Genomic DNA, 71,320 nt, shown 5'->3' on the forward strand with positions numbered 1-71,320 from the left:
ACAAAGAAGGAATTCTTCAAGGAAGTCAAGCATGAGCCATTGAGGATTAGATTAATGAGCACCAAATCAACCTGTATGTCATCTTCTAGAGCAGCATCTAGGAGGGGTCCTTCTCCTCCTACACATCGGTCTTCGTCTTCTTCATCGCCTATTCGTGCTATGCTTAAGGCTATCTTTTTTGTATGTAAAAGCAATGCCATGAAGATTCAAGAATACAAGGTAAGCACTAATGCCAAGTTGAAGAAGATTGAAATGCGGCAAAAGGACATTCATAGCCACTTGGGCATTGAGCCTCCATGTTCACCAGTCATATTTGAGGAGGGGAGCGAGCCCGAGGTGTTTGAGGACCCATGAGTTTGGTATGATGCTGCCCAAGCTGCTGCAGAGGATGCCGGACCTTCGCATGAAGCTGCCCATTCATCCGAAGAAGACGAAGAAGGAAAGGAAGACTTCGAAGATGATGGAGACAAGGACTATGAGGAGGACAAAGATCCCTGACCATGCATTTCTCTTTCCTTTTTGGTGACTTGATGCCAAAGGGACATACAATGTTATCTTTTTCATGTTCCTTGTATTCTGTCAGAACCCGAAAGTTCTGAGTAGATCCGAAAGTTTTGAATTTTGTGACATTCAGTCCTTGTATTCAGTTCCTATCTTTATATTTTGTGAGGTTGAACATGTAAGACATTTGTGTGAACTATGTGATGGTGTGCTAGATGAACTTTAAATTTGTAAGACTTAATTATGTTAGTGTGAGATTTTTGTGTTATTCTACAATATAATATTAGTTTTATCTTTCATTGAGTAATGTATCATGTCATATGCATCTCAACTATATTTGTTCACTCACACTTGTTGCACCCCGCCAATGCTAAGATATTAGGGGAATTCTCACAATTTTTTTATTATAAATATGTGCATTTGATGTCAAAATCAAATTTTAATCGATGCACCTATTTAGGGGGAGCTCATCATATATCTTAGGTTCAAAATCTTTAATTCAATTATCATTTGTAAGCTTTAATCGTGTTGTCATCAATCATCAAAAAAGGAGAGATTGAAAGTGCATTTAGGCTCCCTATGCGGGTTTTGAATAGTTTATGACAAACGATTAAGTGACTAATAAATTTAATGAGATTATGACCATGTATTAGTCGCATTGAAGAAGTTAAAAGACGTTGGCATCCCTCAAAAAGAAAAGAGAAGCAACACGTGGCTATTCAATAGATTTAAATTTATTTTATTTTTAAATTGAGTATAAGTATGCAGTGCTATCAAGAGGGATGTGTATAGATTGATTTGAAGATGTCTCAGTGCTCAAAGTATCTATTTAGCCTAAAGATAAGAGACACAAAACATTCCACAAACACCGGGAAACTCTAGTGTGCTAACTGTACCCGGATGTTCCGGGGTGAACCGAAAGTTCTGGATAGCTGGAACCTCTGGATTTTCTCCGAAATAGGGTTCTCAGGTAAAAGTTCTTTCTGGACCCAGAAGTTCTGGATTGGGTCTGGAACCCTCGGATTCTGGACATGATATTCGGAAGGTTCGGATTGTTTCCGGTTGGGGTCCTCATGTTGAACTAAGTTTTGGAGCTGAAAGTTCTAGGTGAATCCAAAACCTTCAGATTCTGTTAAATCGTCGAGGTTCTGAGTGAAACTAACACATGGCAATCCGGAAGTTTTGGATGAATCTAGATATTCCGGATTGAGCCAGAATTTGCTGTAACAACTAGTTTTAGGGGGTTGGGTGTAAATACCCCCTCACCCCCTCCTCTCATGTGCTTTAACCCGTGGCAAACCTATTGAAGGTACCTCTAGAGCTCTCCCCAGCCCCTTTGGCTTCAATTCATGCTAGGTTTTAATAATTGGGTGAGGGATTTGAGATTGAGTGCTAGTGAGCATCATTTCCATCTTTGAGCACTTGAAGTCATCGTCAAGCCACATCGACATCGTGTTTGTTACTCTTAGAGATTCATCTTCCTAGATGGCTAGATGTCACCCATCGAGCACCCAAGTTTATGGAGTGTCATGGGAAGTTTGTAAAGGCTCCTCCTCGCCTTCGCAAGGGAAGAGGAAAATTGAGTAAGTGAGAGCTTGATATTTGTAGTCACTTGGTGAGGTAAAGGGTTGAAAGAGATCTGCCTCTTTGTGAGCTCCTCAACGGATCCGAACTTTGGGAAATAAATCACTGGTCTCCTTGCTTACTTTCTTGTATTCTTGTGTTTATTTTTGTTCTAGTTGACTTTTGGACAATTCGCCTCGATCTACGCGATTGTGTGATTGTCACTACAGGTGACTTGTGAAAAGGACTTACTACACTCTTGTGACCTATGGTAACATCTAGAATCAACTAGGAGTGCTTAGGTGTTGTCCGATTTTGATTTCATACTCTGTATCCGAAAAGTCCGGTTAAGCTTAGAACTTTCAGTAACCAGAAGTTCCATATTGAACCCGGAGGTTCCAGATGCTGTTTAATCCACTGCAAAGTTTTTATTTTTTAGGAACACCTATTCACCCTCCTCTTATGTGACATCACGATCCTTCACTTATCGTCAATCTTTTTGAGCTTCTTATTTATCTCATAAGCATCACCTGAAAATCACTTAGAGCTCATTAATCTTAATGCATCTTTCTTGATCATATGACATTTCTTAATGAATTCATGCTCAATCCTCCTTGCACCACCTATATAACAATCTACTAACAATTCTCAACATATTGTTAGTCCATATGTATTGTTATTGATTATCAAAACCATACTTAAGGGCTAGATAAACCTTCATGATTATGCTCTACTCCCCGCTCGATTCAATCATCAAATAGAGAGTCGGGAGTTACATCGCATATTTTCGAAGCTACGATTTTACTCTCCACTCGATCCAATCATTGAGCAGAGAGTTGGATACTACATCATATATTTTTAGTGGTATATATACGTTCTTTCTTACTTCCCTATCAGGAGACTTCCTCTTTGACTAGAGAGTCAGGGGCTATATAGTAATACTATATTTTTGTATATATATATATATATTTCACAAAGGTTTATGTGGCTTTGCGTCAACTACTACGAATAAAACCAACAGAAGCATGTGTTGGATCGATAACGAATAACTACACATCATAAAGCATAACAGTATTAGAGATTATCAGACATCTCATGTCTAATGGTCCACAAGGTTCTAAAATTCTAGTTGATCCTATGTGTATTCTCTATCGAGTTTATATCCGTACGCTAAAGTTCTAAACTTCAGAACCCCACAAGGTTCTAAAGTTCTAGTTTATGTTCATACACCATTTTCGAGTGGTTACTCGGGAGCCAATGCATCTAATCATACATCTAGTTGATTTTTTAGGTATTGCCAGATACTCAATTAACAAACCTCGAGGATGTTCATAGCATGCACTAATCGGTTTTTACATCTAATTACGCTAACTCTATTTTATGAGAAAAAATAATTGTAAAAAGCATAATAGACAAGTAAAATAACAATGATATTCACAAATATCCACAAACCACGGATCAAATTTCAAATATTTCAGTCATATGATTGTCATATGATTATCCCACCGAAATAACAGGAAGATCCGATTCCTATGACCAAATATATATACATTTACTTTATCGCAATTAGATCTACATTTGCACCTTCCGATTCTAGCATAAACCGATGGACCCTTCACTGTTCAATTTCAGGGGTCCAAGTACAGAGGAAAGACGATTGCCGTACCTAAACAAAAAGAGAATGAAGATAACAAGCATCCGTGTACAAAATTCATCCGTGTTAATATGCATTCAAAGTGCCGTGGAAATTTCATGCAAGTAAAAAAGGCCTTGAAAAGGTAACAAGTGTTCGGTCCGTTTGGATGCATAGTTTCCGGAAACTATGATACTGGGAATATGCATTTTTAGAAACCGGAGCTAAGCAATACTACGGTTTAGAATGGTGAGTTTCCTAACTCCAAAAGAACTGCAGTTTTGGCAATACTACAATTTTCAAAACTACAAGATTTATTACACAAACACCTCTGAGTTTTCTAGAACCAAAGTATTTTGTAATATGATAGTATTTTCTAAAATTCCAAAAAAACTTTAACATGTTTACAAAATTGGATTGGGAATTTGTGCCACATGCCCACATGCTTCTCTCGAGTGCGCATATGATTTTTTTTTTGTTGCTTTCAATGTGTTCTTTGTTGTGAAAATGCTAGTTTTTATAGTGTAATGGATTATAATTTGATGGCTACACATATTTGTTACATTTTTTTTTATTGCAATTGTAATATGTATATGTGAATATTTATGCTAGTTGGAAGACATATCTAATATTCCCTATGGTTTTAAAAAATTGACGCTTCAATTAAGATCTGATCAAACTTTTAAATTTTGATAGTCAATAGCTTTCAAAATATAGTTATAATATCTACTAAAAATATAATATTATGAAAATATTTTTCAAGATAAATCTATTTAAATGATTTTTTATGTTTTCAAACTAAATATTTTAAAAACTATTATCGGTCAAAATATTGAAAGTTTGATTAGATCTTAGTTAAATCATCAAGTATTATAAGTCGGAACAGTATCTTTCTGGCCTCTTTGGATGGCCCAACCCATTCCACGTAGGTAGGCTGAAAATTTAATTCAATTTTCTAGCCCACCCATATGCAACAAGCCCGAATATTTTCCACAGTTGCGAGTGAGACTGATAGTATATCAATAATCAAAATCCTAGTAGACAAGACTTTTGAACTGTGGAACAGTAAGATGAGCTCTAGTTAACGGTCACTTCCATATGTAAATCATCTGTTTTTTTTACAGAAGTATGTATTAGAAAGTGATTTAATGTTTCTGCTCAATATAGTTATAGTTCTTTCTATTTTTGGTTTCGGACATAGTGTTTTGAAAATTCATTTGCTATGAACTCGAATGGGGGCAAGTCTTGTTACTTACACGAACATCCTTCTAAGTACCATTAATTTAGAATTGGACTATGGAGATGTTTGGTTGGAGTTAAACTTTGACATATTTGCAAAGGTGGTTGAAACAAAATAGGCACACATTTGATACCTAGCCACATTTATGGTGCACAATACTTTCTTAGCATTTTACCTGGTTGTCACATACATAGACTTGAACAGATTTAGCCTAGCTTAACCTAGCCTAGTTCGAGACTGAAGCTCAACCCGAAAACGTAGGCACAGAGTGGCTTACTGGGAAGGCTTGAGCAGAGTTTAGCTGGCCAAAATCAATCCCAGTCTAACTTAAATAATTAATTATTTATTTTTACACAAAAAATAACATGATGCCCAACCTAATCTAGGCACGGCCCAAAGGCTATCCATGTGCGGGCCTAGACACAGATTTTAGGTCGGCCGAAACGCTCAGATCTAACTACATATATGTACTTGCTTAAATTTGCTAAATTTAAGAGAACCATAAAAAAATGTACGACTTACCACACATTGATAAGAAATACCCATTTAACATAAATATAATTCGACTAAAAAAGTTTCTACTGATCAAGCAGTTTGAATTTGCCACTCGAATTAACGAATTTGCAGCATCCTATATACGGATACTAAATCTACATTTGGGTTGAAGTCCAGTTACCATTCCATCATGCCATTTATGGACATCTCTAACTGCCCTGAAATAGCAAAATACCAGCCGCACACTTCCAACCAAAGAATCCCATAAAAGTAGCCGCAGAACACAACCCCCTTCCCTAAAATCCCCTAGGCCACAGACCCCATCGGCCCCACGCGTCAGTTTCTTCACTCCCGCTCATCGAAGGACTGCAGCTCCCCGAAATCCTAGATCGGACGGCCCGGATCCGTCTCTAACGGCCTATATATTCTCAGCCTCACCCCAACCCACGAGCTCCCTCCTCTCTCTCCGCCTCCACCCCTCGCGAGCTCGACACACCCGGCGGCTTCTCTCCTCCTCCTCCCGGCGGCGGCTGCGATGCAGATGGCAGTGGCGGCGGCCAAAAACGACGCCCCGGCGGCAGCAGCGGCGCCGCACCTCCACCCCCACGCGCACGCGCACCCGCACCCGCACCACCGCATGCCGCAGCCGCGGTGGGTGGTCATCCCGTACCCGCCGCCGCACCCCATGGTGGCCGCGCCGCCGCCTCCTCCGCCGCAGTTCGTGAAGCACTTCGCGCCGCCGGCCTCGGTGACCCCGCCGCCGCCATCAGGTGGATCCGGCGGGAACGGGGGCGACGAGAACAGGACGATCTGGGTCGGCGACCTCCAGTACTGGATGGACGAGAACTACCTCCACAGTTGCTTCGGCCCCAGCGGTGAGGTTAGTTCTCTCCCCCCGAGCCTGTCCCTCTGACCCGGCCTTATCCGTACCGGATCTCTCGAATCCAGTTAGATTTGTCCCAAGTCTGCGCGTTGATTCGTTTATACTGTACTGTGACTGGCATAGCAGCGTAGTTTTATGGCGAATTATGGTTTATTGATGACAAAGCTATGGTTTGGCTCTGTAGTTGCTAAAGGCGCCGACTTCAGGTCATTTCCTGCAGTTTCGGTGACCCAAAGTTGTTAGCTTTGTCACACTTTTTAAATCGAGTTGCTGATGTTGTACAACAGCTAAGTCATATCTTCTTCTGGTGATATGTTTTATGGTGCGAAATGAGGAGTATATGCGTGCGGGCGTGTGCCATTTTTGTAGAACTTTGTCGGTAAGGTAGTAAAGGTGTCAGATTTTTCAGTTAAGACTACTATAGCTTCGTAAATGGATTAGACTTGTGATAGTTTGATAGTAGTTGTTGCATTCAGTAAGATTACATTAGTTTTTCTTTGGCAGACTTATTCCATCTTTATTTTAGTTTTTCTTCCATGCATTACTAATGTCACTTTAATACTTATCTGTTTTTGTAGGTGGTGACAATTAAAATTATTCGCAATAGACACTCAGGAGTGTCTGAGGGTTATGGTTTTGTAGAGTTTTATTCTCACGCTTCAGCAGAGAAAGCACTACAGAATTTTTCTGGTCATGTAATGCCTAATACTGACCGAGCTTTTAAGTTGAACTGGGCATCATATAGTATGGGAGAAAAACGCTCTGAACTTGCATCTGATCACTCGATATTTGTTGGTGATTTGGCTGTGGATGTTACTGATGATATGCTGATGAAACTTTTTGCTAGCAAATATCGATCAGTGAAAGGAGCTAAAGTTATTATCGATGCAAACACGGGCCGTTCGAGGGGCTACGGTTTTGTTAGGTTTGGAGATGACAATGACAAAACTCATGCAATGACTGAAATGAATGGTGTATATTGTTCCACAAGGCCAATTCGAGTAGGACCAGCGACTCCTAGAAGATTTCAAGGTATTTCCAAAGTTGTACTGTGAACTTCCTCACATAATTAGAAGCTGTAATAATATTTTTTTGCTGCATGCCTGTTTTTTATTGCTTAACGCTATGTTTCTTACGACGGCTGTATGATAGCTCTTATTTGGAGAATGACACATCCTTGTGGGATGTCTGGTGGATATCATTTTGAGGCATAAACCACACATTAGTATTTGCATGGTGTGCATAGCTCAAAAGGAGTAATCTTTGGGGCCTGTGTTCCCTAGCGTCCGCTCCAACATATTGGCTTTTTAGCAAAGCCAAGGCCAAACATGGGAGGGCTTTGTGGGTTGTTGGGATGAAGTAGTACCACCTAGGCAACATCGATGCGGATATGTGTATTGGTATCGGACCGATTCGGATATGGGGATACGCCATTTTCCTAGGAAACCCAACACACTGATACATTTTTACTATTTTTTTAAAAAGTAATAAGTTATTCTCATGTTCTACTTCAAGTCTACAACTCCAAGACTCCCACTTGTATCCGGCTAGACGTGGCCACTAGCTAATACTTACTAGATCGGCGCGCGGCGGCAACATGAGTTTTACCATCGTCCTCATGCTGTTGGGATTGGGCGAGCCGGCGAGGGAGGCTGCTTCGACGACAGCCGCAACCCCAAACGCCGTCTCGTAGCCACAGCCTCCACAGTGTTGCTTGCCACTGCCGCCCGCAAACGGTCGCTTGGTCACCAGCGGTTAGAAATCAGAAGAACGGGGAGGGGAAAGAAAGGATGAAAAGGGGGAACCGGGGAGGAGAGGAACTCACCACCGGCGCTGTGGGTGTGGTGGCAACGGATGAGAGGGAGGTGTGTAGGCGGCGGTTGGGAGATGTGACGTCATTAGGTTATGCGGTTAGGAGATGCGACTGGGCCGGACTAAGCTGGGTCGTATCCAAAATGCATCCTACAAGTATCCAAGGAGTATCCAAATTTTCAATATTTATTTTTATTTGGATGCTCAGCGGATATATCCGGCGCGTATCCGGTATCCAATACGGATACGTGGGCATTTGAACGTATCAGTGTTTCAGAGAGTACCACAATATGATATCAACAGTTCCTTAGGGAAAAGCTTTCTTTGTTTGATCATTACTTTTCCTGTCCGACATATTCTTTTGTTTTTGTGATTGCTGTATTCCAGGTGATTCTGGCTCTTCTCCACCAAGGCAATCAGATGCTGACTCAACTAACAGAACGGTATGCTCTACTTGTTTTCCAGTGGCTTTTTTTGACTTATAGGACAACTCTTTACTGAAAAGAGTTAAACTTCCCTTGTTCTATTCTACTTGCTATTTTGGACTGAACAGTGTCCAATGCACGCCTTTCGTCATTAGTTTTTATTAATATGTGACTGCAAAAAGTAAAGACTTTTGGTGGCGTATTGGCTAATACCGTTTCCATGTTACAGATCTAAATACCTTTTATGTATATTAGCTGTCAATTTTTTTTAATGCTGCATGCATTCTAGTAAGACAAGTAAAAGAGAGCTATGGAATTAATACACTACCTCATATTGGTTAATGCTGTAGGTATATGTTGGTGGGCTTGACCCCAACATTAGTGAAGATGAACTGAGGAAAGCATTTGCAAAGTATGGTGATCTTGCCTCTGTCAAAATCCCTGTTGGGAAGCAATGCGGCTTCATTCAGTTTGTGAACAGGTACACCTAAGATATTTCATCTGAATCCTTCACATTATACACCCTAATACTGTAATATAAGAAATTACTGGATGCTTAACTATTTATTGGGGCTCTACTTGCTGCAAGATTTGAGATTGCATTTCTTTTGTTGTAGAGCTGATGCTGAAGAAGCACTACAAGGGCTGAATGGATCAACAATTGGGAAGCAGGCAGTTCGACTTTCCTGGGGCCGCAGCCCAGCAAGCAAACAGGTTAAACTGATTTAATTTCAAATATTTCTCTATTTCCCACTAAGTTACATGACATCAACTTCACCCAAGTGATTCTTGAAATTTAATGAACCCACAGTTTTAAATTTGCATTGGAAGCAGAAAAACTTTTGCTGCTTAGGATATTCTTCCAAACTATAATAGTTTAGTTCAAATTTGTCAGAAGTCGAATATATTTACTACACACCACATGATGTGAGCTTGCATTCAGTTTTTTTTGGACAGAGTGTGCATTTAGATTGGTTCATTGGTTGCCTGATATCTAGAACGCAATTGACAATTAGAAACAGAAAGCAGAACAAGAGACATGTATTTTGGGTGCTATTTATGTCTTTTGCACTTACTCATCGATTGTTTTTAATAGTTAGTGTTTGAGATGTAGCCATTGGTTATCTACCTTCGTGCATGACACTGTGCAGAGTTACCAAAAACAAAAGTACTTTAGATGTTGTTTTAGCTCTTTTCACCGATGATTCCTGTAGCCCCAAGCATTCAAATGTTATTGAGTAAATTTCAAAAACCTACAACTATTTTGACATATGTTGCAGAAAACTACAATTTCTAGTGCCCATTTAAAAAACCTACTACTATTTTGACACATGTTGTAAAAAACTACAACTTTCTTACCGTGAGCTCACTTGTCATTCTCCATGGCATGTAATAGGAGGATTAACCATGAGATCATCCTCTTCTAGAGGATGACAGGTGGGCTCATAGTGAGAAAGTTGTAGTTTTTTGCAACATGTGTCAAAATAGTTGCCGATTTTTTGAAATGAGTACTAGAAGTTGTAGCCTTTTGTAATATGTGTCAAAATACTTGTAGGTTTTTGAAATTTACTCAATGTTATTATTTACTACGTATTGAAGTACCTTATTACTGCTTACTTCCACATGGGTCCTTATTCAATCTTCATTTTTTGCTTGGCCTATGATGTGGTTGGAAAGCCTGTCCTCTTTGATGGGAAGCTCAAGCTGTTCCAGCATGGAACTGCCTTTATATTAAGGCATAAGCTGGTCAATTGACCATCTTAAGTGATATTAACATAGCTAAGATGATCTAGCTTCCCGATTATTCACAACTTTCGCTTTCCTTGTTTCACTCTAGTAGAAGGGGTCTTTTGATTAGACATTTCCTTTAGATCACCTAATGTCGCATGTTTGGACCAAGGAAATTCACCCAACAATAGCTTGATTGTATTTCCCATCTTGATCAGACATTTTTTCAGATCACCTACTGTCAGGCTTCATTTTTGGATTAAGAAGCTCACTCAACAATAGCTTGACTGTATTCCAATCAGTAAAGATTACTCCCTCCGTTCATATGTAATTCACATTGTTGACTTTGACCCATAATAATTTTGGAAATACCTCATTTGGTAACATAAAAGTGATGCTTAGATTTTTCATAAAACATACTAGCATAGCAATGTTGTAAATTCTGTAACTATTTAGATAAAACTTTTATTGGTCAAAGTTTGAGTAGTTGAAGTCAACGGACAACGGTGTCACTTATTTGTGAATGGAGGTGTATCTGAACCCTCAGGATATTAAGTACCTGTATGTCCATGATTAAGCTTCGGCTTATGGGCTTGAAGCTGAACCTTGTCCAACATGTTGGATCTTCTTGGGCTTATCCTGTACGCCTTATGTTAGAATCATACTAGAGGCTTTAAATTAGCTGAAGTAAGTGGAGAAGACATTCGAATCTTTATATGCTTTAGCCTCCAATACACTGGATCTGCATGAAGATAAGCCCTCCAAAACAAGGCTAAGTTCTGAGCCCTCGTTTGGAGGAGAGCTTATCTTGCCGAGAAACCATCTAACTGATAATTTGACTGAGGGGCTCCATCTTAAGGTTCCTTGAGAAGCCCCAAGAAGCTGCAGCTAAATGGGCCCAATAGCTAACAGAGGCGTAGTTTAAGTTTCTAACTAGGTTACCCAGTTACCTTTGGAAGAAGCAATGGCAGTCCTTTGGAGTGTATTCTTTAGTACTATTAATACCATGTCATATGATGCCTATGTTTGGGCATAATTCTTATCCTGAATTCATTTAAAAACAGTGGAGACCATGTAATATTGCCATTTATGAAAAACAAAGGGGTCAATATCTATACTAGGCAGCTTGAATACCCATTGTACTAATTTTGTAAGGCTTATGGTGCATGGCTTCCTGTCCCACGTTGGGAGCTATCATGAATGGATGCTCATCAAGGTTATTGATTTGTGGCCTGTAGCTTACATAGGTTCTAACTTCAAACTTCTTTGTTGGCATGCATTCTTCTTGTGCTGTGCCTTGCCTGGCACCAGATTTCCCACACCATATCTTGTAGACGGACTTTCTAAGACCTGTCTGAGCTTGAGCTGCATTGTTGTGTGAATGATTTAAAGAAGAGTGCTGAGTACTCCTCGAGATGTGTCTTTTTGCTCTGTTGGGGCAATTTTAACCGATTACAGTGTGGACATTAATACAGCTTAGCTTTAAATTGTGTTCCCCAACCATTCTTTTCTACTCTTGCATAGAGCTCTTGCTTTGCAGTAACTCATGCGAGATTTAACTAACTAACATTCGGAAATTTCCTGTTTTCCAGTCTAGGGGTGATTCTGGCCACCGACGGAACGGCATGTACTATGGAACAACACCATTCTATGGTGGATATGGCTACGCTTCACCGGTTCCCCACCCAAACATGTATGCCGCGGCCTATGGAGCCTACCCTTACTACGGCAACCAGCAACTAGTCAGCTGATAAGAGAGCTCCGCTCCACCGTTTCCTTCGATGGAAAACAAGGTTTTGGTCCGGTAAGCATAGTAGCGTATGATGAGATACTATATAGATGGCCATAAACGTGGGTGAGATGAGACAGGTATATGGATGGTAATCCGCAGATTTGTGCTGCTAGTAGAACCTGAAAGCTTGTAGACGATAAGACCTATTCTTTCGAGAAATTTTGACTTGCTAATAAAACTAAAGCTATTGGTTGTGTCTGTTTGTTTCGTGTCGTGGGTTTAGGTTGCATTTGCTGTTGTTAATTTATTCGCTTGCTCGGTTCGTCGATTGCTGCGACTTTGTGTCAATTGCTAGCTTGGATGGTACGGTATCAATCTCTCTCTCTCTCTCACACACACACACACAAATATATATATATATATATATATATATATATTCATAGATTTGGTGGCAAATATCCATGGAGTTATTCTGTTGCTGCTACGTAGGTATCCGGCCAATTTGAGCTTATAGCATACTACAGCAGCGATTCGCGTGCCTCAAAATTTCACGATGTTGAAAGCTGCCGTTTGGGTTCTTACCGAGCTGTGCTGTGGTTAACCTAAAGTTTGCAACTGAATATAGATCTGTTTTATCTTTTGAAAGATTTAATTATAATTTTTAGGAGTTTTTATATTATATATATATGAGACGGAATCTCTCATTGTAAACATATATTAATACAGAATAAGTAGTTTTTTATTTATATTATATCTTCTTTGCAATTATTCTCTCGAGAGATTGTTGGAATAAATTCGATAGTAGTAGTTTTTTAACACGTTATTATCATGAAGCTCTGCCGAAGATAAACTATGGAATCGAATCGTCTCGCTTGCAAGGATTGAGAGGTACAATCGATTCGATCCGTATACTCATAACTATTTTTTTTTTCTAAATAGATATGTGAATTACATCTACAGTTGCATGTATAATAAACACAGTAGTGTATACCATATGAACATCATCATAGTAGCATCGTATGTATGAGCAGTACCCAACACATGAATAATCTACACAATGAGATTGGTGGGGCCTGCAGCTATGGCCATCATGCCACTGGCTTGCAAACCGGTGGCCTTCCCCTGCACAAAATCATGGTGGCTCGAAGGCCACCACCACAGATCGAAAAGAAAAAAAAAGAGGTAATACCACTGGCATAGAAGCCGACAGCCTTCTAGGCCTCGCCGCGCCATCAAAGTGGCACTGCCACACTGGCCACCTGAAGCGACACCAGGCTGTCGCGCTGCTGCACCCCTTTGGAGCACCGCGCAACCGCTTCGCCAGTAGCCGAACGACACGTGCCCGTCGTCATCGCACGCCATCGCCCGTAGCCAGTCTCCCACCGCGCGCCACTACCTTGAAACCGTTGCGTGCTACCCTAAGCGGTGTCACCAGGCCGCCTGCTGCTCGTAGCGCAACCGTGACGGAGCACCAGCCGATAGGCTGCACCGGAAGCATAGGACGTCGTGTCGCCTTCGAGCACGAGCCGCCCGAAGCCACGCTGCACCCCTGGAGGACCGCCGGTGCCGCCTTGAGCACGCGCCGCCATGCGCCCTGACCACGCCACCTGAAGTACGCCACACCGGCGTCACCACACACCGCCCCACCCACTGCACTGCCGTCGTAGCGCGTTTCAATCCTGGCCAACACGTTGGCTTGCCGTCGCTCAAAGCCGTCGTGCGTCGCCGGCCGAATGGCGACCACCAAACGGGTCAGGTGGCGGCTAAGGTTTAGAAACCCTAGCCGCCCCCATATCTATAGGAGGAGAATGAGCCGGATAGGCTGGGCCGACCTAAAATGTAAACAGGTCGGCCCAATAGTGGGGAAATTCGGTGGAAATAAAGGAAAAAAAGGGAAAAAAAATCCAAAATTTTGCATTTAGCCCCCGGGTTTCCCATTATTTGAGCGTAATCCCTTAATGTTTTGTGTTTAGGCTCCTGATTGTTTTGAAAATTATCCAGAGGCTTTGTTTTTGCATAGAAGTACATGTAGATTTCGAATTTTCTTCTTTTTCGGCAATTATGCAGTACTTACTTATGTTATTATTATTTCTATGCTATTAATTCTTGTTTTTACTGTTTAAATTGCTTTCTATGCATTTAAATTCAGTAAAATTCGAATAATAGCATAGAAAATATCAAAAAAAATTACAGTAACCCTATTTAGCAACATGATTCAACTTTACTATTAGTAATGCTTGCGTTATTAAATATGTAGATAGCTGACATCACAAACAAGGAGTTCACTGAGCTTAGTATTGATGACCACAACTATCTCACTTAGACGTTGGATGTTCGGATTGTACTTGGAGTGAAAAGGCTCCGTGCTGCCATTAGCCTAGGAACAAGTAGTGCAATGGTTCTCATAGAGGATGAGAATGATCAAACACTTCATTTTCTCCGACACCATCTCTCTCCCATTTTGAAGGATGATTACATGGCAATGACCAGCGCCAAGTCGCTATGAGACGCACTGCAGAAGTGTTTTGAGCGCCTTAAGTACACCATCAAACCTCTTGCAGAGCAAGAATGGGTCTGGCTCTGTTTTTGTGACTTCAAGCATGTCAGAGAGTACAACTCCATACTGCACCACATTTGCACACTCCTTTGTCTCTGTGGGAAAGAGATCGCAAAAGATGAGAAAATTGAGAAGGCACTCTCCACTTTTCACCCGAATGCGGCAAAATTTGCACGCAATCACCGTCAATTGAAATACAAGAAGTCAATTGAAATACAAGAAGTATTCTGAATTGATTGACATGTTGCAGCTTCATGAAGTTCATGATGAAGTTATAAACAAGAACTTCTTATCCCAACCACAAAGAAAGAGCAGTGGCCTAGAAGTCAATCACAACTCTTTCAAAGTACGCAAGAACCATAATAAGAAGCGGGGGAAGGAAGGAATGAAAGTGGTAGCAGACAAAGTTAAGCCTGGTGATGATAATAGCAAGACAAAAAAAAAGTCAAACCATATGGTAAGGAGAATCAAATATGCTATAAGTGCGGTGTTTAAAGCCATTGGTCCCGAATCTGCAAAGCATCAAAGCATGTTGTGAAAGCATACCGAAAGAAGAAAAAAGAGCAGCACAACACACCTCACCATTGTAGTGGGGATGGAAGAGGACAAAGCACCCGCAGTTGAAAGATATGCATCTCACATGGAAGTTGATGACGCTCCCACACTGGCAGTAAAAGACCTCCCAATGAAGGATGCATAGACCTCTACTTTGCCCTCCTCCACTGCTATAGAAGATTCCATGAAGGATGAAGCGAAAAATAAAGCCATTGAAAATAAAGTGACTGGATATTTCACAGACTCTATCTAAAATTAGAGTAATTAGCTATTTACTTAGTTGCTGAATTTAGGAGGATTGAATGAACAAATAAAAGCTCTAGAAGAGCAAGCTTAACTGCAAACAATATTTTTCAATAGTTAATAAAGCATTTAGTGTTTCTGTTACTTTCTCGCATGTGAATGATTGAATGCTTTATTTATAGAATATGTGTGACGCCCGTATGGAGGAAGTGTGTATTGTGGATAGTGGAACCACAAGCACCATCTTAAGAGAAAAGATGTATTTTCAGTTTATTAGAAATAGCTCTGAAAAAGTGATGACTGTCACTGGTAGTGATAAATGCATAGTAGGTTCTGGAAGAACCACAATCATACTACCTATAGGAACTATGTTGCACATTGAAGAAGCATTATTATACCCTAAATCTACAAGAAATCTCTTAATTTTTAAAGATATTCGCGCTAATGGTTTTCATGTAGAAATTGGTAAAGAAGATGCTAGGGAACACCTACTTATCACTAAGCGTGATAGTTAAGTAAGAATATTAGAAAACTTTTCTCAATGAGTAGTGGCTTGTACTACACTCGTATTAAAGCACTTGAAGTGTTCACTACATTGAAGATTGTGTTTCGTAGTACATAATTATTCTCCCTGTAGCATGATAGATTAGATCACCCTGGTCTTAAAATGATGAGTAACATAATTACTAACTCACAAGGTCATGTCATAAATGTGAAGAATTTCCCGAATTATGAAGATTTTGTATGCCATGCATGTGCTACCGAGAAATTAATTATAAGACCATGTACCTTGAAGGTATAAGATGAAATCTCTGCATTCCTGGATCAAATCCAAAGGGATATTTATGGTCCTATTCACCCATTTTTTAGCCCGATTAGGTACTTTATGGTATTGATAGACACATCCTTGAAGTGGTCATTTGTATGTCTATTATCTACCTGCAATCACACCTTTGCAAAGTTGATTTCGTAGATCATACAAATCAGTAATAATTTTTGGGATCATCGCATGAAATCCATTAGAATGGACAACACTGGAGAATTTACTTCTAAAGTGTTTGATGATTATTGCACTGGTACGAGAATTAAATTTGAACATTCTGTACCACACGCCCACACTTAGAATGGACTAGCCAAAGCATTGATAAAAAGAATAAATTTATTACTAGACCTTTGTCGTAACACTATAATTTATCTGCTACATGTTGATGACATGCAACCTTACATGTGGTAGCTCTCATTAATTATAGAACATCCTCCTACAACATCCATTCAGCTATGCAACTAGTGCAAGGGGTAATTCCGAAAATTTCTTATTTACGCAATTTTGGATGTATGGTTTATATGACAATACCACCGTCGTAGCAAACCGCTATGGGACCTTTGTGGAAAGTTGGAATATATATCGGTTATGAGACCGCATCCATAATCCGATATTTAGAACCAACAACTAGAAATCTACATATGTCCCGCTTCGCTGACTGCATTTTTGATGAAAATAATTTTTCATCGTTAGGGGAAGGAAATATACCCTTGGATAAAAAATGTTGGAATTATATGGCAGACTGAAGAAATTGCGGCACATGATCCTTGCACTAATGAAGCAAATGATGAAGTACAAAAAATTATTGATTTGCAGAAAATTAGCAAACGATATGCTTGATCATTTTTGTGATCTAAAGAGCGTGACTAAGTCACATGTTGCCTGCACGTAATGCACCGGAGAGGGTGGAAGTACCAAAAGAAGGTACTCCTTATCTTGTCCTAGGAGTTCCAAAAAATAGTAAACAAACAAGAAATTTAGTTTCTCAATTCCCAAATAGCTGGAGATGCCTGGCAAAAGTGAGAAATAAGTGGTTACCATAGCCGATCACAAAAATGCTCTAAAGGAAGGGAGTGGGAGCCAGTTGAGACCTGGCGATGGTATGGAACTTTAGGAAGTAGGCATATCGGATTTGAATCTTTCCACACAAGAAGAACCAACGAAAATACGTGCACTAAAATTGATACTAGTAAACTAAAGGACCTTGCTTCATAAGTAAGAAATTATGAAGATCAAGATGTGGAAACACCTGAAAGTGCATCGCATAATGAAATAACAATAAACTATGTGAATTCCGGAGAATACTGGAATAGAGCAACTATAATAGTTGACTCATACTTCGCAAATAAAATTACCACAGTTATAGATCATGACTCTGAGCCTGCCTCGCTCGCTGAATGTAGAATGAGGTTAGATTGGGAAAACTGACAGAAGGCAATAACAACTGAACTGTTATCCCTAAACAAAAGAGAGATTTTTTGGCCAGTATGGCGCATATCTCCCCACATCAAACCAGTAGGATATATGTGAATTTTTATTCATAATAGGAATGAAAGGAATAAAATTATGAGGTATAAAGCACGACTTGTGGCCCAAAGTTTCACTCAATGACAAGGTGTTAATTATAAAGAAACTTATTCTCCGGTGATGGGTGGTATTACCTTTAGATATTTAATCTCAATGGTGGTCAACCTGGAGTTGAAAATGAAATTGATAAATGTTATGACCACATATCTTTACGAGAGTCTTGATTTGGACATTTATATGAAGGTACCTGAAGGAAGACCATTGTTGAATCAGGACAAAGAAAATAGACACATTTATATACAATTAAAGAAGTCATTATATAGGTTGGAACAATTAGGTAAAATATGGTACAATTGTTTGAGTGAATTTCTCAAAAAATAAGGCGATAAAAATAGCACAGATTGTCCTTGTGTATTCATAAGGTCTCAGAATGGATTCTGCATAATATATGTGTATACAGATGATCTGAATATTATCGATACAGAAGAAGAAATAGAGGAAGAAAGCTCGTACTTGAAGTCTGAATTTGAAATGAAAGATTTGGGTAAAATCAAATTTTTCTTTGGCCTACCGTTAGATCATGTGGCAGATGGAATCTTTGTACATCGGTCAAACTACATTAGAAGGTGTTAGAGCGGTTTTTGAAAAATCATTTTATGTCAAAACCCCCATGGTTGGAAGGTTATTGCAAGCAGATCAAGATCCCTATAGACCTAGAGTAGGGGGATAAAGTATTGGGACTGGAATTTCCATACTTAAGTGAAATAGATGCGTTGATGTATCTGGTTAATTTCACTAGGCCAGATATAATATTTGCAGTAAATCTACTTGTATGATACAGTTCAGAGTCCACTAAAAAGCATTGGAAAGGCTTAAAGAATATTCTGTGCTACTTGCAAAGTAGTAAAGATATGAGTCTGTTCTATAGAAAAAGTCAAAATCTAAGTATGGTTGGATAAGTAGATATTGGGTATTTGTTAGACCCGCATATAGCAAAATCACATATTAGCTATGCTTTGTATGCGGTGGAACTGTAATTTCTTAGAAATCGTCAAAGTAAAGCCTTGTATATATTTTGAGGAACCACTCGAAAATAATAGTTTATATGAAGCCACACGAGAATACGTATGGATTAGAAGAGTGATTAATCATATCTAGTAATTATGTGATTTGAACATTACTAGCACCCCTACCATTATGTATGTTGCATGTGTTGTACAAGTGTAATCGATATATGTGAAAAGCAAGTGATTAATCATATCTAGTATATCAACTATAAATTTTTTATGCTCATGAATTGCATAAGATGAATAAAATAAAAGTAATGCAAACCAAGTTATATGAGAATCTTGCAGATTTATTCACTAAGTCTCCTCCCTACATCTAGTTTTAAAAGATATGTTCGTGGTATTGGGATGATGAGACTTAGAGAGTTGCACATTTCAAGATTTTTTTTTTCATATAATACTGATATGAAGAATTAAATCTTAGTCAAGAAGATTAAGTACCCAAAAGTTAACCATGACTATTATATGAAGCATTTTGGGTGTATTGTACTTTTTTCCCACAGATGAGTTTTTCTGAAGTTTCTCATATTAAGATTTTTAACGAGATAATTTATGTGACCATGTCATGAGCTATATACTCTTTCTTTTAATTTTTCTTATTAGATTTTTTAGGAGTTCTAATAAGACATGCATTTTGCGAGAAGTATCAAGAGGAGTGTTAGGAAACCTGAAGTTTACAATCGAATGTAAGAATTTTTCTATCTATTATCTTAATAGTTAAGAAGAAAAAGAACCATCATTTTTACTCTTATGCTCACGAAATTATTACGTTAATTTGAGGGAAGATATGAACATCTCACGGTTTAGATTTAACTAAAGAGCCTATATCAAATATGATTAATAAATAGTTAAATTCAAAAATCGAAGAGTTCATATTAAATACTATTAATAAATAGCTAAATTTAAAATTAAAAAATTAGAAAAAATTAGCAGTTCTATTTTCATACGGTTTGGAAAGCAAAATATCTAAATAAAGAGTCAAAAATGGGGTTAGAATAGAAAAAACGAAGGATCCAAATCAAATATAGTCTTAGAAAAAATCAAACTATTATAAAAATCAAATACCTAAATAAAGAGTCCATATAAAATACGATTAATCAATAACTAAAATTCATAATAAAAAATAATGAATTTTTTTTAAATTCTTAGTAAGATAATAGATTAAGAAATACTATGTAGCTCAAAGTCATCGCTTCAAATAAGCAGCACGCAAGGCACAATATGCAGACAATACAAATCTATTTTGATTTAGTTAGGCTACCTACATCTGACGTACGATTTTGACAATTCATCAAAATAAATACAAATCAAACCAATATGTATATACGATTCAGATACAAGTTTAGAGCATAAAAAATTTTCTCTTCAACTAACACAATTTTTATCTTTTCTTCTAATTTTATGTATTTTATAATTAAGTGACACTAATCTCGTTCGAAAACTAAAGAGACTAATTATCAATTAAAGATTATCATAATAAAATATTATAATAAAGCTAGTTATATTATTAACATAATCCAGTTTGTTAGTATACAGTAGGGCTCAATCCCCAATGAACCGTTTGGTACATAGGAGGGGTGCAACAGGATCGACCATCGAAGCCTCAACCCTCTTTGACTTGTGTGGCCAATAGAACTCGCACAAGTGTCGAACGAACACTCGCGTCCTTACCCTTTTTTTTTTAGTTCCCACGATCGCAAAGGAAAAACGCGCGAATTTTCCTCCCTGTTGCTGTTATAAGCTAGAAGTCAGCTCAAGCTTAGCTGTAATTAAGCACGTTCGCTTTCGTTCTCCCCTCCTCCTCATCCTCTGCTCTTCCTCCCACCGCACTTTCTCCGATCTCTGCTACGTAAGCTCCGGCGATGTCGCTCTCTCGGCCTCGTCGGGGCAGGGACGAGGAGGAGGATGGCCGTGCTGGCGGTGAGGACCCGCGGGGATCAGCGCCGGCGAAGCGTCCCCGGCGCTGCTCCAGCTCCTGCTCCTGCTGCCAGTGAGTAGCTAGCGCGTAATTTCCTTCAATTTGTATGCTCTTACAGTGTTTGAGTATGTTAGATCCACGCTGCACAAAAGTCAAAATCCGCGATTTTTTTTTTAAAACATGGGAGATAAAGCTGAAAAAAACAAGTTATTTAGTGGCCAAGCTGATAAGTACGGTGTGGGTTTTGGAACGAGTTTAGGAAAAAGGTTTTGTAATTGGGCATGTGAGATCTTCAGACTGAGTAACAGGGGAAGTCCTCGGGCTGCAACCTGGAGAATTTTATTTTATTTTATTTTTACTTTCTTGCTCATTAGGTGCCACGTTTTTTTAACGATTCCCATCCGTTTCGAATTCTCAGCTTGATTTCCCTTGTGCTTTTACTTGAAAGTTTGTATGGATATTTCCTTTTTTATATATATTTTTCTTGGTCTATTTCTCTATGTCCATGACAGGGAGACACAAGATTTCTGCGAGAGCCAGATCAAGATCCTCAGGAAGGAAATGCAATTGATGTCAAAGGGGTTCATCGAGGAGTGCAGAACCTTACAGAGAGAGATGCGAGAATTTTACCAGAATTCCCGACTGCAGTTCAAGGAACAGATCAGTGAGAGGATGGAACAGCTCATTCGGGAACAGTTCAACACCTTGATTTCGGTAACCATTTACTTTCATGGTTGGAAGCTCGTGTGCAGATAGGATGCGATAGACCTGTTGTTGCCTCGATGGATTTCACTCCATTTGATTATTATTGACTGTTGATAGATTGATTTATGAGAATGCAATCGAAGCTAACACCTACGGCTACAAGCTAGCAAAGGACTAATAATACGAACTAAGGGAAACACTTATCATTCCAACTAACGTATTGATAATCTCTACCGCAATCATTATATTCTTTTTGCAACGTTTATATGAGTAAATTGTATTGGTGATCATAAATGCAACTTACTCTATTCACATTATAGAAAAGAGCTTATAATTACAATGCGAAATTTTGATGGAATGAAGCGCATGCTTAACTTCTTACAATTCATGTACTAGGAATCATGGGTCAAACTAAGTAAAACAATAGCACTTCTCATGGTGTCAAGAAAGATTAGCATCATCTTTGAGCTGAATTTGTTTATAGTTCTTTCTGACTAAGGATAGTAAGTTTGTTTCTGTGACAGGAGAGAAGTACACCTGGAGACCATCTTCCAAATGTCAGGTATGAAATCTTTGTTTAAGAAAATACTGGTACTTTGTCTTGTTGCACAAAGGCTTTGAAGACCTTATGTCGGTAATTCTGTGAAAAGATCGAATGGCCTAGAGGGGAAATTGACTCTAATAAAAACTAATTCTATCGAACTCTAGAACAAGTAAATAACTTTATCCTACATGAATAATAAAACAACTACAACACCCAAATTAGATAGAATCTAAGGAAAAAAGCAGGCAAGCTACACCACAAAGTGAAAGTGGAATATTAGTTTGTAAGAATGTAAATGTTCAAAATAAATATGGGAAAGTAAAGAGATGTGCAAGAAGGTATTAGGTTTTTTCCCGATGTATTGAGAAGTTGACACTTCCTCTTAGTCTTCGTTGAAACATCCACTAAGGATATCATTCACCCTTGAGTCAACATGACTCTCTTTGAGCTACCAAGACTCAAGTACTCACTAGTGATAGCCACTTCTTTATATCCGGATTGGTGGTCTTCAAACCAAACACAAAACTTCTTCTTGTTGCTCCCACAAGAACTCCAAAAGCTCACTAACACACCTCCAATCACTAAGATCAGCTAGGTGTTTCCAACAAACCAATAACTTCACTTGATCTCAAATCAAGCCTATACTACAGCTAGATGTACACTTGCTACTCTCCTTGTACTAATGATGTCCTTAATCTTCAATTAAGAACTTTGCAAATCACTCTAGTGCACTCCCTTGCCTCTAGGTTAGATGTCCAAAACTAGACGTTGCCTAAGCACTCATATTTTTCGTGAATGTCGAATGGTTCGACATACACAAGCTCCAAACACCGGACCATCCGGTGTGAATCATCCTCCAAAAACTAGCCATTACTAGCTGTTACAGCTCCAAATGCTTCGATGAAGCCTCCAATGTATATGCCGGACCATACGGCGTGTATAAGTCCATTTTCTACTCAATAGAATAACCTTCTGGACTTTACTCTGACGAAGCATCCGGTGTATGCGAACTAGAATTCGATCTTCTGAAAAAATACTCCGGCGTGTACAACACCTTCATCGGAGGACCATCTGGTGTGTACACACTTGAATTTCATCTTCTGAAAAATACTTCGGCATATACAACACCTTCATCGGAGGACCATCCGACGTGTACAAACTTGACTTCTATTTTCTGAAAAAATACTCCAGCATATACAACACCTTCACCGAAGGACCATCCGACATGTACAAACTTGAATTCCTTCTTCTAAAAGATATACTCCGACATGTACAACACCTTCACCGAAGGACCATCCAGCGTGTACAACTTGAATTCCATCTTCTAAAAAAAATACTCTAGTGTGTACAACACCTTCATCGGAGGTCCATCCGGCGTGTACAAATTTGAGTTCCATCTTCTTTTCAACTCATCCATAGGTTTCTCTGAGCTACCTAGTACTAGAAATTCATAAGTGTTCATCCAACCATCCAACCAAATCTAGACTTAACTAGATCAAACTACTACCCTTAGGGCCTGTTTGTTTCAGACTGTTTCTGGCTTCTGCTTCTGTCAGAAGCCTAGAAGCCAGAAACCCAAACAAACGGGTTTGCTAAAAAGTGGCTTTTGGAGAAAAATAAACTAGAATCTGAGAGTAGCTTTTCTGAGAAGTAGTGTACTGAGAAGCCAAAAAGTTGTTGTAATATCCAACAGCTAAAGTCCAAAAGCAGCTTTTCCGAAAAGTCACCAGCACAGCTTTTTAGAGAAACTAGAAGCAAAAGCACAAACAAACAGAGCCTTAGTCACTATTTATAGTACGATCAAAGAATAAAGAAAGAAAGCTTATACTACTTTAAGTGTCATTAATATCCATGTGATACTTAGAACTAGAAGATCTTTAATCATGATATTCACATTATTTGATCGCTCAACTATTCAATTAAGGGACCAAGATCATCCAACAGCATTGTGAACTAATATTTTAATTTACCTTCAAAATAAACTTATTAGTCACAATGATATAGTTGTTATTAATCACCGAAACACTTACCACTTACCTATGAGTCTAGATGCTACATTCTAATTGGGTGAAAAATTAAAAGTGTTGTACATACTTCATTGATTAACATAATTTTTCAGGGCTTTATCTCATCCGGACAAAATTAGAACATGTCGGTTGAAATTTGAGAACAAGTGTTGCGGTGACAAGTACTCGGGCCATGTCATAACGGCAGATGATAGAAACCCCATTAAGGTAGCTATATATGATCATGACAATAGGATCATCACAGATGGACCCTTATCCTCTATGCAAGTTAAGATTGTTGTCCTGGACGGTGAGTTTAACAAGGAAAATAAAGAGCAATGGAGTGAGGACTCCTTCCTTAAAAGCATCATAGTATGTGGCCGGACTGGAAAACCACCTTTGTTTGCCAATGAACCGTATCTAAGGCTCAAAAATGGTGTGGCTAAACTCTGCGATGTCAAATTTCAAGACAATGTTCCAAGCAAGAAGTTCAGGTTGGGAGTCATGGCAGCTGATGATAGTATATCAGAAAAAATCCTGGAAGGAATATCTGACTCTTTTTCCATAAAGTCTGGTCGGGGTTTCTGTAAGTTTACGCAACTCCATTCTAAATTGATATGCTCATACACGTTTCTCTTCATGCAAACAGTTCTTGTCTTGATATATTCTTTTTAACACATAAACTAATCTAGCAAATGATTATTGTTAACCTAGAAAAATATGGATAAATGGGTGCGCAAGATTATCGTATTGTCATCCTTTTACTATGTTCGTTATACCTTTTTGGCATGATTATTACACCAGCATCTTTATTTTCAAAAAGGATGGTAAATTTAAATCTAGCTACTCAAAGAGGCATTCACAGCATCATTTGTCTGTCTAGTTCTGAGGCCTTGAATCTCTAAAAGTATCGGGCCTCTACTCCTTCTATAACTTTGATGTCCTTTTTTCCCTCGAGAATTGATGTCCTGCTTTTTACAGTGAATAAGAAGGATCCTCATCCATCTCTAAGTGACCCGATATATAAGCTGAAGAAAATTGCGGAAAATGGTGACAGGCACAAGTTACTACAGCAGAAGCATATAAATCTGGTGCGAGATTTTTTAAGGTTCTACAATAAGGATAAGAACAGTCTGCGCAAAGTACGAGAAATCGAGAATACGTTCTATTACAGATCATTTGCTTATGTTCTCCCGTAACGTTTTATGACATTAATTGGTACCTGACACAACCTGTTTCATATCACCCTATATAGGCTTGTGGAAATGTCTCAGACCACGATTGGGACATCATTGTTGGACATGCTCTGAATTGTAAACCAGAAGATGTGCTTTATTCATATTGCATTCCTGAGATGGGTGCTACAATTTTCTTCAACTCTCTTTATACCATTGTTGGTGCTGAATTCAACGGTATATTCACTTCTTATGAAGAACTTTACGGAACTCAGAAGGTAATTACTGTGCTGATTTCACTTCTACTCATGTAAGCATTGCCTTTTAAATAAAAATAAATTAAATTTCACTTCAATGGATATTTATATATTTCGTTTTTTCCTTGAGGCCAGTCCAAATGCAATTTCAAATGTTATGGGCCACCGTATTGTGTAAATGGACCAGTTATTTAGTGTATAACTCACTTCTAATGTACTTCATATGTTTAGCTAACTTTTAGTATACACATTTATATTCTTCCTCAAGTCAAACAAAAAAAAAAACTCGATCTAAGAGGAGAGATATCCCGAAGGCATTGCATTAAGATCGAGAAAAGGTCTCAAAAGCCGGCTACAACCCGTACACTATCGTTGAGCGACTGCGCCACGACCAGATGGAACACACAACGAGGGACTTTTTTTGCGAGAACCAGGGTTCGAGCCCTAGTTGTTAGCCTTACACTTCAAGATCTTACAACCATGCTATTCGCATGTTCTCTTATATTAATTATATTGGATTCCAATCCAATTTGGAATAAGCCTTCACCTAATCAATTTTGCTCGAAAATTCCATTTCTTTTTCTAATTTATGACGACGTAGAAGCACATCTATACCCACACAGGCATGATCCCTGCATGTATCATGCATGCATCTAATCTTCTGATATTCTACCTTCTTGAGAAATCAAGACATTTTCTCTGCACATGTCAGGAATTAGTGGAAAAGTCCAAGACAACAGCGTATGACAATATGGAAGTTGTTCAGTATGAATACAGAGATCCATGTCATGAAAATGAGGTGATAGCTGGAGGCATGGGAAGCTGTTACCAGCGGGGGTCACGTTCAATGCTACCATCTCCGACACTGCCAACAAGGATCCATGGTCAGCATCTGGATCATTCTCACTGCCTTGGTCTATTTCCATTATTTGAGTACATACAATGATTTAGCATTTTCTTTTGCTTAAGTTTCTTTTTAATTGCTAATAAAATAAGTAAATCCTTCTTCTTTCCTAATAACCTGTGTTGTGGGAACCTCTTTTGATTTTTCTGCCTTTAATGAAAATTATGCGAATATTGTTAAGACAAAGTCAGCATCCAAGTTAAGCATGCACAAATAGGCTTTAGGAAACCTACGATGTTTTGGTATTTTGAGTTTTGAACGTTCAAAACAGCTTCTGGAAAACATAAATCGGTTCTTTGAAATCCAGGCTTGTAAACCCATACATATGAATTATAGCATACACATTAGTTTTGTTTTTATAATGCCCCGTTCATCTTCCTAGAGATGAACCATTGCTTAGTGAAGCATAGCTTTGGTCTTATGCTTGATTTTACCTACTGTAGCTCACTACTAGCTACCAAATAGAGAAAATTTTAAATGGATCCAGTTTTAGTTCTTCTAAAGGAATCATACAACGCAGGATGCCAAGCCAATGAATATTGTTGTTTAATATATTTTTTTGTTCTGAAAAGAAAAGCATCCCTGATGCTTAACGATGAAGTGCAAAGGCGTTATTAACCCTTATAATGCCATAGATGAGCTATTACGTCCTATGAGGTATTAGACTAATAGGTCACTACATTTCAATAACAACATGGATCAAAGAAAAACCTGGATAAGAATATTAGATTTTTCAGTTTGGTTTCCAATTCGAGCTGAAGCCAACAAACATTGCTAATTTATTGGTACTTGGGAGAAAAAAAATAATGTTGACAGCGAGTTAGCAACCTTGGAATCAATTTCTTGTTCGATCTCCCTGTGAGATGCTCTCAGAATGACAATAACGCTATTTCTATTCAATGGCGTGACCAAAAACTTACCTACTTCGTTGCTAGCACTCTAGTAAAAGCTTCGTAGTGTAATTACCTGATGAGTACTGTTCTTTCAGATGAGCGTTCTTACAATGGCGAGGTTTTGGAGAGTCGTCCAGCACAGGAAATCCCCGGCCCTCATCAACGTTGGGTGAAAGCTGTGACTGTGGTCACCACTCTTCGCTTCTGGAACAAGGAGTCCGCGTGGTCTTTAATGAGAGAAATGATCTCAATTCCTTAGACAGAAAGTAGCTTTGGTGTGACAGATATTGGATAATTGTGTGCTCACAATTTGCCATAGATGATCGACTGCATTCCTTCATCAATCGTTGCTTGGACAATATGTGCGCACGATGAGGTTACTGGTTCATTTTTTGTCATGTTAAATTTGTTTGCTGTAAAAAATATTGCTTGGCTTACTTGACACACAAAGACATTTCTTTTGAAGTTCATGTGCAAAAGGTGTGATTACTTTTAAATACTAGCTTAACTATTTCCCTTTGGAGATCTTGCTGACTCCATACTTTGTTGAATGTGCTCATTATAGTTCAGCTCACTGCCTCTTCTAAATTGTATTTCTATGATGTTAACAGTTATTCTCTCATGGAACATTGGGCATATAGTGCATAGTGGGTAGCGGGCGAATGCCTCGGCTCAGTTTGTCTTTTAATTGGACACAATATATCGATCATTTTGTTTGAACTTTGAAGATTACCCATTTACTACCTCGTTTGCCTTGTGATCTGTAAACTTTTGCAAAAGAGTAGCACCGGAGCAGAGACCCAGTTGCAACTATCTATACAGCACATACACAATCATGCAACTTGAAAGAACTTGTTTAATCTGCATTGGAGTTTTCCCAAACAAACCAGTTTCTAGATCTGCAAGGGAATTTGGTAGGATTTCCGTGGAATCAACTTCCTGAGCCCGAATGCTGCACAATCGATAGGTGATGATCTCCCAGCATAATTTCACATGAAACCATGGCAAATGCATCCACAAAAGCGAGGCTTTTGTTTTTAGGATGATCAAACAACAAAAGAGACATGTACCAATATACTCAATTGCAAATTAAGGACCCTTCCAATCAAATATATAGAAATCCCAATTGATGACCAACATGGAGGTCTGTGAGAAACTAAGTGAATATGTGGTTTGTTTTGCTTGAGATGGGTCATTGGTAATAGTTGGTTTGAGTTGATCTTGGTTGACATGAGTGTGTTTATGCATGATTTTGCTTATAGTTAACTACTGTTGGAGAGTACAATGGAGTTGGCGTGAGTCCAGAAAAAGAGTGATCACCGGACAATCCGGTGTGAGAAAATTTATCTTCACCGGATAGTCCGGTGTTCTAAAGAACCAAACACCAGAGCATTTTTGTGTAGAAGCCAAAGTTGAGTTAAAGCACCGGATGGTCCGGTGTTGTGCTGAAGCTGATGTTGGAGCATTTTGTCTCTAAGGAGAAATCTGATCAATACACCGAATAGTACAGTGTAGGGGCACTGTGCTCACCAAAGCATTTCCTGCAGAGAAGGAACTTTGGCGCCAAATTTGAAGAGATCACTGGATGATCTGACGATGGGTTAAGAAGAGCGTCGGACTAATTCTTACAGAGAGGTTACCAGTCGCTGATCAAGTGAAGTTGAAGTCATCGAACGTTTCAGTGACTGAAGGGTTAACACCGGAAGCTTACGACGGACCTTTTCTTGCAAACAACATTTTTTGGGGGGCAAAATGGATATGAGCTCACTAGATGATCCAGTGTTTAGGAAAAGAACACACTGGAACCTCCGGTACTCACGTTTTATTAGAATGAGTTCTGAACTATGGATTTTTGGTTTGTGTTATGCTGGATATATTTTGGAGTATGGAGAAACATGTTTGCTTATCTCATGGTGTGCAAGTTATGGATGCGACTTGGCGGTCGACGGTGAGATGATCGGGGCCAAGCGGGAGGCTTGATGCTGGACGATCAAAGTGGCTGAGCGAAGTCAAGGGTGATCCTGGCAGTACATGTGGAGGTCAGGCAAAGCATGGATGGAGAAGGATGAAGACAGCATGTTGACAAAGTCATGCGAAGGGGATACCGGTGCAAGTGACGAGGTAGCCCGAGGGATCAGGAGCAGAAGGGATTTGCCGGTGGCCAAGACTACAAGACGAAATACACGCATCAATATCGGAATGCTTGCTTAAGGCAAAGCAAGTAGCAGCAAGTCACACTTTGACAAAGTGTGCTAGGGTTTCGCGGTTTGGCCACAAAACTGCAAGAGGACTAGAGGGTCACGTGGTATCACCATCAAGCTTGCGTCGAGGCGAAGCTAAGTCGCGAATAAGCCATGGCCGTTCGATGGACGGAGCAAAAAATAAACTAAAATGCCCTGGTGATAGGTAGGAGTGCATTACCGGTGAGGGGTATTTTGGAAACAAGAAAACTTAAGGGCTAAGACATCTCTCTAGGCCTATAAATAGAGGGGTAGAGCTATGGGAGAATCTTAAGCTAACCATTTGAGAGCCTAGTGATAGGTTTTGGAGGAAATGAGAGGATAGGCTTAGTCTTTGTAATAGGCTAGAGCTTTTGTGAGAGAATTAACTTTGTAATTTGCCAAAAATAGGCTTACCTCTGTGCTTAATGGTGATTATTTTCTTGCATATGCTCGTGCTCATCTCCTTCTAGTCACCTTCTCTTGGTTCCCTTACCTCCTTGCAAGTTTTTCTATTTTCGTGTTGATTTTCGTTTTTTCCCTTTGAGCTGTAATCTTTTCACCTTCGGAAGTTGTTCTTCCTGTTGATGGAAATATTAAATTCACATACTCATGTATATGAGAGGGTCTTGAGTTTCATAGCCTCTAGATCATCAATCTGAAGAGTTTCTTTGCCCGGTGATCATCTTCTTTAGTTTCTTTGCAAGTTAAGAGTTTTCGAGTACTAAGACACATGGAATGGTCTTGAATGGAAGCTAGGGTTCATATTCCTTCTGTGGAGTCATGTTGTCTCAAAACCTTCCAATTGAACTTTCTCTCTATTTGACTTTTACTTGTGCATTTTTTAGGAGCGTTGGGTGAATACAAAGTAAGCCATTTATTTCGCAAGAAATTTATAAGGTGCCTATTAACCCCCCCTCTAGTGGCGTATCTCGATCCTACATTCTGGTTGCCTTTGACCCCTTGTTCAAAAGCTACGAAAAAGAATGAACCCTTGGAAAGGGAAAAACATGTCTCCAGAGGGAATATTTGTTTTAACCAACACCTGCCTGAGCAGCCTCCCCATATATAGCATGACCTTTTATCTCCTTCATGTTGTAACTCATGAGAGGATGGACTCTATTAGATCCAAATTTTTTAAGAGGGGTCTAGGATAAATTTAGATATCACATTATCAAGTGGGCGGTCGCCTGCAGACCAAAAGATCAAGGAGGTATTGGTATCATCAACACACAGATTATGAATCAATGTTTAATGGTGAAATAGGTTTGAAAAAAATCCTAAAATTGGTGCAGACTTTTAAGGGTAAAATACATGAGATGTGGATTTCTTTTGCTCTAAGAGGAAAGGATCCTCTTGGTTCTGACAAGGCCTGCACATAGTTAAACATCTATTTCAGTGGGGGACTACCTACAAAGTGCACAATGGGCAAAGGATTAGATTTTGGACCGATACCTGCATACATGATACCCCCTTAAGATCGAATTTCCTGATCTATACAGAATGACCTCGAATGCAACTACTAAGGTGGCTGATTGCTTTGAGGATGACACCCTCATAATCAATTTCATAAGACCTCTGACACCCTTAGAATTAGGGAGTTTTGAAGAGCGGGAGAGGTTCCATTAATTTGGATAATTTGGACAATGAAGTCCACCGGGCTCTAGAGAAGTCCAGGAATTTCACCACTAAATCCCTATACCGATTTATTTTGTATGGTGGAATAAGAAGCAAAATCTGTAGGGCAATTTGAAAATGCAAAGTCACACAAAAGATAAAGATTTTCCTCTGTCAGATGTTTAATGATAGGCTCTAAACGACAAACACTTTAAAGAGAAAAGGCTAGAAGGGCAGTGAATCCTGTTGCCTCTGTGGTAAAAAAGAATCACATCTTCTTCCAATGTGTTCTTGCTAACTTCACATAGAGTGTAGTTAGAAAATGCTTTGGCTGGTCTGAGCAACATAGTATCCTTGATGAATTTACTCTTAGATGGTTAACTCAGAAACTAAATCAACCAGCAAAACTGAGTCTCTTCTTTTTTGCAGGGCTTAGCTGAGCGATTTGGGGTGCTCATAACAAGATGACAATTGAAATGACTTTCCCCAACAAGCCAATTGATACTCTTCTCGACACTCTCTCTTACCAACAGAGTTAGAAAATCCTGCTCAAGGAGAGCGACAAGGAGTAGATTGATTCGGCTCTAGTGCATCTCATGGAGTGGTGCCACAACTTCTAACCTAATTATAATATCTAATCTAATATCTTAAAGCTGTAATCTTACTGAAATGGAAAATCTTGCTTGAAAAGGAAGGGAGGAAGACTTGGAGGCATATCTGTCAAAGGCTATGCAGTGGATCTCCTCATTCCAACTGAAGCTGATGCTTGTGTCTGATTTGGTGGAGCTGTAGGTTATCTTCTCCGATACTGTCGAGCTTTTATGTGGTAGGTTTAGACTTGTTTTTTTTGGCAGTGCTTAGCTCATGGGTGAGCGGTTTCTCCCGCTGTCTGGTTCATGTCGGTGTTATAGAACTGTGACCTGGTATCCCCATCACCGTTTTCCTTTTTTTCGATATTTTTTCTGATTGATGGATGCTGCTGGTTGTTTGACTCTATATTGGTTTTTAATAAATGCCAAGTTAATCTCGTTTAAAAAAAAATCCATGGCAAATGCAGCACGCTCGAAACGGACGATTCTCCTAAAATAGTCTGCAGAACTGGACATTCTCAAACTTAACTATGGTTTAATTTACTCTGTTCTTCTAGCTAATTGATTAAGCTTACATGCACGAAATTGATGCAGCAAAAAGTTACTAGGCTGCCTACACTGCTCGTTGATCGGTACTACGAAGCTGCTGCTGCTGCTCTGCTCACGAGATGGAATTCCTCCAAATCCGGGGCCCCTTCCTCGCCCCCTCGCCGAGCGTGGATGGGTGGCCGTCGGGCCCCGCCGCGTTGGCGCCGGTCATCTTGGCCAACCTGCCCAGCTTCTTCCACCCGCTGCTCCACGCCGAGGGCCCATGCTGCTGCTTGCCGCTGCCGGTGATCTTTGGCCCGGCCGCTGGCGATGGCGCGGCCCGCTCCACCTGCTTCTGGAGCGCGTCCATGTCGTTTTGCAGCTCTAGGTACTTGGCCTTCATGCTCTCCAGCTCGAACTTGAGCGTGTCGATGTCCTTCTTGGCACCCCTCCTGGAACGACTGCGGCGTGCCGTCCAGCAGCTGCCGCCGCGTCGTCGGCATTGCGCCCATGTCCGATGGCAGCGGAGGCTTGATCCCGGACGCGGAGGAGGAGCTGGCGAGTGCGTTGCTGATCTTGACCTGCTCCGAGAAGAGCACCTGCACGAGGTCGACGTCGTAGGCGGTGTCGGCGCGGCCGTAGGACGGGATGAGGCGAGCACCGCATGCTCGAGCTGCATGCCGACGCGCTTCTCAAGCTCCGGGACCAGCGCGGGGGCGGTCTTGAGCAGGATGGCGAGTCGGAGCAGGCGGAGCCGCGGAGGAGGAAGCCGCAGGAGACGCTGTCACGCTGCGGGGGGATGATGCTGATCAGGCTCTCCACCACCATGCGCTGCTCGCTCGCCGGCGCGCTCGCCGCTATGTCGTCCTTGGCGCCGCCTCCGGCGATGATCATGTGGAGCCTGCCGCCAGCGGGCGCCTGCGCCCAGGGCTCGTCCAGGGCGCCGCCGTGCGGCCCGTCCTTGGTCAGCCCCGGTAGCCATTTGGACGCGTAGTAGGTGATTGCGGCGCCGATGAGGTCGAACCGCATGCCTATCAACAACATACTACAAGAAATGGGCTCAGAAGAATTCTTGAAATGCCTTGTTTTCCCAATCAATTTCCCAATCAAACAACGCATTGATTTTCAAACAAATCCACCGGCCACAAAAAGTGAGAATTCTTACTGTAAAGCCTTACAAATAGCTCATATGTGTCTTATGTTTAATTTTTTCCGGCGCCTTGCTTCCTGGTTTGACCATGTTTAATTTGGTTTGATGATTTGTGAAATTATATGGACATGTCTAGGTATTGTAATTATAATTATGATTAATCAAAGTTACAGTAAAAAATAGAGTTGCCAAATGAGGGGTATAAAGGGCTTAAGTGACTGGTTTAAACTCTTCTATAGCCATATCCCTCTATTTATAGATCTAGCAAATTTGATCTCTAAGTTTCCTAATTTGTTACCAAAATACATCTCTCTTGTAGTACAATCTTACCTATTATTGAGGGTATTTAGTTAATTTTTTACTCTATCCATCGAACAGCTATGACGTCTTCACGACTTAGTTTCTCATTGATGCAAGCTTCACGATAGTGTCACGTATACCTCTAATCCTCCCATGATTTTAATACCTAATCGTGAAACCCCTTGCACGCTTCTCAAAGTGTGACTCGTCCCTTGCTTACACATTAAACAAACGCTCTGATGTCGACACGTCGACTCAATCTTGCGATCCTGACCGTTGGTATGTCTCTCCCACTTTCGATCCCTCGGACCGCCTTATCACTTGCACTGGTATCCCTTTCGCTTGATTTTATCAACATATCGTTTTCATCCTCCATTTCATACCACGTATATAGTTAGAATCACCCTTAACTCCGTCCAGCCTCCTTGATCGTCCGGTATCAAGCACCCACTTAGCCTCGATCATCCATCGTCAATCACCAAGTTGCATCCATCACCTGTACATCATAAGACAAGCAAACATATTTCTCCAACTTTAACTCCAGTTAGTTCATAATCAAAATGCTTAAACCAAGGTTAAGCAATCTAAAGCTCGACAAACTAAATTAATAAACTTATCAATCACTCATCCCATATAAACTAAGACACATTTCAACTTGGTTTCTCAAACTCGGTAACCTTCTCTAGTCGTAATTATGTACGTTTTGTCATGTGATCGTAACCTGTTCACCTCTGCGCATACCCTAGTTACGATCTCAAAAATAGTATAGTTGCAATCCACAAAATTAGTCAGTTACTATAAATATATCTGGTCATAACTCGGTACCTTCTCTGATTGTAATTATGTACTTTTTTATCATGTGATCGAACTTATTCACCTATGCATGCACCCCTAGTTATGATCTAAAAACAGTATAGTTACTCTTATACTGGTACACGGTTCACGCCATTGACTCGAGTGATTAAGAATTATCACAAAGCACCATAGTTTCTACTACCAAGACAACAACCTAGCTAGCATACCTTATTTACCAAGTACGCAGTGAAACAAACAAATCATACGATGTAATCATATATAATAGCAGCATTAGCGTAGCAACCAGTTTCATCGGGTGCAGCCGCAGAAGAGGAAGAAGCAACACATCACAGAGACAAGCGTGATGGACTCGACGATGGTGAAGACACCCCAAAGCGCGACGTCCAGGAGGAGCGAGACGTCAGGGACGAGCTCGGGCCAGCACCGCACCGCAGCCCCTAGCTGCTCGAAGGATAGCCACTGCTACCACCACCCGCTGAGGCAAGACACATAGGGCGAGGGGAGTAGGACGGTGAGGTTGGGCAAGCCGAAATCCGACAGCCACTGGAGCATGGACACCAAGCTAGATAGTGGCACATCGTAAGTTTTTTATACGTCTAGAGGCATAATAGACTATATATATATATATAAAGAGTCATACTTATATATATCGTGCCCAGGGAGGATATCTATCTATCTTAGCGACGATGATCAGCTACAGATCGTACTCTTCCTCTTCCCGAAGATGGGATTGATCAGATTGTGATCCTCGCAAACTTAATTATGCGTAGCTACCACATTGATCTGCTGAAAGAAACCGCATGCATAGTTTATCCGTGAACGAACGAGTGATGTTCAGCGGCACGTTCTGGTCTTATGTTAACTGAACTTATCAACAAGGAACGATTTTTTCTTTCTTTAAAAGGAAGGGGCAGAAGCTCTAGTTTTGTAAAGTAAATTCCCCTGGGATCATATTTCAAAACATCTCTATGTGCGAGAAACTAAAATTTCGTTTCTGAACATCCGTTTCTTGGTCTATTTTGATCGCGCAGTCAGATATTTTCACTGAAATTTCGTTTCAGATATTTTCCTGCTCAATTAGCACATGGACAGTCTTTCCCCCATCCTCTGCTAATCACCACCTCTATCGATCGTTGGAACCCAAGCCCACAGTGACCGCTGTCGTCTCTGCGGTCTGCAGCTTCCCAAGTGCCGAAGTGCCAGTGTTGAGATCATCGCATTGCCCCGAACCCTGAGGACGTCTGTCTGCCATCTGTCCATCTTTCTCGGAGACGCCAGCCAGCGTGCGATCGTCCACGCGCTCCAAACGAGGCCTCGATGTCGTTGGCCAACTTCGAGGCGCCTAGGCTGCGATCGCGTCGTCCTCGTTCGTCGAAGAGTTCAGCCGTTCAATCTCTCAGTATTAGGAAGATAATTATTATATATTATGTGATTATGATTTTATTATAACATTTCTAGAATAGCTCCTCTAATTGATGATCTTGTAACTATTGTTGTGCCCATGTGGCTATAATAGGAATGCACTTTGGCCATCTTGGCGGGTGCAGTGTTTCCATGTCGCTCTCCCTTTCCATATGGTATGGAGCATTTCTTCTTTTTTCGATCCTCTCTGCTGCCTAGCATCGTCGTTTCGCGCAATGCCCCACCCCAGTGTTGTGCCACCCACTTTCTTGTTCGCACGCCCGTGATGCCAGCACGTGCGACATGTCAACAACCAGCGATTCATCCTCATCCGCGACTTCCAACGTCCTCAACAACACCCTAGTGCCGGTGATGGCTAGCCCCTATGCCACCATTTCTATGCGCACTCACATCCCGATCGTTCTCAACCTCAATAACCCGAACTACAACAAGTGGGCATCCTTCTTCAAGTCCCTCTGCAGCAAGTTCAAGCTTCTTTACCACATCGACGGCTCCTCGTCGGCCGCCCCCCTCCAATCTGCTATGGGTCTAGGCTGACTATTTCATCCTCGGATGGATCTACGACTTCGCCAACTGCAATGTCCTCGACGTCACCATGGAACCGAACCAGTGGACATGCGATGGCCATTGAAAATCTCTTCAATGACAACAAGGAACCGCGCGCGATCTACCTCAGCAATCAGTTCCACTCCTTCATCCAGGGCGATCTCACGATCTATGAGTACTGCCAACACCTCAAAACGCTGGCTGACTCCCTCCGCAATGTCAGGCACGTTGTCTCGGAGCCACAACTCGTCCTCAACATGTTGCGCCTGAACCCATGTTTCTCGAGTGTGACCGACAACATCGCCAATGACACGCTGTTCCCGTTGTTCAGCAAGGCCCACTCCACCCTTGTGCTAAAGGAACCGCGTCTTGCTAATGAGTCCAAGGTCATCAAGGATACAAAGCTTCTCGTCGAGTCATCCACGTCCACTTGCGGCACTAGCGGGTGCCGTGGCTCAGCACCTGGTTCTGCCGCGCAACAACCCGGTGCTCCAACGGGTGGGTCTCATGGTTCATGTGATCCCAAGTGCGGAGACAATGGGCGACGCGGTCACCAGAACCAGACCTCGTGCAAACAGCCGCTTGTTCCATGTGCACCAGGGCCACAACCTGCTGGCCCATGGGTTTGTTTTAACCCTTAGGGCATGCAGCCCGGCAACCCAGGCTGGCATCTAGCATCAGGCCTCCTTGGCGTATACCTCCAGGCGCCTTAGGCCCATACGACCTTTGCGTCATCCCAAGTCTCCCCACTGTCAACGCCGTCATGGGATCAGGTTGCCCTCGTTGCCACCATGAACCAGCTTGCCATTCAGGGACCTAGCAACTAGATCCTCAACATGGGTGCTAGCTCCCACTTGTCTTCGCGTGATGGTATACTCCACTCTCGCCTCTCTAAGTTTCCGTCATCCACCATCACGCTTGGCAATAGCTCTCAAATTTTTGTTACATGTCATGGTCATTATATGCTTAATACACATTCACCTAATTTTTTATTGAGCAATGTTCTTATTGTCCCGTCAATTGTTCGTAACCTCATTTCAGTTCGATAATTTACTCGTGACAATCTTAACTCCATTGAATCTAACCCCTTTGGTTTCTATGTCAAGGATTTTTAGACCAGTCGCGTGATTCTTCGTTGCAATAATTCGGTTGATCTCTACACCTTCCCAGCACCCCACCATTGCAGCCCAGGCCAACATCGCCACTTCATCTTCGCTTTGGCATCAACGTCTCGGTCACCTCAGTTATGCGGCCCTTGATACCCTATAGAAATCATCTTTTATTTCGTATAATAAAGTAGGCCATGCTATTTGCCACGCCTGTCAGCTCGGCAAACACGTTCGCCTACCCTTTATAGTCTCCAATTCACAAACCTTCATGCCTCTTGGGTTAATTCATTATGATGTGTGGACATCTCCTATCGTGAGTAACTCTGGTTTTAAATATTATTTGGTGATAATCGATGATTTTTCTCAGTTCTTCAGCATCTCCAGAGATTCCACCACTATGTCACCACATAATTTGGCCTCCCGTTGAAACAAATCTAGGCTAACAATGCCACAGAGTTTGTGAACAACACCTCCACTCAATTCTTCTTTAACCACGACATACTTGGTAAGGGTGATCATGCACTCCGCACTCTTAACAATGTCACCCGCACTCTTTTGTTGCATGACCACATGCCACCCTCCTACTGGGCTGAGGCTATCGCCACAACAACTTATCTCCTCAATCGGCATCCCTCCTCTACTATAGAAAATTTCATACCCTTTGAGAAACTATGTAGTACACCCCCTACATATAGTCATCTTCACGTGTTTGGATGCTCGTGCTATCCAAACATGTCCTCCATTGTTCCCCACAAACTTGCACCACAATCCGCAACTAGTGTCTTCTTAGGGTACCCTAGCTCTCATAAGGGGTATCGTTGTCTTGATATTAACACTCGCTAGATCATCTTGTGCCATGTTGTTTTCGATGAAACTACCTTTCCATTCGCTAACCCTATTATCAGTCAGCATGGCGTGCACAATGACGTCGCCCTGGACTTCCTCATCAACAATAACAGCATTTGTTCCACTGTGACTGTGCTCCACACTGCTGGTGTTGAACTTGTGCGTACTATTCCTTCGGCTGCTCCATCTCTCGCAGATGTTGAGCAACCGTGGACGTGACCAACTCCTACTGACGATGACTAGGTAGGCGTCAGAGTGCCAATCACACACACCAGTGGGCCCCGCCTGTAGCGCTCCCTAACGTGTCATCCCCAACTCTACACACATGTACCTAGTGCCCCTGTGGCTCCTAGCAAGCTGCCAGCTGGACTGCACGCTAGCGCTCCACTAGGGCCCAACGCCAGCACCCACATCCCTGTTAGGCCTGGTGCTGGCGCAGTTGGCGCTATTGGGCCTTGTGGCCAGCCTGGTGCTCGTGCCTCCCAGCGTCAGATCGCACCTAATAGGCACGTGCCGCGTCCAGCTCCAGGTCCTCACTTAATGGTGACCCATGCTACCTCTAGCATCATCAAACCCGTCAACCGCATGAATCTCTTTGCTGTCCACACTTTGGTTTCCACCATTCCAGCAAATTATCGAAGCTCTCTTGCTGATTCTAATTGGCATGCAACGACGACAGATGGGTACAAGGCGCTCGTTGACAACAACACATGGGTTCTAGTTCATCAGCCCGCTGGTGCTAATGTGGTGACAGGAAAGTGGATCAACAAGCATATGTTCCACTCTTACAACACTCTCGCTCGCCACAAAGCACGATGGGTTATTTACGGGTATTCTCAGCAATATGGAATCGACTATGATGAGACTTTCAACCCAGTGGTTAAACCCTCCACTATTTGTGTTATGCTGAGCATTCCAGCTTCATGTTCCTAGCCGATCCATCAGTTTGACATCAAAAACGCATTTCTGCATGACAACCTTGAGGAGATTGTTTATTGCCAGAAGCCATCTGGGTTTGTTGATCCATCTACACCTGATTATGCACCTACTCAAGAAGTATCTATATGGTCTCAAGCAGGTGTCCCGTGCTTGGTACCAGCAATTTGCCACTTACATTCATCGGATTGGCTTCAGAGCCTCCACCTCTGACACGTCCCTCTTCGTTTCCAAAGATGGACATGACACAACCTATCTACCGCTTTATGTCGATGACATCATTCTGACAGCCTCTTCAGGTGCTCTACTGCAGAAGCTAACTCAGTTATTATATTCAGAGTTTCCCATGACCGACCTCGGCAACCTTCATTTCTTCCTTAGGATTTCAGTTCAACGCCAGTATGCTTCGTATCTTCTCCGACGCGCTAGCATGGCTGAGTGTCACTCCACTTCAACTCCTGTTGACACTCACGCCAAGCTGTCTGCTACAGACGAACATCCCGTGGCTGACCCTTCAGAGTACAAGATCATCGCTTGGGCCCTTCAGTACTTGACCCTGACACGGCTCAACCTGAATTATGCAGTTAAGCATGCATGTCTCTTTTTGCATGATCCGTGACAACTGCATCTCGTGTTGATCAAATGCATATTGTGCTATGTCAAGGGCACTCTCAACGTCGGCTTGCACATTGGCACCTGCCCAGTGACATCTCTCACCGCATACTCAAATGCAGACTGGGCTGGTTGCCCTGACTCACAGCGTTCCACCTCGGGCTACTGTGTCTACCTCTACGACAATCTCATCTCTTGGTCTCCCAAGTGCCAGTCCACCATCTCTCGCTCTAGTGCGGAGGCTGAGTACTGCATTGTTGCGCATGTTGTCACCAAGTGTTGTTGGTAGCGCCGCTTCTCCAAGAGTTGGACGTCCCTCTTGCTTCGACTATTGTGGTCTACTGTGACAATATGAGTGCCATCTACATGTCATCTAATCTAGTACAACACATGCGCACAAAGCATATTGCGATCAACATCCAATCCACTTTGTTCGTGAGAAGGTGTCCCTTGGTCACGTTCAAGTTCTTCACGTGCCTTCCTCACACCAATTCGCGAACATCATGACTAAGGGTCTTCCTGTTCAGCTGTTCACAGAGTTCCTATCCAGTCTTTGCGTCCAGACTCCCCCCACTGCAACTGTGGGTGGGTATTAGGAAGATAATTGTTGTATATTATGTGATTATGATTTCGTTGTAACTTTCCTACAATAGCTCCTCTAATTGCGGATCCTATAACCGTTGTTGTGCCCATGTGGCTATAATAGAAAAGAACCCCAGTCTTCTTGGCATGTGCAGTGTTTCCATCTCGCTCCCCCTTTCCACACTCAGATGCACCACCCACCTTGATCATGGTGTACCTCCCTTCTAGATCTCGACTACGGATTCAGAATCCATTTTTTTCTTTTCCCCTAGTGAAGCGCATGAGCCCAACTATTTCTAGAGTATGTAAGAATTTTTTCTTTTTTTAATTTGCAAAACTAGACGGTTGTTTTAAGAATTTACAGAACTAGACATTTGTCGCCCACTGGTTGAGCATTTTTTAAAATTTGCCTGAACAATAGGCGATTTATTTCTATCGCCTAGCTATCAGGCGACAAGATAAGGTGTTACCATGGAGGTCTACGAGGACAAGCACAGACGGTCTTGTCGTCTGATGTTTGGGCAGCAAGGACATGTCGCCACTACGTGAAAAATGGTCATGGGTAACGGGTGGTAACCATCATTAGTAACAGGTTCTACACCCGTCATCCTAAACATGTCACTGATGAGTCGTCATTGATGATGGGTTAAGACTCGTCACGAATTCAGTCATAGGTGATGGGTTACAAATTAACCTATTGCTTATGAAGGTCATAAGTGACAGACCATAACAGTGACTTGTCACTTATGATTGAACATAAGTGATGACTCGTAATAGTGACCCGTCACTTATGATTTTTTCATTTTTTTGACATGAAAAAAGTTAAAAAATATATATTTTTTCACCCGAGCCACTCAACACAGGGCCCATCACATATGCCCCACAAGTCACACTATTTTCAAAAGCACTTTCAGTCTTTGAGTTCCGTGGGAATCGAACTCGCGACCTCCCCTCGCGCGCGTACCCCCTTACCACATCAGCTATCACGTCGTTGTGATAGGAAGCAGATATTTTATCCTTTTAACCTTCATCGCCGAAGGTCATAGGTGATGGGTCATAACCTTGACCCATCACCTATGACTGATTAGATGTTATGGTTATGACTTGTCACCTATGACCATATTACCAAATTGGTGATCTGGAGCATTTTCGGTAAAACAGGTATAACTTTTGCATACGAATTCTGATTTTGATGTTTGTTTGACTCTACGGACATCTACAGAAAAAATTATATCCGTTTCTCCCCGACCTTGATGAATTCAGTGAATTTTTTTAGGCCAAATTAAGCCTAGAAGATTGAGTTCTTGCCCCTAAAGTTTCTGCATCATTTTCAGAATACGTGTTTGTATCCATAGCCGTCATCCCTTACATCAAACTTGAGCGGAAATATACAATGATTCCTATTCTGATACTGCTGAGGTGAGAAAAAATAAGAGAAAAATAAAAGAAAAATAAAACAATTATAACATCATGCTATGTACATATTTACTATATAAGCAAGAAATTAAGTAAGTTGTGATAGAAAACTGGTTGACTAATACATCTAATGATTGATTAATTAAATTTTTTTATCTATTTTGTTTCATTTAACTAGTCATTAATGACGGGTCATAACTTGACCCGTCACCAATGACTTTCTAGGATGATCTGTCACTGATGAGTTGATTATTAGTGATGGATCACAATTTGACTCGTCACTTATAACTGGTCTAGGATGACCCGTCACTATTATCATAAGTGACGGGTCATATTACGATATGTCACTAATTTTGTATCTTATTTGTTTGTTTTCACGTAGTGCGCCCTGCGTTGGGGTGATAAGAACTTATTGCCCAGCAGTGGGGCGACAAGGTCCTGTCACTCGGCATTTGGGACAAAGGAATTTTTTTTAAAAGTGAAAGATATTTTTTCCAATTGTTGTAGTATAAAACTGGAGGAAGTAGATCACACTTAATGAATATGATATAAAAATAGTAGAAATCATGATATAAAACAAAAGCAAAGGGTACGCCATAAATTGCCAGAACGATTATTTGTAAACGAGAAAACAAAGAACTGGATATATAGTGTATTATAATAAGAGTACCAAATAAATAGTAACACAAAGTTATAAAGTTGTAACATGGTCTAGCAAAAAAAAACCGAGTTACTTAGGGCACCACACATATTGCTCTTGGTTTGGGCGGCTTACGAGGGAGAAGGGGTGAAGAGGTGAGAAGAAAAAATTCAGGTGCTAAGAGGATGAAAAACACTCGACTGAGTTTCAGAATTCCCCTTCCTTTTCCCCCCAAGGAATGGTATCTTGATTTTATTAGGGGTTATCTTTGGATTTTTCTGAGTGCAGTCGCTTTGGCATTTCTTGACCGGCACACGGGATGGGATCTATACAGACAGATGATGCCCATGCGCGTGGTGAAAAATGTTCGACTCCAGTGCCCTAATGAACTAGTTCACTGACTTCTCCTTGCGTTGACTTAAAGTCAAGCCTTTTTCAGTTTAGTCCCAAAAAACTTAAGCCTCCCTTGTCTCCTAACCCCACGCCTACGTTATGCCACTATCACGCCCCCTCTAGTTCATTTCCTCCTCAGAAATAGTAAAACAATATTTACCAATGGAGACGGAGAGAGTGAGATATTTGCCCCTAGAGTTGGGAAAGATGTCGCTAGCACACAAATCCCATAGCGATCCAAATGTAAATTTTTTATGGTTTTCTTAGTTTTTTTTTTCTTAACTCAAAGCTATGCGTAGCAATTCCGATTGTAAAAGTAGCATTCATTTGTGAGGTAGAGAAATGGAGCCTGACGTCCCTCTTTCCAACATCGTCTCTCTTTCCACTTGCTAGGGACTCTCTCGTTCCGACATCATCTCATCGTCTATCGTTATAGCATTTCTGAATAAATATAGTATGATTTCAACCTAGTTTGATAAAAGTCCTTGGTGAAGGTTAAAAAATTCACAAGGTACAAATTATGGTTCAGGGATTACGATAATAAATTCGAATCTCTTAACGTTAATATCACGATAACTTTATTATTGACGCGTGAGTCAACATCGGCACTCGCGTCAGAGATCCTCATCCCTCTGTAATAACCTGGGTTGCGGCGTTTCGTGAGTTCACATAAGGTAAAATTACCTTGGTACCCCCGTCCCCCTCCTGGTCTCGCCCATCAGTCCACGATAGCCGTCACGCGCCCATTGTTTCTTTAATTAGCAGCCACTACACACGTACACTGTACACACACTGAAAGTCTCAAACCCGAGCATCAGTGCACGCGTGTGTGGTCTACTCGTTCGTTTTCTTCTGCCCCTCACGTCATGAAAGCTACCCCGTCGTCCGTGACGGCCCCAGTGCAAGGACAGAGATGCGATGGCCTCTTACGCCTATATACCAATCCATATCCGTGCCCAACTGATCATCATTCCTTCCATCGATCTCGACCTCATGGCGTCTCCCGGCTCCAACGACGATGGGGCCGCCGCCGCCGCCGCAGTCTGCTGCATGTGCGGCGACCACGGCCTGCCGAGCGAGCTGTTCCGGTGCAGCCTCTGCCGCCTCCGGCTGCAGCACAGGTATACGATCGACATGCATATATATATTTGATTGCTGGAGGCTCCCGCCGATTACGTACGATCACTTATGCATGCGTACACGTGTGCAGATACTGCAGCGACCTGTACCCGGTGGCGGCGGGGTCGTACCGGAGATGCAACTGGTGCCTGCGGGAGAAGGGCGGGGGTGATCTGCCTGTCAAGGCGCCGATGGCAGCGGCGAAACAGAGCCACCTGAATATTTCTCGTGATGATGATGGCGACGAGGTGAGGCCGTGCCGTGGATGCTCGAGATCACCGTTCTCGGGGGACCCCGGGAAGCCGGTCAAGAAGTCCAAGAAGGGCCGCGAGAGAACTGTGCAGCGGCCGGTGACGACAGCCACGGCGAAGGGGAGGGAGGTGCAGGCCGGAGCAGAAAAACCGCGGTTCAGGGCGAAGGTGCGAGTGCGACGGTACAGGCTCCTCGCGGAGGTGATCAGTTGCTAGTATGTATAGATGCATAGTACTTGTGCAAGGCCAGTTGAGAAGGCCAGCTTGTTCCTTAACTCATATGCAGACATATTGATAGATCGACTGGTGAACATCAAGTTATTAAGTTGAGCGGGTTTGATTTATGCCCTATCCGACTTAATCAAAGCGACCCGTTTGATTTATTGCAACAAGCAAACATACCTCTTGCAAGGAATAGGTCAATCTTGTGCCACAGATTTTTTCTTAAAAAAGAAAATGAAAAATGCTAGATTTCTGACTACTGATTTTATTTTATTTCATACCCTTGGATTCACTTGATGATTCCTGCTTCCTTCTTCTCCGACAAGCTCCTCATGTTCTCCGACGAGATTTAGGGTTAGGATTAGGTTTTGGGGTTTGTAGTTCCCGAGCTTAGAGGGAAGCCTGGAGAGGCTACTATTACAAAAAAACCATCCCTGCCCTCTTTCGCTGTCGATTTAAAAATAACCAGCAATGATAAGGTATCACTGACAGTTCATAAGTTGAACCGGTAGATCTAATCGTGAGCCCTTAAGAACCGACAATGGTAGTTAATATCACTGCCAGTTCTAGCTACGAACCGGCAGTGAAGTATCACTGTTAGTTCAAAAACTCATCAACAAAGCAATAATTGAGCCAATACAAAGCGTCAATAGCAATCTTTATCTTTGTCATCTCATATTCCAAACAGACAGTGATAAGGATTATCACTATCGGTTCATATGCTCACCGACAGAACAATAATTGAGTGAATACGAACCGACAGTGATAATGCTTTTATAAATCCTGAGCTCGTCTCCCTCAGTCCATGCCCCATCTCACTTTGCTCCCAATCTCCTAAAGGTGCTCCCGAGGGGTAGTGGCGATCGAAGTGGTACGATGATCACCGTCTCCACTGTGGCTGCCTCTCCCCTTGGGTCCGGCTTTCCCGTCCTCCTAGCTCGTCACCGTCTCCGGAGCCCGAGCTACCTCACGACCACCCTTGTTTCCCTAAGCCCTCGCCGTCTACCCAAGCCTGTCGCCCAGTCTCCTGAACCCATAGCCCTGTCTCCCCATCTCCCTATGGGCTACCCAAGTATTTTACATCTTGCTCTATCCGAGTGACAGAAAATACATTTGCTTCAAGATTATTATGTTTTTGCTATTTATTTAGATGTGCTATTGTCACTCAGATAGCGCAAGATGTAAAATAGATGGTGCAAGCCAGCTGTTCCAAGAGATCTTCAACGTATGGTGAATTACACAAGTCTAGATCCCAAGGCGAAGAGCTCATGGTACATCAGCTTTGCAATATCCGTTCCTATTTATCATTGCGGTTTCAACAAGATTGTAGTTTCAAACTAGGATCAAGCTTGAGCAAGAATATTTTGCCATTCATGTAGATATAAAATATTTTACCACGAATATTTTGACATGGAGTCTCTAGCTCAGTTTGAGATCAAACTTAGGCAGATCCCTATACTGAAGAGTTTGTAGCACTACAACAGAAACAATCATCCATTATGTCCCATCAGTGCCAGTTAGGATAGAACCAGCACCGATAAAGTATATGTGTCGGTTCATAATTTTCCGTGCTTGATCAATGATCGAGCCAGGTTGAACCGGTACTAGCACTTGGATCAAACCTGCACTGATACTTTACTGTCGGCTGGTTACCATGAGTCGACACTAATATTGAGTATCAGTGTCGTTTCGTATTACAGGTCAACACTAATAAGTCTACATCTAAAAAAGGCGTCTTCTTCTTCCCCTAACGTGTCATCACCAACACCGACACCCCTTTCTGCCACCTCACCGCCACGCTATCACCTCTGACTTCCTCCTCCATGACTGAGTAACTCTCTTCCTTTAGTGCGCGTCGCTTTCCTATTTGCCCGATGCCAGCGCAGGTCTCCGCGTTGGCCGAGCCGCCGCCACCCTTGTGTGCCATGATATATGTACTAAAATCCCTTTAATTATTTAAATGTGTTTAAGTTTAGGTAATTTCAAATTAATTATTGGTAATTCCAAAATTGGTGAAACTACATATTAATTGTTGGTAAGCCATGAAAGTATATGATTATGCCATTGTTACCTAGATCTCCAATTTTCCATTAAAGATTTAAGGAAAAAATATTAGAATCACCTCTAAATAGATTGAAACATAGCTCCAATTTTCTAGTAGTGAATTAGCAAAAAGATTCAAATCTCCTCTAAATAGATCAACATATTGAATATGAATATTGTGTTGTAGGGATGACAAATCCACTTGCTAGTCGCAAGCGGACGTGACAGTATTTAGAAGGTGATGGGTTATCTAACATGGAGCAATCAAGATGCGAGATAATTCAAAAAAATAGAACTGCATTTTGAAATATTGCATGGTTATCATTTCATTGGTTTTTTATTGATTGCTAAAATGTAATGATAATCATAAATTTGCAGATGGACCAGACATGGATGTACAATTCTGACCGTCGCGGCCCAGAGTTCTTTCATGGCATTGATGCTTTTTTTAGGGTTGTCGCAGCATACAGAAAACCAAAAAACAAGAGTGATGATCACTATATTTGTTGTCTGTGCGTTGATTGCAAGAATGAGAATTAGTTCTCAGGCATAGAGAAGATATGTGCACACTTATTTTGCAGGGGTTTCAAGCCTGGCGATATGACGGCTGACGAAGACATCGATATGTTGGTGTTTGAAGATACTTTTTATCGGCAACGATGATGACGACCTAGATGAAATGTTGCACAATGCAGAGGGAGACTACACCAGTGATAGGCAATACGAAAAGTTTCAGCGCATGATAGAGCACTATAAAACAATGGTGTTCTCGAGCTGTAAGAAAGAGCATAACAAGTTGCATGTTGTGCTGATATTGTTGCAAATGAAGTCTAGCAATGGTTGATCTGATAAGGGCTTCAACGAGTTGTTATGATTCCGGAGGAACTTGCTTCCAGAGGGCAACGAGTTGCCTAAAAACACGTACCAGCCAAGCAGATTATTTGCCCATTGAAGTTGTAAGTAAAGAAAATACATGCATATCGAAACAACTGCATGTTGTTTCATAACGGGGATGCAAACTTGAAAGCGTGCCACGTTTGTGGTGCATCATGCTACAAGCGCAATGTTGACGATATCGATAGCAATGATGTAGGGGAGAAGAGTAAGAATAAAAGACCCCCCGCTAAGATGATTTGATATTTCCCTATAATCTCCCATCTGAAGCGATTATTTGCTAACAAAGTGAATGCCGAGTTAATGCGATAGCACGCCGAAGGTCGCAAGAAAGACGGAATGCTTAGACACCCTACTGATGGAATGCAATGGAGTAACTTCGGTACAAAATACAAGGAATTCAAAGCTAAAGTGAGGAATATAAGGTTTGGGTTGAGCACGGATGAGATGGATCATTTCGGCAACATGAGTAATAGTAATAGCACTTGGGCTGTGACTCTCTGTATCTACAACTTTCCATCTTAGTTGTGTATGAAGTGAACGTTCCTTATGATGCTTTTGCTAATCAGTGGGCTGAGTCAACTTGACAATGATATCGATGTGTATCTTAATCCATTGCTTGAAGATCTCCTTGTACTATAGGAAGATGGCGTATAGGTGTGGGATGAATATAAATGCAAGCATTTTACCTTACACGCAATGCTGTTCGTAATGATCCAAGATTAGCCTGCTCTTGCTAACCTATCGGGAAAGACTTTAAAAGACTACAATGAATGTGTATGGTGCTTGGATGAAATAGGGGGGTTGTGGCTGAAGAATTGTAAGAAAACTGTCTACATGGGCCACCGTAGGTTTCTGCACCCGGATCATCCGTACCGCAGGAATAAAAGAGCTTTGACGGGATAGTGGAGACTCATCGAGTCCGAAGGTTCAAACTGGGGAGCATGTATATAAGATGGTAAAGAATCTTAAAGTTTTCCTTAGAAAGGGGAAAGGCAGTACAAAATTTCCAGTTGGAAAACTCGCTCTTATGTTTAAGAAGAGATCAATTTTTGGAATCTACCTTATTGGAAGCACTTGATGGTCGGACACGCAATCGACGTCATGCATGTGGCGAAGAACATATTTGATAGCTTGATTTATACCTTACTAGACATACCTGGCAAAATAAAAGATACACTCAATGCACGTTTGGACTTGGAAGATATGAAGCTAAAGAAAATTCTCCATCCTAAAATCCTAGGCAACATGAGCAAACGAACTTCTCACGGCTTGCTACACCCTTGAATGCACTAGATATCGCCTAGAGGGGGGTGAATAGGTGATTCCTAAAAAATAAATATTCACAGCGGATTAATAGAATTCGGATACTCTGGGTCAATCCGGAACTTCCATGGTCCGGAGGTTCCAAGATCAACTCGAATAGTCCGGCTAGAACTTGAAATTGAAATCTAGTTGATTCTAAGGGTTACCACAGGTTCTAAAAGGTTGTCTAAAGACTTTTCCACCAACCACCTGCAGTCACAAACTCTCAAACACAAAGATCGGATAAATTTCCCTAAAGATCAACTAGAACAAGAATAGAAGAAAGAACACAAATGAGACAAGGATTTGTTTTTTGAAGTTCAGATCCAACGATCCTACGTTTCCGTTGAGGTGCTCACAAAGAGCCAAGTATCTTTCAACCCTTATCCTCACCAAGTGACCACGAAGATCAAGCTTGGGCTTACTCAAAGCATCCTCTTCTCTTGTGAAGGCAAGAATGACCTTCACAAACTTCCCGGGGTACTCCACAAACTTAGGTGCTCTCCGGGTGACGTCTACCCGTCTAGGAGCTCCAAGCTCCAAGAGTAATAAACACGAATTAACGGCTTGATGAAGAACTCAAGTGCTCAAATGATAGAGTTATGCTCACTAGCACTCAATCTTACTTTTCTAACCCAACTCTCAAAAACTTTGCAAGATTTGATGCACTAGAGGAGTGGGAAGCGCTATTGAATGTCTTTGAATGTTCTTGTGTCAAGTTGGTTTAGCAACAACAGCTAATGAATGGATGGGATGAGGGGGTATTTATACCCTCCCCCCAAAAAACTAGCCGTTACAGTATTTTTTATACTAACCCAAAGTATCCGGGTTTAATCCGGAGACTTCAGGTAAAACATTTGGGCATTAACCGAGCACCCTCTGCTCGGAGAAAAGTTCAGAAACTCCAGCAACCCGGAACATCTGGGTAAACTTAGAGCATTCAGGTTGACTTAGAAACTAAAACTGAGCACCCCTTATCGGAGCTAAACTCGGATACTCTGGCAACCCAGAGTATTCGGGTCAGCTAGGAACATCTGGGTACAGACAACACTTAGAACTTCCCGGTGTTCGTGGGTGATTGTGTCTCTCAATTTTTAGATTAACAAGGGTACTTTGAGCATTGAGATATCTTCAAGTCTATCTACACTTATCCCTCTTAATAGTACAGCATACCTAAACTTAAATTCAAAAATAAAATGAATTTAAATCTATTGAGTAACTACGTGTCGCTTCTCTTTTCTTTTTGAGGGACGCCAAGGCTTTTTAACATCTTCAATGGGACTAATACCTGTTCATAATCTTATTGAACTCATTAGTCCCTTAATTATTTATCATCAATTATACAAAACCCACATAGGGGGCCTAGATGCACTTCCAATCTCTCCCTTTTTGGTGATTGATGACAACACGATTAAAGCTTACAAAAGATAATTGAATTAAAGGTTTTAAATTCTAAGATATATGGTGAGCTCCCACTAAATATGTGTATTGATTGAAGTTTGATTTTAACATCAAATGCACATATTTAAAAGGATTTGTTGCGAGAGCTCCCCCTATATCTTAGTATCTATGGGGTGTAGACAGTGTGAGTGAACATGATAAACGTGGTGCGTATGACATAATATATCACATAAAGAAAGAGAAAAAGAGAGAAACAAACATTACACCATAGAATGTTATGAAGATCTCACACTAACATATTTAAGTTATTATAAATTTAAAGATCGACATTAAGCACACCACACATAGTTCATCACATATTACATTAAGTCTTACATGTCCAACATCGAAAGATAAAGATTTTGAACTGGTAAAGGAGATAGGACATTGTCAAGAAACCAAATACTCCGGGTGAACTCGGAGACTCCAGATTCAAAAAGAACAGACAACCTAAAAGAAACAATACATTCTCTCTGCTTTTGGCATCAAGTCACCAAAAAGAAAGAGAAGCTGAAAGAGAGAGATCTAGTCGCTGTCCATGCAGTCCTCATTTTCATCACCATTGCCGCTAGCATCGTCATCATCATCTTGAGAGCTTTCCTCGGCACTGCCGAAATCCTCTTCTTCCTCGATGTTCGTAGGTGATTGTGTCTCTTAATTTTTAGGTAAACAAGGGTACTTTGAGCATTAAGACATCTTCAAGTCTAGCTACAAACATCCCTCTTAATAATACGGCACACCTAAACTCAAATTCAAAAATAAAATGAATTTAAATCTATTGAGTAACTACATACCGCTTCTTTTCTTTTTGAGGGACGGCAATGCCTTTTAACATCTTTAATGGGACTAATACCTGTTTATAACCTTATTGAACTCATTAGTCCCTTAATCGTTTATCATCAATTATCCAAAACCCACATAGAAGGCCTAGATGCACTTTCAACCCTAAGTAAGAAAGAGAAGATCAGCCCGTGCAATTGCTTGCATGGAATCAAAATTTCGACCGGTTACTCCTCCAAAGTAAACAGAATAGTGAACATAAAAACTTTAAAGTTAGTTGGCATGAAGTCCCACGATTGTCACATGATGATGATACAATTACTTGCTGTTGTAATTAGAGGTATTCTGCCAGATAAGATCCGAGACCCAATCGTAAAGTTGTGTTCGTTTTTCAATGCAATTTCATAGAAGGTCATCGATCAGAGCAAACTAACGAAGTTGCAGGAAGACGTGGACCATAGTATATGCCACCTTGAGAGTATTTTCCCTCCAACGTTTTTTTTTTACATAATGCTCCATCTCATTGTTCACATTGCGCATGAGATAAAGTACCTAGGCCCTGTGTTTCTGCATCAGATGTATCCTTTCAAAAGGTTCATGTCAGTTCTGAAGAAATATGTTTGTAACCGAGATCGGCCGAAAGGTTGCATGGACCAAGGCTAGGGAACAGAGGAGGTCGTTGAGTTCGCCGTCAACTACATAGATCTGAAAGCAATTGGTAAGCATATATCTCGCCATGAGGGAAGGCTAAAGGGGAAAGGGACACTAAGTCATAGTACAATTCATTTTAACGATTACGCTTCATTCACCCAAGCACATTTCATAGTTTTACAACAATCAATTGTAGTGGATCCATATGTCAATATGCACATGCAAATGCTACAGTCCACAAATCCAACAAAGTTGGAGGATTGGATCGCAAGAGAGTACAAAGATAATTTCAACAGTTGGTTACGTAGACACATGATGGATAAAGATACAGATGATGCATTGTTGGAAATACTGGCGAATGGACCGTCATCAACAGTTCATACATACAAATCATACGACATTAATGGCTATGCATTTTATACAAGAGCACAAGATAAAAAGAGCACTAACCAAAATAGCGGTGTCCGTATTGATGCCTATGACCACACTGACAGCAAGGGGACCTACTATGGATTCATAGTGGAGATTTGGGAGCTTCAATATGGAGAACAGTTGAAGATCCCCCTGTTTCAGTGCCAATGGGTTAGACTCCCAGGAGGAGTGAATACCGATAAGTATGGTATGACTATCGTCATACCTCAAACTCGTCGGATACAGAGAATAACAATTCGTGCATGCAAACGATGTTACTCAAGTCTTCTATGTAAAGGATATGGACCCAATTAATAAGGAGGAACGCCATGTGGTTCCTCAAGGAAAAAGAAAGATTATCGGTGTTGACTAGACTAGGCGTGGGCATTTGTAATTCTTTGAGTCACTTCATGTTCTCTGTCACTTTTGAAGATTAGGTTGCCCTCTACTAACAATCTCACGTATAGATAGTGCTTTGCTCGTTCAATCCAGTCGGTCGTTGCAGCTATGACACCACCACGGGTTACTTGTTCTTCTATATCCTCCCACTTGTAGTATTTTCTCACATACCCACGCGATTCAGTTCTGTGGTGGTATAAGTTATGGTGGGAGTTGATCTTGTTTGCCTCACTTAGCAGTTGTGCTTCCTCTGATAGCTTGTACTCTATGAAATTTCTCTAAAATGATTCCACCATTGGATAATCCTCCCATTTCGGTGTCCGACCCTTCAAGTAATGCTCTCCCCACAGCTTACCCTTGAAACTCCTAAACGTGGTGCCCAATGTTGATATGGCATGACTCCTCGCTTTGGCCATTTGCATCCTTCAGGGTATTCAAAGTTTGTTGCCAACTTACCCCACATCAAATCCTTGATGTTATTAGGAACCACCCACTTGCTATCTCGTTTACCTCTCCAACTTTTGTAGGTCACTGCAACATGGTCCCTCACAAGACACCCAATTGTTGTCTTAAACGGCTCCAGAACAACTTTAGGTCTTGTGAGCTCCCTGATTGAATTGACCTCTGTGATGATAAAACGTCTCTTGAGCATCCTGTTGGGACCACATCCACTCCAAAGCATCAGCATCAGGATCGATTTGACCATTTAGAGCATCATCTTTTCGGCTATGCCCTGCGTACCATCAGCGGTTGTCTCAACCTCAGGTTGATCTAAGTTGAGATACGCACTCGGGCTACTGCCTCCCATCTGGTCCACCTCCATATTTGCAAGCTCATCTTGTATCGAGGCTAGACCCGGATCTAAGGAGGGGCCTTGTATCAGAGGAGGGGCAGGGTGTGACCATGCACATCAGTTGGATTTTGGATGTACCATTCCTACATAAAAAAATTAGAAAAAGAAGCACTTGATTTAGAAACAAGAAGCACTTGATTTAGATTACATATTTGTTCCACATATATTTGCAATCTATACATCTCCAAAATTTGCTTAGCTAAAGATTGAAGAGGTCATTGTGTCAAAGCAGACATCTTATTAATAATTGTTTACAATCAAAATAGGTTTAATTTTTTAGATTATATGAGTTGAACTAATGCTTCATGTCCACATATTTGTATTGCTTTTTTGTAGTTTATACCAGCAAGTAGGATATTACATAGTGGTATTTCAATAACTTTTATTCTTAAAATACACACACACATTTCTATACTTCTGTATCTACAGATTTGACAAGTTCATCTCGGATGCAGCGGTAATAGTAGTAGCTCTTCCTCTTGATACAGATCCTGCCCTTGGAATTGTGATGCCAATTGAGACACTTCATGGAATCTTGCAGATGGATGCTACCACTTAAAAGTAGCCTAGACACAATATAACTTGTGAATTGTTAAATGCTACAATCAAAGGTTCAATATGATTATAATGAGTGCATCAAAAGGTACTCAGGGAGCAAACATGTACCAACATGGTTTTTATTATAAAAACAGTATACTATTACAACAATGGAACATATTAGGCTAGAACATGTACAACAATGGAACCTCAAATGATTAAATATGTACAAGAACCACACTTTAGACTGCATCATTTCTTGGCATGTCCATGCATCACGAATGGTTTAATTCAATATTTTAGCATGATATCGTGAAGGAAGCAATTAGCTAGGAGCGGAAAAATACTGAAAAATAACAACCAAAACATGGGTTCAAAGTATGAAATTGTAAATGCAATAATGGTTTGTGTTTCCTTCTAGGTCATCATATATGGCCTTAGAAACATGAACATCACCATTCATGAACATTGCAAATGTTACCATTGAGAGGGAGAAAACTAAAGAGATTGCATGCTATCACAAAGCATTAGCCATCATTACCATCACAGAGCATCAACATCACAGAGCATCATCCATCATAGAGCATCACCATCATAAAGGCTCTCCAACCCTAATCACATACACACATGAGCGGCAGAAGCTCACCTATGGGGATCCGGGTGGTTGACGAAGAGTGGGGGCTCGTGCGGTCGACCATGAGGAAGAAGACGGAGGAGGTCACATGGGGGAGGTCGCTGGGGAGGAGGCCACTTGGGAGGAGGTCGCGGGGAGGAGGCCGCTGGGAGAAACCATCCAAATTGTATTCTAATTAATCATCATGAATGATCTATAACATAATCATACCTATAATGATTAACCAGAATCCAATTCTGGTAGTTCCAGCATTTGTTTTATGTCTAAGATCGGAATACATGCACTTCCAACATATAACATCACAAAAAAGATTAAGAAAGAGCAAGTAATTAAATTATATTACAAGTTCTTAAGCATTTGATCATTTACACAATTTACAACAAAAGGAAGCTAGGAGGGTAAGGAACAAATTACCTCCTAACCAAAACTAGAAACTACGCAGCAGGTGATAACACCTATTAACACCAAAAGCTAGTCAAAGCTATATACCCTTAGGCTCCACCCGAAAGAACGCCACACAAGTAGTTTGCACTACTCATTCTCGTCACCTACATTGGCAAGCGTGAAGTAGTCAAACACGAGCTCCTCCTCACCAACAGTACCTAAAAAAGCAGCGTGAGTATGAACGTACTCACAAGACTTAATCCATAATAGGTACATATAATAATCCGACTCCAAAGATTATGTATTAAGTCATTAGCAAGGAATAGGCCACAAGGTTAAGTAAATTCACATGCGTAGGCAACCTTAACACCTATGTGTGAGCATCTATACTCAACCACATATACTTTTCTAATCTATAACCCTTGACTTGCATATAAACATAAATGGAACTATCTAATGAACATAACTGTAAATCAAACCATCTCAAACCCATCCAATCCAACCATACCACACATCCCATATTCGCAACTCTACGACTGCTGCAAATGGACAAAGGTATGTTCATGACTAAGAGTGTAGCAATTTGAATTATTCTTATACCCTGCAGCGGGTACAACTTTACCCACATGACTTGAGGACCATTCAGCTTGAGTGGCCACACGGGCCTACACAAGGGGTACTCGTGTCAACCTTTCTCATACCCAGAACTACCCACCTGCACATGCCCTTATGGCACCGGGGTTACCGCGAGCATGTCCCGGACACCTCTAGCTCCTCGCCACCTTACTTCTCCTTTTCCTTTTTGCTCTTACAGTCATAGGGACACACGGCAAGCGTCAGCACGACGTATGGTAATCAGCTTGTCTTACCGTTAGATCAACATGTGGTTAGTACAGAAAGTGCTAGAGCCAACTGCGACCATGGATGGTGTCTAAACAATGCAAATGGTTTATGGTATCTCGGTTCCTCTTCTGAACTACACCGATGAACTCCTCTGGTGAAAAAGATACCCCTAGCACCGCACACATCTCGCCTCATACTCACAACTCATACAACCCACATCATTATCATTGCGTTTGTAAAAAATAAGTAACCCCTAAGCTCATTAACAATAGTTGCACCATTGCTCGACTTCTACCAGGGATATATGCATTGCTAAGCATTTTGAATAACTCTTAAGTTAGATATTGACAAGGTTAACAAGGCTACAAGGATATGAATAATCAATAACTCAAGGTAGAGGTAATGCATTTCAATATAGTTTCTATCCATATGAACCCGACATCGATTCGCTGACCATGCAAATGTACACAAGTGACAACTTATCAATTTAGACTCCATTCAATTCAAACAAAGGTGTAATATGCTTAGATACTTGCCTTACTGCTCTGGCGGCTGCCTAATACTGCCCGTATAGCACTCACAAAACTCCGGTAGCTCGGTGTCGCCTTCACTCGCTTGGACCGTCGTTGCAACGCTCTCTAAACCAATTAAAAATGCATTGCATAAACAAATGAACAATGGAAAATGTGTAAATGATGCATGCTTGGATAATAATAGAATGTCGTGTTTCGTGAATGTTTGCAAAAGACCGCCAAATGATTATGGTTCCGAAGTTTGAAACCCCGGATGAGACAAACTAAGTGCACAAAGCCTTGAAGAGCTGGCGGTCAAACCGACATGCAAGTGGTGGTCAGACCGTGAACGTGCAGAGAGTTTAGGGCCCTGGCAGTCAGACCGAAGGCATGGTGATGGTCAGACCGCCAGCCAACGCTCAGACCAGCCCTAACGGCGGTTTGACTCCTAAATTTAGATATTTTGAACCAATCTACTGGCAGTCAGACCGCCAGACCCTTGTGGTGAAAATGACCCTATTAATGCATGATTGTGATTTTAGTGATTAGTGACAATATAGTCATTGGGACTAACATATTTGTCAAGAATATATGTTAGTAGGTTTCATGGATGCAATACATCAAGAAGTCACTGCAGCCGGAATAAAGGTCGATTGAATTGCAAAAGTCCCAGAAAGATTTATCTCACCGGATGGTCCGGTGCAGACAAGTTTGCACTCACCGTGTCCAAAGGCTGATAGCCTCACCAGATAGTCTGATGATCTGTACTGGGTAACACCAGAGTATTTCCTACAGAGAAGAATGCAAGTGCAGAAGACTAAAGATCAACCCATCAGATGGTCCGGTGCTTAGTTTGTGCACACCGAATTATAGCACGAGAGCATTTCTTGCAGAGATGACTACAAGTGTTGAAGAATGAAAAACAACCCACCAAAAGGTTCGATGATCTGAAGATGAATGCACCAGAGTATTTTACACAGAGAGGCTGCAAAAGCTCAGATGGCTCAAGATAACTCACTAGAAGGTTCGGTGATAGATTTGAATATACACTGGAGTGTCCGATGTTCACAGAGGCATTAAGTGGAGTTCCAACAGCTAGTTTCTTTTGATGAACTCACCGGATGATCCAGTGCTTGTACTACTGTTATCATCGGATCATCCGGTGTTCACAGTTTTTTAGAGCCATTGGGGCAACGATTGATTGACAGGTTTGAGGCTATAAATACCTCTCCACTCAGTCATTTGAAGGGGTGACATGCTGCTAAATTCCAGAGAAACCCATATACACTTGAGAAGATATTCAAGCCACCAAAATGCTTAAAGTGATCATCCAATGCAATTAAGCACAATATTAGTGTGTGATTAGTGCTTATAGACTTAGAGAGAGTGTTGCTAGGTAATGGCTGCCTAGAGAGTAGATCAATGAGTGATCCGAACTTGTACCAAGAGGTACACCGACGCCTTGGAGTCTTGGTGACTCGCCAGCATCTTGGGCCTTAGTGGCTCAAGCTCCGAAGTGATCACAGCGACAAGTGATTGGAAGAGAGGCTAGTGGTGAGACTTTACCTTAGTGGCTTGTTGGTCCATCTCGATTGAGGCCTTGCATTGGTGGCTTGGTGGCTCAAGAGTCATGACCGAGTATCGACCAAGAGCATATCTTTGGTGGAGCTCCAACGTAAACTAGCGATGACATTCATGTCATCGATACCACGGGATAAAAATCTCTTGTGCTGAGTTTATGTACCTTATTTATTTTTCCGTATTTACTTTCTTACAATTTACCTTGCTAGAGTATGTTAAAATTCTCTTGAGCGGTAGAGTAGACGCACTAAATAAACCTATAGCACATTTAGATAAAAATTGAGATAGATTTATCTTGCGAAGTTTTCAGAGCTAATTAGATTTTAAGTGTCCTAATTCACCCCCTGTTAGGACATCATCGTTCCTCACAATACTGGCAGCACCTTCGTGGGGTCATCAGCAAGGACTCTGGTAAAACCTTCGACGATGAAGGGCACCCAGTACTCCATAGGACTAAGCGAACATATTCTATGATTGTTCGGATGATATGCACGGTCTGAACACATAAAACCCCAAAAATGAGATCTAAACCTAGTATTCACTATGGTTTTGCGGAGAATATCAAAACGGTGATCGTCTAGGGCTAGGAAACAACGAGAAAATTGTAGGGGCATGTTTTTCTCAGCTTAGAGGAACTTTGTATTGGATCATAATCCTATAGGGAAGCTTCGATCCACTGATTTGACTCCCAGAGGGTGAATGAACTCGCGGAGGAAGAAACGGCGAGGAAACCCTTCCGACGGGGAGGAAAGGAGGAAGAAGCTCGAGGAAGTCCTCTGGGAAGCTTGTGAGAGTCCCCACCTCCGATCTCCGACTGTCAACACGTCAATTTGGAGCTCTCTCTCTCTCTACGGTTTGTTGGAATGAGAGAGTGAGGGAGTGAATGAGAGGGAGAGAGAGAGAGAGAGGCAAATGAGAGAGAGAGAGAGAGAGTAGTGAGAGAGGCAGTCGACCACTTAAGGGAGTCTTTGTGCACTTGCGGTCAGATCATGGGAAGCCCACGTAGCAAGCATATATGGTTATCCACCTGGTGGTCAGACCACGGTTGAGCCCAGTCAGACCGCGAGAAGGGTTTTTGCTAAATTTTGTTCTAATTTCCCCCTCTTTTCTTTCTTCTTTCTCCAAGGTATTTAGGGTCTTCTTATATCTTACTATACTATTTTCGCTCCCGAAATATCCAAAATAATATATAATTGCATAAAACATACCACCATTATAATTATGCATGCTTAGTCTTATAATTAGCACTTTGGGATGTGACAGCCACCGGGGTTGGCATCGCATCGGGAGGAGGAGGTCACCGAGGCGGCGCATCGAGGAGGAGGTTGCGCAGAGGAGGTTATCGGGGGAGGTTGCCAGGGAGGAGGCTGCCAGTGTCGGGGTCACGTCAGGAGGAGGCGGCGGTTGGCTACGGGGCGGCACGTCGGAGAGGAGGCAACATCGGGAGGAGGAGCGGCGCATCGACAGAGCACAGAGGAGGTGACACGTCGGACTGAAATGTATCGGTGGCCTCCTCCCTAGTACTGATAAATGTATCAATGCCCGTTCTAGTTACGACCAGGCAGTAATATTTTTTATTTTTTCCTAAATATAAATTAAAGCATATTATTACTCTATACATGCTCTGAATATAAATTAAAACATATTCTTACATCATCCATATATGTTCTCAATACAAATTAAAGCTTATCCTAAATTTATACAAAGTTTAGCTCCTACTACAACAATCAAATCATGCACTTTGAATATTTGGATACAATATTCAATTATCTTTCTAATGATGTTTGCGACATGCCATGACTGTGGATCGATTTTGAGTAAAACAATGCAAAAAATTAACTTGTTCGGTTAAAGCTACACAACATGAAAGCTTATCCTAAATTTATACAAATTCAAGCAAATACATGAAAGCTATTTTCATTAAACGATTAATGATTCGTTATGGTCGCGACACATGTAGATATCTTCCTAAGTGTCATCAATGAGAGGCAATTCGACATTCTCTCTAAAAGGAGGCAGGTCATCGAATTTATCGTAGTCTTCTTCGTCGATAACATCCTCAACACCGACAATATTTTTTCACATAGGAGTATGTTGCCCAACCGGGATTTTTTTACAGCTTGACCCCTTTCCAAGTACAACTATAAGTTTCTTCACGATCTTAAATACCCGTTCTCCAGTGCAAATCTTTGGAGCTTGACAAGACTCCACTATCCCATCAAAAGCTCTTTTATTCTTACGGCATGAGTGATCCGGGCGAAGGAACATACAGTGATTTGTGAAGATCATTTTTTGACTGTTCATCAACCACTACCTTCCTGTTTTCTGCAAGCACTAAACACATCCATTGTACCCTTTTATAGTCTGCCCTGATAGGTTACCAAGAGCAGACCAATCTAAGATCGTTATAAACATCATTATATGTAGGGTGAAATTCTCACGTTTGTACTCATCCCATACATATACACCATCTTTCCACAGTACAAGAAGATATTTAACTAATAGTTTGAGGTACACATCGATATTATTGCATGGTTGATTTGGCCCGCTAATCAACAAAAATATCATAAGATACTTCCACTTCGTACACATCCAAGGTGGAAGGTTGTAGATATAGAGAGTCATGGGCTAAGTGCTATGATTACTTATCGTGTTGCCGAAAGGATTCATCCCATCTGTACTCAACCCAAACATTATATTTCTCACTTCATCTCTAAATTCCTTCGTATCGAATTTCCTCCATTGCATGCCATCAGCAGGGTGTCTAAGTATTGCATCTTTCTTGTGCTGTTCAGTGTGCTATCGCATTAACTCAGTATTCGCTTTGTTAGCAAACAATTGCTTCAAATGGGGGATTATAGGGAAATACCAAACCATATTAACACGATGTCTTTTCTTCTTTCCCTTCACTGCCTTAACACCATCGCTCTTGATATCATCAACGATGCGCTTGTATCGTGGTGCATTGCAAACGCGACGCGCTTCCAATTATGCATCCTCACTGTCAAACAACATACAGTCATTTCTACATGTATGTATTTTTTCTACTTCTAATCCCAACAAACAGACAACCTGCTTGACATCATACATGTTTTCGAACAATAGGTTTCCCTTTGGAAGCAATTCTCTCAAGAATTCTAACAATTCATTGAAGCCCTTATCTACCCAACCATTGCTAGCCTTCATTTGCATCAGTGCAGCACTACATGCAACTTGATGTGCTCATCTTTACAGTTCAGGTGAACTAGTGTTTTAGAGTCCTCTACCATGCGCTAGAACTTTTAATATTGTCTTTCATTGGTGAAGTCCTCCTTTCCATCACGCAACATTTGTTCTACGTCATCTTGATTATTGACAACAAAAGTATCGCCTACATTGTTCTTGACAAAAATATCTTCAAATATCGGCATACCAAAGTCTTCGTTAGCCATCATATCGTTGTCTCCGTCTTCTTCGACTGATTGTTGCACTTCATGCACAACATCTTCAAGTTCACCATGCTCAGTCCAACGGGTATAGCATGCCTTTAAACCCGAATCAAGTGTGCACGAATATGCTCTATATTTGAAAACTGCTTCTCGTTCTTGCAATCGACACACACACAACATATATAGTGATCGGCATGGTTCCTTTCTGGCATCTTATATGCCGCCACAACCTTCAAAAAAATCTCAACGCCATTAAAAAAATGCTGGCCCTCGATCCTTGTACATTCATAACCGAACCATCTGCGAATCATTATAATTAAACTCATATAACTTATAATCATTAAACTTTTTAAAATCTAGAATAAATTCATTGAATTACCTCATATCTTGATTGATCCCTTCCGGTACTTGGGTCAGGTCAAAGGACCCACCTTCAAAAGGTTGCCGTGTCTGATTGTGATCCATTGGTGGACGTGACATCTCTATAATATAGTATTTTATCAATTGTGTTAAATTCACTACGTTTATTAATGAATAGAGGAAATCTATTGGATTAATATTTAAATTCAAGACTTAAAAAATATACTCAATCCACATACTAGAAAAATAGAGTTAGATTTTAATGTACGCACCCACATATATTTACATGTGACTTTAATCTACTCTCAAATCATCTATAATGGTAAAATTACGATCTTTCTCTAAATTAGATCTCAAAATTCATTAACATGAAACAAGCACCAACCATCACCCTAAAACAATCCACCAAGTAAATCTATCTAAAATGAAATATAGAACATCTTACTAACCTTAAAGCACATTGACTCCTTTAAATTTTGAATACTCCAACCGCAAGGACGACAAAAATGACGGCTAGCGTTGTTCCGCTCGGACATACTGTGGCTCTGTTCTGATCGGGTTTGGAGCGTAAGGTGGACTTTATACTGCAGCAAATATCCATACCGGTTAGTGGATGAAACCCGCACTAAAATGAACACGAACCAGCACTTAATAGTTCGTTTCAATACCAGTTCTTAGTAACTTAATCATTATTCACGTGCGAGAGGTTAAGAACCAATACTATTACAGTTTTAGTTGTGGTTACTATTTAATCGATATTGAGGAGATATTTTATTAACCGGTTCCTTAGAAGTGGGAGTTTGAACCTAGTGAACATGATGCTATACGGCACACTGTACCAACCAAAATAAGCAACCGTTTGGCTCCACTCTTCGTTGGAGAAATGTCAAAGCTTTATCATATTCTCGTAAAGAAATCCCAGCCGCAAAACACTTTTTTTTCCTCCTCCCGCAACCACAATAGAAAATATTTTCTGCATGAGAAAGAAAGAAAAAATAATACAAAGCAGCAATATCCACAGCACCTCGACGCACCGGTCACCACCACAATGCCGTCATGACCACCTCCTCCCTTCGCCCCCTCCGCTTCCTCTCCCTCCTCCCCACCACCGCCGCCGCCTCCAGCTCCCCTCCCATCACCTCCGTCCACTTCCCAAGAACTCCTCTCCGCCGCCGCCTCGCCGCCTCCGTGACGGAGAGCAGCAGCCAAGAAGAAGAAGCGGCCGGGAGCACGAACGGGTCCCTCCCGGGCCTGCCCCCCGTGGAGGAGGACGACGACGAGTTCTGCCCGGTGGACTGCGTGACGGAGTTCAAGACGGACGAGGAGTTCGCGCGGCACCTGGAGCGTGCCAAGGCCGCGGGCGCCCTGGTGGTTGTGGACTTCTACCGGCCTTCGTGCGGCAGCTGCAAGTACATCGAGAAGGGGTTCATGCGGCTCTGCAAGGGCTCCGGCGACGACGGCACCCCCGTCGTCTTCCTCAAGCACAACGTCCGTATATACAGCTGCAATAGTCGCGCGCGCCATTGCCGCACAACGAGCGTGCTTGATATGATTTTGTTTAACGCGTGGATGGAAAATGCTTCGCAGGTGATTGACGAGTACGACGAGCAGTCGGAGGTGGCGGACCGGCTGCGCATCAAGATCGTGCCGCTGTTCCACTTCTACAAGGACGGAGTGCTGGTGGAGTCGTTCGCGACGAGGGATAAGGAGAGGATCATTGCCGCCATCCGGAAGTACACCTCGCCTGAGCCTGAACCTGAGTGAGTGATCTTCTTATCTGTTTTGGAGCTGACAAGATATCTTCAGATCTTATCAAGATACTATATTTCGTACTTAATTCTTCTTTGGATTTGCCATTTCAGAAGGAAAAAAATTACTTCTCTGGATATGCAAATTTTGCGTTGCTAAAGCTAGCCTTTGATCGAGCATATAAACTTAGCAAGGTCTATATCAATCATATATTCTAGTACGAACTAATGAAAAAGATTGAGCGTGTCTATGCTATATATATTCTGATATGTACTGCGCATGTTCGAGACCAAATGAAGATTCATTTTAAGTTATCGATCTGTGTCATACTATCAGGCCTTTAGGAAGTCAGGAACCATTATTGTTTAAGAACAGAACTAAATTTAAAGCATACATTTTGAACCAATACTGCTGGGTCATGGATTAGTAATGTGCTACCATTTTCATTTCCCTTGCAGAGAAGAGCTGGAGGAGTAACTCCATTGGTGAGCAATGATTTCGTCAAGGTGCAGATACGGAGCTTGAGCAGAATTATTTGACGTCCTATGCAATGCCGGACGCAGGATAGACTGCTAGGGGACTCGATCTCCTTCTTGCTCCTTTAGCCCCCTCTCTTCTTCTCCCTCCTATCTCCCTTTCCTCTCATGGAGCACCAGAGGGTAGGGGGCTTGAGCCCCCACGCCCCTGCTGAAGATCCGCCCTGGTCCTATGCGTTGGGATGCCAACCACCTATTTATTATTCATATGATGATTCTGAACCAATGTACCATTTTCTGTAAAAATAGATGTATAATATCTGAATCGATCTTTAATAAAATCAAATGCCTTCTGCGAAATTCAAATTTGCGTGTTGTGAATGGTGATCCCATTCTCTAACCGCTTCATTCCAGAAGAGAATTTTGATGCAGACGGGATTGATTGATCAGCCATAAACGCAATGGAACCAATTTGGGCCGGAGCCCAGTAAAGGCCCATGTTAGACGAGGCCCAACTGGCCCAAGAACTTGGATAGAAAGCCAAGCGTGGCCCACGTCCTTCGTCGGTAGAGACCAGAGATGAGTTACCCGTAAGCTCCTCAATTGTTCTGCGTTGTTAGCGACTTAGTATAGGATAGCTTCTTCAGAGTTCATTCCTATTTGTTGTAACTATCGCTGACCCGGCTGCTCCTCTCCCATGTCGCCTGGTTTGTAGGATCGGCTATCAGTGGGAGGGCTCCGGTTGTTGTATATTAACCTCCACTCAGTGTAATGGCAGGGCGCGGTGATTCTCTCCCAATTCATCACTCTAACATGGTATCAGGCTTCTTTTGATCCTCTTCTCCTCCTTCCGCTGCTCTCGGCCATGGCGAGTCCCACCGGTTCGGTCTCCTCCGTCGGCACCAACCCCTTCGCCGAGCCTGCCGAACCCGTCCCTTCCCCGGCCTCCACCATCGTCCTCATCAATATCCACAGCCACGTCCCTGTCATCCTCAGTTCGGATGAAGGGAACTTCCGTCAATGGCGCTCCTTCTTCGACCTCACCTTCAAGAAGTTCGGCCTCGTCAACCACATCGACGGCACCATTGACGCGGCCGCCATGATCGACGATCCGGAGTGGCTGCAGGTGGACTCATGCATCGTCTCGTGGCTCTACTCCACTGTGTCCAAGGACATCTGGAGTGATGTCTACAAGCCGCACAGCTCCGCCTACATTGCCTGGACCGCCATCACCGGCCAGTTCCTCGACAACAGTCTCCAACGCGCCGTCTACGCCCAGCAGGAGTTCCACAGCTTGTTCCAGGGTGACATGTCTGTTGGCGAATACAGCGGCCGTCTCAAGCGCCTTGCCGACACCCTCTACGACTGCGGCGTCGCCGTCTCCGACCCGACGCTCGTCATCAACACTCTTCGTGGGCTGAACAATAAATTCAGTCAATTCATCGCCGTGCTCTCCACCATGACACCGCCGCCGACATTCCTCTACACCAAGTCGTACCTGCTGCAGGAAGAGCACTGCATCAAGCACTCCCTGCAGATGGAGGCCCAGACGGCTCTCCTTGCGGCCCGCAACACCTCCTCCACCGCCAAGTACGCGCAGGCCCCTCCACCGCCAACGCCCAACCACGCGGCCTCCGGCTACAACGGTGGTGACCGTCGCAAGAAGCGCAAGGTGGCGGACAACCGTCAGCGCCAGTCCGCGCACGGCCGCAACACCTTCGTCCCTGCACCGCCGCCGCAATGGGCGTCCGCCTACAATCCGTGGCAAGGGGTGGTTCAGGCGTGGCCACTAAACGCCTGCCACCCAGGTGTCCTCGCGCCTCGCCCCAGTGTCAATCCCCCTTCGGCCATGACAGCGCTCGCCGCGCCGCCGACACAGCACGACACGGGCTCCCTACCGCCCGGTCTCTACTCCGCGCTCAACGGCATGTCGCTCAACACCAACACCGGCAGCACCAACGACTGGTTCCTGGATACAGGCGCATCATCACACATGGCTTCTCACCCTGGTATTCTCACCAACTGTTCTCCTTCCACTGTTCATCGTCAGATCATTGTCGGCGATGGTGGTCTGCTGTCAGCGTCGTCCACTGGCCGCGCCTCCATCCCTACATCCTCTACTCCTTTACATTTGAACAATGTTCTGATTGCTCCTCAGCTCGTCAAGAATCTCATATATGTTCGTGCTCTAACTCGAGACAATTCTGTGTCTGTTGAATTTGATCCCTAGGGTTTCTCCATCAAGGACCTTCGCACCAGGATGGCGCTCCTCCGATGTGATTCCTCCGGCGAGCTCTACCCTCTGCGCACCGATCGTGGCGATGCTACTCCACGACCCTCGCAGGCACTCCTCACATCGGCCGATGGTCCCCTATGGCACTCTCGGCTTGGTCACCCAGGTCGTGATGCTCTTCTGCATTTGTCTCGCACCGTCGGCTTCAGTTGCTCCAAGTCCAGTCACCACACGTGCCATGCCTATCGCCTTGGTAAGCACGTGCGGCTTCCGTTTAAAGATTCCACAAATGTTTCATCTTTTCCTTTCCAACTGTTACATTGTGATGTATGGACCTCGCCAATAATGAGCAACTCAGGATACAAGTTCTATCTTGTCATTCTTGATGATTTTTCGCACTATGTGTGGACTTTCCCTTTGCGCCATAAATCAGATGTTCTGCCTACTCTCATTTCGTTTCATGCCTTTGTTGGCACCCAATTTCAGCGCCCGATTCAGTGCTTTCAGTCTGACAACGGGAAGGAGTTCGACAACTCTGCGTCACGCGCGTTCTTTGCCAAGCATGGCATCCTGCTGTGCCTGACCTGCCCCTACACTTCCCAACAAAATGGTCGCGCCGAGCGCGTTCTTCGCACGCTCAATGACAGCCTCCGCGCTCTTCTGTTCCAGGCTTCTCTCCCACCCTCGTTCTGGCCTGATGCGCTGGCCACATCCACATACCTCCTTAACTGGCGCCCTTGTCGACCTCGTCAAAATTCCACACCGTTCGAGCTCTTATTTGGTGCGCCACCTGAATATGCTCATCTGCGCGTCTTTGGGTGCCTCTGCTACCCCAACACTGAAGCCACTGCATCACACAAGTTAGCGCCGCGCTCTGTTCGCTACGTCTTCCTGGGGTACCCGATGGATCAACGTGGCTACAAGTGTTACAATCCGGAGACAAAACGCGTGATCATATCCCGTCACGTTCATTTCGATGAAACCTGCTTTCCCTTTGTGCAGATTTCTGAATCAGGCTCGCGCGATACAGCGCGGTGCTCCCCGTGCATCCAGGACGTGCTCCCGGTGCTTACGCCACGACGACCGCGCACTCCTCGGGCACGACAGTTGGGTTCCCAACCGACTGGGGCAGCGCCGCTCCCAGCCCAGCCGGCGCCACCTGATCCGAGAAATCCTCCGTCATTGTCGTCAGCACCCTCCCCACTAGCTGCACCACCGTCAACACATACTCCTCCGGCAACGGAACCGACTCCAACGCCTATGGAGTCCGCAGCGCCGTCCACGACACCAGCGCCCGCGGCGCCCACTCGGCACCACATGGTCACCCGAGCGCGTGACGGCATCCCCGTGCCCAACCCGAAGTATGCACATGTCGCCGTGACCCCGTCACCGACATCTCCTCCGCCTTCTGTTTGTGCGGCTCTACGCGACCCGGAGTGGCGTGCGGCGATGCAAGATGAGTTCGATGCGCTGCAGGCCAACGGAACTTGGTCTCTTGTTCCACGACCGCAACATGCCAATGTGATCACCGGCAAATGGCTCTTCAAGAACAAGCTCCATCCCGACGGAACACTGGAGCGGCGCAAGGCACAGTGGGTTGTGCGCGGATTCTCGCAACGACCGGGGGTTGATTTTCATCAAACCTTCTCCCCGGTGGTCAAGCCGACGTCCATCCGCACGGTGCTACATCTTGCCGCGTCGCGCCGATGGCCAGTGCACCAGCTCGACGTCAAGAACGCGTTCCTCCATGGCGACCTGGTGGAACGCGTTTACTGTCACCAGCCGGCGGGCTTCGTCGACGAGACTCGGCCCGATCATGTCTGCCTCCTCGTCAAGTCCCTCTACGGACTCAAGCAGGCACCGCGGGCGTGGTTTCAACGCCTGGGTGCGCACCTTCGATCCATCGGCTTCGTCCCCACCGGCTCGGACTCGTCGCTGTTCGTCTACAAATGCGGCGACGGCCTGGCATATCTCCTCGTCTATGTCGACGACATCATCTTGACGGCGTCTACAACACCACTGCTGCAGCGCATCATCAAGGAACTCTGTAGCGAGTTCGCCATCAAAGATCTTGGCGCGCTCCGGTTCTTCCTCGGCGTCCAGGTTCGTCGAGATAATAACGGATTCTTCCTCACACAGGCTCAGTACACGGAGGACATCCTCGATCGTGACGGCATGGCCAACTGCAAGCCTGCTGCCACGCCGGTCGACGCCAAGCAGAAGATTTCTGCCAATGAAGGTGAACCGACGACGGACGCGACATTCTACCGCAGCATTACGGGTGCGCTACAATACCTGACTTTGACACGTCCAGACATCGCCTATGCTGTCAATCAGGCCTGTCTGTACATGCATTCACCCCGGGCTGCGCATTGGAACCTCGTCAAGAGGATACTCCAGTACCTCCGCGGCACGATCGACAGCGGCATCGTCATATCGGCATCGCCCTCCACCGACCTCAAAGCTTACTCCGACGCCGATTGGGCAGGCTGCCCCGACACGCGACGTTCGACTTCGGGATACTGTGTCTTCCTCGGCGACTCACTCATCTCCTGGTCGTCTAAGCGGCAGCCAACGGTGTCGCATTCCAGCGCCGAGGCCGAGTACCGGGCGGTGGCCAACGCGGCTGCTGAGTGCTGTTGGCTGCGCAATCTCCTACGCGAGCTTCACGTCAACGTCGACAAGGCCACGGTGATCTACTGCGATAATGTCTCGGCGGTCTACCTCTCTGAGAACCCAGTTCACCATCGCTGGACCAAGCACGTAGAGCTGGACATTCATTTTGTCAGGGAGAAAGTCGCCCTTGGCCAGTTCAGAGTGCTGCAAATACCAACTCAACACCAAATTGCCGATGTTATGACCAAGGGCTTGCCCACGACGTTGTTCCAAGAATTCAGAGACAGTCTGTGCATTCGAACAGACCATGCTCAGCCTGAGGGGGGTGTTAGCGACTTAGTATAGGATAGCTTCTTCAGAGTTCATTCCTATCTGTTGTAACCGTCGCTGACCCGGCTGCTCCTCTCCCACGTCGCCTGGTTTGTAGGATCGGCTATCAGTAGGAGGGCTCCGGTTGTTGTATATTAACCTCCACTCAGTGTAATGGTAGGGCGCGGTGATTCTCTCCCAATTCATCACTCTAACATGCGTGAAGGATCTGACCGCAACAGATTCTTCTTGATAAAAAAAGTCTGCGCCTTTACAAGAATTCAGCTCAAGTTCGATAGATGCAAGCCTTAATGAAGCTGGTTGTAGTTTAACTTACGTTTAGATTTGATATCTCGTGCTTGGCTACTTCGACAGTCATGATTATCAGAGAAGAATCTAGTTGCGTTGCTGCAAAAAAAAAATTCGATAGGTGTTGCTGCGAAGTTAGTTACGAAATGTTTTCAATTCCTCATATTTGCGTTTTGCTCAATCCCCAGATTAAATGGCAAATGCTTAATGCAAATGAAAGATATCTCCTCACAAAGCATAAAAGGCTGTTTAGTTCATCAATGTGGTAATAGTTGTCTGATTCACTAGACTTGGATCTCTCTCAACTCATAAATGCGATTAAATTTACTGATGATATCAGGAACACTACAACAATTTGATGAAGGCGCTACAAGAGAACGATCCTTCATGGCCATCGCTGATGCTGAAAGTGTTGTTGAAGACTGCAGATATGTTGGTGAACTGCACGAACACAAATGCTGAGCAGCTGCTGGCGAAGGTGGAGGGGTTGGAGAACGTCCTTGAGAGGGGTGATCGCGCCGTGGCAGAGATTGTAGGTCTCCAGAGGACAGGTCACTCCAAGGATCAGCGGAGTTCCCAAGCGAAATCAGCTGGCAAGTAGTGACAGTGGTATGCTCTTGTGTTGATCGTGCAAAACTGGACTCTTGTCACTGATCCTGGGTATTGAAAAGAGTTGTATATCGATCTTTTTTCCATGAATTCCTACAGCGTGCCTCCGCGGCTTTGCAGTCCGCTTATGCTTTACACTGTTGGAAAATTTGTGTGTTTATCCTGTCATAGAGGAACTGGGTAGACGCAGGATTTCTAATACAATATGCAATTTTCTTCTTTGTTCATTACTTTGGTTCCTGCTAAGATATGTTCAGGTCTGGAATCAACTCAAAATTCTGAAGCAAAAAGACCTTAAAATGCCTGATCGGCATCCTTTATGTAATGTGAGAACTGGACTAACGTATTCTGTGTTCAGTGATGCTATACTTCTGGAACAGTGCATACTTTGTTAAGCCCTATTTGAATGTAGAACTTCTTTCAGACGAAGGAGTTTCAAATGAAACATTTAATTCCCGTAGAGTACAGCGTACCAAAACGTCTGGGCTTTCTCCAGAAGCTTAGAGAAATGCCGACCAGGCTAGGAAATGCTTCTGGAATGCATGAATTTGCAAGGTTGATGCTACCTGAGTTGGTGATCCTATTTGGGATGAATAATTTCTCATATTCCTATAGAAAGCAAACTGTTTCTCATCAAAAATTTCAACAAATATTGAAATAGTACACACAAGCCTCCCCAGCTGAAGCAAAATCACAACAATAGGACTAGGCTGAAAAAACCCTCCCATCCCTTCGCTCCCCTTTCCCGGCGTCGGAGTCGGAGAAGGCCACCGCGCGGCGATGGACAACAACAACCTCTTTCCGGCGTGGCCGGTCGTGGGCCCGAGTGTCGCCGGCGCTGTCTTAGGCGCCGGATGGTGGTTCTGGGTCGACGCCGTCGTCTGCAGCGCCGACACCGCCGCCGTCTCGTTCCTCCACTAACTCCCCGGTACGTGCGCCGCATCACCCCAGCCTTCGTCCCGCCGTCTCGCCTCCTTCGCTGTGTGTGCCCCCGAAAGCTAGGGTTTTTAACCGGTCATGGCTTGGTTAGGGTTCTTCGCCTCGTTCGCGGCGCTCATGGTCAACTGCGTGAACCGGGAGGACATCAGCGACAGTTACTACTCACCCTACGACGACTCCGAGTGGAGGTGAGGGTGGAAATTTCGAATCCCAGCCGGGTTCATGGCTTTTGGTTTTACGGAGATTTCATTTGTAGCACTGATACGGTTAATTGAACCACTTAGTGGTTCAGTAGTTTGCTTCGGCAAATTTGATGCTTGATTATGCTAGTTGTGATGGCATTACTTGCTGCTGGCTTGTGTGTATGTAGTTATCTGCTGTGTAGCAAAGCTGATTCGTTGTTGTAGCTTAGAACTTGATGAGGTACAGAATTTAAATGTTTGGCGGGTTGATTGATAGAGCAAATGATTTTGGTCGTTTTGCTGTTTTGATAAGAGCGGGGTCGTAGTCCTATTTGGTTTCGAA

General features: G+C 42.7%; 6 protein-coding genes across 10 annotated transcripts in view; all 6 read left to right on the forward strand.

Annotated features, from left to right (window-relative positions):
• The first annotated feature begins 5,867 nt into the window (after positions 1–5,867).
• LOC133921916 (polyadenylate-binding protein RBP47C'-like) lies at positions 5,868–12,270 on the forward strand. Its single transcript, XM_062367014.1, has 6 exons — positions 5,868–6,312; positions 6,894–7,347; positions 8,515–8,570; positions 8,903–9,033; positions 9,170–9,266; positions 11,873–12,270. Exons 1-6 carry the CDS (start codon positions 5,968–5,970, stop codon positions 12,029–12,031), a joined length of 1,242 nt encoding a protein of 413 aa, XP_062222998.1. The 5' UTR covers positions 5,868–5,967; the 3' UTR covers positions 12,032–12,270.
• Positions 12,271–20,508: 8,238 nt separating this feature from the next.
• LOC133921917 (calmodulin-binding protein 60 B-like) lies at positions 20,509–27,683 on the forward strand. 3 transcript variants are annotated; one of them, XM_062367016.1, is made up of 8 exons: positions 20,513–20,774; positions 21,215–21,416; positions 21,935–21,969; positions 24,071–24,543; positions 24,939–25,099; positions 25,213–25,410; positions 26,102–26,273; positions 27,282–27,683. In XM_062367016.1, the coding sequence occupies exons 1-8, from the start codon at positions 20,647–20,649 to the stop codon at positions 27,443–27,445; spliced, it is 1,533 nt and encodes a 510-aa protein (XP_062223000.1). In that variant the 5' UTR covers positions 20,513–20,646; the 3' UTR covers positions 27,446–27,683. The 3 variants fall into 3 exon arrangements, with proteins under 3 accessions (XP_062223001.1, XP_062223000.1, XP_062222999.1); XM_062367015.1 differs by having other exon boundaries at positions 20,514–20,774; positions 21,932–21,969; XM_062367017.1 differs by lacking the exon at positions 27,282–27,683 and having other exon boundaries at positions 20,509–20,774; positions 21,932–21,969; positions 26,080–26,273.
• An 8,765-nt stretch (positions 27,684–36,448) lies between these two features.
• On the forward strand, positions 36,449–37,015 carry LOC133923020 (uncharacterized). The gene has a single exon (XM_062368494.1). It carries the CDS (start codon positions 36,449–36,451, stop codon positions 37,013–37,015), a length of 567 nt encoding a protein of 188 aa, XP_062224478.1.
• A 6,783-nt stretch (positions 37,016–43,798) lies between these two features.
• On the forward strand, positions 43,799–44,661 carry LOC133920508 (uncharacterized). The gene is made up of 2 exons (XM_062365122.1): positions 43,799–44,029; positions 44,119–44,661. The coding sequence occupies exons 1-2, from the start codon at positions 43,827–43,829 to the stop codon at positions 44,492–44,494; spliced, it is 579 nt and encodes a 192-aa protein (XP_062221106.1). The 5' UTR covers positions 43,799–43,826; the 3' UTR covers positions 44,495–44,661.
• A 17,897-nt stretch (positions 44,662–62,558) lies between these two features.
• On the forward strand, positions 62,559–64,140 carry LOC133921918 (thioredoxin-like 4, chloroplastic). Of its 2 annotated transcripts, XM_062367018.1 has the most exons (4): positions 62,559–63,043; positions 63,143–63,315; positions 63,418–63,498; positions 63,763–64,140. In XM_062367018.1, the coding sequence occupies exons 1-3, from the start codon at positions 62,612–62,614 to the stop codon at positions 63,461–63,463; spliced, it is 651 nt and encodes a 216-aa protein (XP_062223002.1). In that variant the 5' UTR covers positions 62,559–62,611; the 3' UTR covers positions 63,464–63,498; positions 63,763–64,140. The 2 variants fall into 2 exon arrangements, with proteins under 2 accessions (XP_062223002.1, XP_062223003.1); XM_062367019.1 differs by lacking the exon at positions 63,418–63,498 and having other exon boundaries at positions 62,564–63,043.
• A 5,055-nt stretch (positions 64,141–69,195) lies between these two features.
• Positions 69,196–71,320, forward strand: part of LOC133921920 (uncharacterized) — a 3,339-nt gene continuing 1,214 nt past the window's right edge. Inside the window, exons 1-3 of one of the 2 annotated variants that reach the window (XM_062367021.1) lie at positions 69,203–70,411; positions 70,518–70,784; positions 70,887–70,983. In XM_062367021.1, the coding sequence (XP_062223005.1) occupies positions 70,296–70,411; positions 70,518–70,784; positions 70,887–70,983 (480 nt within the window). In that variant the 5' untranslated portion in view covers positions 69,203–70,295. Of the gene's footprint in view, positions 70,412–70,517; positions 70,984–71,320 lie in introns of both variants that reach the window. The other variant, XM_062367020.1, reaches the window with a different exon arrangement.

The sequence above is a fragment of the Phragmites australis genome, chromosome 6 (genome assembly GCF_958298935.1).
Source record: "Phragmites australis chromosome 6, lpPhrAust1.1, whole genome shotgun sequence".
NCBI lineage: Eukaryota > Viridiplantae > Streptophyta > Magnoliopsida > Poales > Poaceae > Phragmites > Phragmites australis.

Excerpts from the sequence above, each read along its gene's own strand:
- LOC133921916 (XM_062367014.1), top strand. The coding sequence starts at position 5,968 with ATGCAGATGGCAGTGGCGGCGGCCAAAAACGACGCCCCGGCGGCAGCA. Across the intron at positions 7,348-8,514 it reads GACTCCTAGAAGATTTCAAG|GTGATTCTGGCTCTTCTCCA; the intron begins GTATTTCCAAAG and ends GCTGTATTCCAG. Across the intron at positions 9,034-9,169 it reads TTCATTCAGTTTGTGAACAG|AGCTGATGCTGAAGAAGCAC; the intron begins GTACACCTAAGA and ends CTTTTGTTGTAG.
- LOC133921917 (XM_062367015.1), top strand. The coding sequence starts at position 20,647 with ATGTCGCTCTCTCGGCCTCGTCGGGGCAGGGACGAGGAGGAGGATGGC. Across the intron at positions 20,775-21,214 it reads AGCTCCTGCTCCTGCTGCCA|GGAGACACAAGATTTCTGCG; the intron begins GTGAGTAGCTAG and ends TGTCCATGACAG. Across the intron at positions 25,100-25,212 it reads ATAAGAACAGTCTGCGCAAA|GCTTGTGGAAATGTCTCAGA; the intron begins GTACGAGAAATC and ends CACCCTATATAG.
- LOC133923020 (XM_062368494.1), top strand. The coding sequence starts at position 36,449 with ATGGCCATTGAAAATCTCTTCAATGACAACAAGGAACCGCGCGCGATC.
- LOC133920508 (XM_062365122.1), top strand. The coding sequence starts at position 43,827 with ATGGCCTCTTACGCCTATATACCAATCCATATCCGTGCCCAACTGATC. Across the intron at positions 44,030-44,118 it reads CGCCTCCGGCTGCAGCACAG|ATACTGCAGCGACCTGTACC; the intron begins GTATACGATCGA and ends ACACGTGTGCAG.
- LOC133921918 (XM_062367018.1), top strand. The coding sequence starts at position 62,612 with ATGACCACCTCCTCCCTTCGCCCCCTCCGCTTCCTCTCCCTCCTCCCC. Across the intron at positions 63,044-63,142 it reads TCGTCTTCCTCAAGCACAAC|GTGATTGACGAGTACGACGA; the intron begins GTCCGTATATAC and ends AATGCTTCGCAG. Across the intron at positions 63,316-63,417 it reads TCGCCTGAGCCTGAACCTGA|AAGGAAAAAAATTACTTCTC; the intron begins GTGAGTGATCTT and ends TTGCCATTTCAG.